Raw genomic sequence first — 72089 nt, forward strand, 5'->3', positions numbered from 1 at the left:
GTCTTTTTTTTCTAATTTATAAGCTATTTACTAATATTTTGTTAATCTGTTTCGATATTTTTTGAGGAAGTAATATAATATGTTTTCAACTCTTGTGTATAGAACTATTTATCCCTATGGCAGCATAAGTATATAGATAATAAAAAAGAGAGATCTCAAATCGCTCTAAACATCTACAATATGATCATGAGAGCAAGGCGTGAATATAATTATAAGATTAAACGAACTTACCTAAGTGAAGTTCAATCTTAATTATGTTCACGCCTTGCTTGAGTGATCACATCCCGCCTCACCCAAATTATGTTACACTCGTGATATCCTCGCAACCCTTGTAATCACCGATTTGAGATAAAACCTCAAAGAAAAACTGAGGGTTGCCGGCGTAGTGTGTGGGTATTAGCGGGGGGTTATCGATTTTTGGCTTTGATACCGGTTCGTGCGCCGTTCCAGCGGATTAGGTACTACAGTGTGATCACTCAAGCAAGGCGTGAACATAATTAAGATTGAACTTCACTTAGGTAAGTTCGTTTAATCTTATAATTAAAGTCTAAACCAGGTTCATACAGTGATATGTAAGTTTAATTTTAATAAGTAGATATGGCTAATCGTTTAACCGTTTATTGGCAAAATTTGAATACCAAAATAAGGTATTTAGTAGTCGGCCCCGAGTATCTAATGTTAGAACTTTTTAAAACCAGGTTTTTGATCAACTTCAGTCTCCTTTTTTTACGATATACAAAGTCTTTTAGATGTACCGAAGCAATTTCTAATTTATGATTCATCGCCTAAAAGAAAATCAGAGAGAGAGTGTATACAAAGAGGTGCTAAATTTCATATCGATCAAAATAAATGTATGGTTTTGAAAAATTCCGATTTGTCTGAATATCATCGTTTGGGAAAGAAATATAAAAATGCCTCATTATCACATTTTTACATCGATAGAGGCAAGACAAAATATTTTTACGAAAAAGAAATTAAAAAACTCAAAATTTTTGATTATCGAAGTTCTTACGGTTGCGGATGGTAATCTATATTTTGAAGTGCGTGAAATTATAGAAAGTGCTTGTTGGACTCAAAGCGGTTTTCTTTATATTTCTAACAATAACAAATAAGTTTACATTAAGTCGAAACATCATGGATTAATCTTTAAAGTAAAATATCTGAAGCCAATATCTAGTGTAGTTTTTCGATTATCAACGTTACATTATAAGTTCTTTTATTATAAACTATAAGTTTCGATGCAACTCTTATACTTCTGTATAAACAGTTTAAGAGGCCGATTAATAATTTTTAGAGCTTCATATTTTATTGTCTCTTTTTTAAGGAATCAATATGCTTCCATATATATTATATAACTAAATAAATAATGCCTTTTATTTTTAATATCAAATATATACAGAGCTATACAAAAAACTTTGCGTACAATATTACCGCAGTCTAGCTTTAATAGCTACTCTACTGAAAACTTTGTAGTGATATCTTTATATGATATTTTGTTACAGTAGTTGCGTCAGTTTGACAAAAATTTGCACAAATCAGTATAATGTTTTTTTTACAAATAAAAATATACAGACATGCTGCTGTATACGAATATCGGAACGTAAAAGGTAAAGCAGCAGTGGTTGAATACTGCCACTGGTATTCAAATCAAAATACCTGATCGACGACTATTTATGAGAGTTTTTTGGCTGTTAGCCGACACCTCAAGTTGGCTTAAGCCATAGTTTGTGCCGGCCCTTATTTTTGAGCTTTCTTTTAATTAAGGAAGGGTCAAACACAGGCAAGCTTATTGGCTGCTCTATTCCTGCAGTATTTGATCTACTCTATTTAAGATCTATTCGTTCAGCTTTTTATTCTGCCATCGATATATGCTGCTTATTTGAAATGTACTGAACTCACCTTATACTGAGGCGGACTTTGAGTTACCTGGACGTACAAAAGGGGCAAATCGAGTAATACCAAGTAAGTTTCAAACCACCAAGAAAAGAAGGTAAAAATTTTTCAAGGAATAAGCGAACAACTTGAATTTGTGTCCATATGTTTCTTCTTAACCAATCATCTGGAGAATTTTTATTTTATGCATTACATAAACAGTATTTTGATAAGTAGTTAACGAAATGCAAATTAATAAAAATGATAACTATTGCTAACAGACAATATTTTTCAAGAAAAAGCATCTCAAACCAAAGTGGAAAACACAATTTTATTTATTAAGTTTTTTTAACCTACATTCGGATGGGGTGGGTTGTTGGTTAGAACAAAAGCACGCCACGTAATTAAAATACCATAGAATCAACAACGAAAGTATTTCAACTTAATTCTCTTATTTCTTGAGATCCAATCATAATCACGAACAATCCACTCCCAAGTTGCATGAAACTTTTCAGCTGGTCAGTAAATCTTAATATCTGTTACTTATAATTTTATAAAAAAGAAAGAAAATAACAATTACAATAAAAAAATGGTTAAACCCTTTGATTTCCCTATACAAGCCTTGTTATTTTATTTTTATTTTATTTACAACACAAAAAGAGATTACAAAATCCAATTAACTAGTGGGAAAAAACACAATAATAAATAATATAAAATAATGATAGTCACACTCTGTATGTATTATAAGGATAAAATGATGAAAGAAACCTTGTTTAAAATATCATATTACATATTTTTGTTATAATTAAAAATCAGAAAAAAAAGTGTAATGGAATATTAAAAATTTTAGCTAGAGTGTGCTGTTACAACACTTAACCTGTTAAAAAGAATTATCAATATGGGACGTAAAGAACATAACTTAAATATAGGTATGAGGTTAAGCTTGTTTTAAATAATTACAACAACAGAAATAATGTGTCTTTTCAAGAAGGATAGATTCAAATTTGCTATAGTCATTTTTACATTTTATTGGTTTTTTAATAATTTTATATCAATATATTAAATTTAATTTTAATAAGTAAAGATTTATGTTGTATCTCAGTACATTAATTGGTTTTATAATTTACATTTAAATATAATAATTCATAACTAATATGTCGCTACATAAATTTTATAGAGATTGTAACAATTAAAAATATAGTTCATATGTGTACAAATATAAATAGAGTCTATTATAACAATAATAAAACACGTTGTTTGGTATGTGCCAGTTTGCTTATTTTAAACAATTAAAAGCCCAAATAGCCAACCGAAAAATATATAGGGCTTCGCATTTTAGAAAAAAAAGTTTACTTAAGATAGTATTATAAAATATGAATAACTTCAAAAATATGAATAAATAATATTCCTGTAGTAAGATTGCAACATTTTTTGATATTTTTAAACCTACTTTCATAATACAAAATATTTTCAATTTTAATTTAAATGCAATGCGTCGCAATTTTAAAATCGATATTTTTGCCTATCGATGTAAGTAAACCATATCTAAATAAAATATAAAGTTGCACCTCAATTCAATCATATGTATGAAGCTTGTCTAGTGAAAATAGGAATCGTATATATAGTATCTTTTATCAAAATTGACAGGAGCTGACAGAAATAATGTTGTTGACATTGACTGATATCGTTTGTCATATCATTTGAGATTGTTTTCCATTTCAATGTATGCTGGAAGCGTGGGTTGGGATTGTTTTAAAACTGCTATTTTAAATCATTTACTTTTTTTTCTAGAAAGTTATTTATCAATATCGGAAGTAATGTTTTAATTGATTTGCAGCAATTCCAGCTGTCCGGTAAGAACATTTGATTTTATTTATTACTTTTATCTTTTTGTTTTGTCAATTTTTAGTCTATATTACTTCCGGTACTGAAAAAGAACTTTTAGATATTAATACTTAGATGTCGTTAGTCTCAAGTATTATCCGAAAATGATACCTAATTGCCTGCTAGCTGAACTATATACTTTATAAAATGTTCGTTTTTTTTAATGTCACACAGTTAAACTTTATTCAACGGTTTGACACTAGCATCTGCACTGCAGAAATTTGAATTTAATGGTCTTTTAATTGCTTATATAGTTGTATTTTACTTATAAATATTTAGTGCAACAAATACGATATATAATCCAAAAAAAAACCACCGAAAGTGGGTTGACTCTTTTAATCACCCCTTATTTGAATTATACGCGTTATTCCTGAACAGTCAGTCTTTCCTTTTTGAGAAACAAATTAGAAAACTAGACAAACATAATATAACGATCACAGAAGTAAAAAAGACTAATTAAAAATCCTCAAAGCATCCAATCACAGCGAAGCCAATCAATATTTCTGGGTATTCAAACGAAAAAGCCATATGATGCACTAAAAAGAGAGGAAATAGATTTAAACATGATAAAACTATTTGTCAATTAAATTAAGGATTACAACAAACGGCCCCAGACTATTTAAAACAGTGAAGTGAACCTCTGGAAAAATTTAATATATTCTCTTGGATGATTCTTAAAAAAATACCCCAATGGGAAATCGTTTAAAAAGCAATGGCTTATATGCAAGATAGGAGTATAAATATAGAAAATTCGATCTTTGAGGAAGTATCGTATCTTTAAGAATTCTTAAAAAAAAACATAAATATGATGATATTTGGACAGCAAAAAATGCATGTTAAATGGTTAAATTTTTTTCATTTATTTATTTATTTATTTATTTATTTATTTATTTAAGTACAAGGCTCTCCTACAGATAGACTAAGCAATCCAATAACAGGAAAGCACAAAGTATCTTATGAATTTAAATGCAAGTAAGCGCTTTGCCAAACATTACATTTTCACCAAACCTAACAAATGCACCAAGCAATATAAACCAAACTAACTTATTTAATAGTAACTCTTATAAACAATAAAAAAGCATATATACATATGAATAATGACAATAGGGAAAAAAAGGACAATATTTATTTACGAAATTAGGTAGAATTTTTTAAGTATCGCTTAAATGAAGCCATACTAGAGAAAAATATATCATCATTCAAATTAGTTTCTTGAAAATTATTAAAACTACGGGCGCATCTGAACAATGGAGAGTTAGACAAATAGTTTGAAGAATATCTTGAGATGCTAAAGGTCGATCTATTACGCAAAATATAAGGATTAACGTTGATATGTAAATTTTCCAGACAGAAAGGGCAGTCTATTAAATTATTAATAATTTTATAAATCAATATTAAATATAAATTGTTTCTACGACTCTCTAAGGGCTTCATACCATAAAATTTTAAGTTATCATAGTAAGTAAAAAAATGTCTCTGTCTATTAAAGCGAAAATTTACTATATTTACAAACTTTCGTTGAACTCTTTCAATTTGGTCAATATATTTGTGATACATCGGATTCCAAGCCACTGTCGCATATTCTATAGTAGGTTTAACGAACGCATTATATAATAATATTAATGATGATTGATTACTAAAACCCTTTGTAATTAGAGTTATAAAACCTAGATTTTTTAGAGCTTTCTGAACAATGTTTTCTATATGAACGTCGAAGAGCAGTCTGGAATCCAACGTCACACCTAAATCCTTTATAAACTCCACATACTTCAGGATAGTGCCCCCGAGATAGACATCACATTTGTTTTGTGTCTGAGATAGTTTTCTGCTAAAAAGTATAGAATGACATTTTTCTGGATTAATAAATAATTTATTTAAGGTACAGTACCTTTCAAAATTTGCAAGATCAGATTGCAGGGCACGAAAATCTAATACCTTCTTGATTGTTGTAAAGATTTTTAGGTCATCTGCATATGCAAGATATCTACAGGTAGAGAAACATTGACCAATGTCATTTAAAAAAATTGAGAACAAAATCGGTCCCAAATGAGAACCTTGCGGTACTCCTGAAGTTACGGTTGTACAAGAAGACTTTACTCCATTTACGACAACGTACTGAGAGCGATTTGTTAGATAACTTTTAATGAGTTTGAGCAGGGCCCCGTGCACACCGAAATTCTCCAACTTCACGAAAAGTGTAGGATGATGTACCTTATCAAAAGCCTTGGAAAAGTCAGTGTACATGGCACAAGTTTCCAGACCACTATCCATACTTTCGTTTATACTCTGAATAAATGGTATTAAGTTGGTTATTACCGATCTTTTTTGGAAAAAGCCATGTTGGTTAACATCAATAGCTTCTTTGACCTTAAAGAATAATTGTTTTAACAACAAAGATTCAAAAAGTTTACCAAAGTGACTAAGTAGGGAAATAGGCCTGTAATTCCGTACATAAGTTTTTTCTCCAGATTTAAATACTGGCACAATTTGAGCTGTTTTCCAAATATTAGGAAAAATGCGGCTGGATAAAGATTGATTATACAAAATATGCAAAGGCTCGCACAAGCTAGGACAAGACTTCAAAAAAAATGAAGGAAAACCGTCTGGACCAGGTCCCTTTTTAGGATCCATAGATATAAGTGCGGATTTAATGTCATTTATATCAATATTGTTAACTACAAAACATTCTTGACATTGACTAGGCTCAATTAAAGTTGGTGTATCAGAAGGTTCAAATACTCCACTAAAATACTTAGAAAAGAGTTCACTAATGTCAACACAATTTGAAGCTTCCTGATCATTAAATTTCATTTTTATTGGTAAGCTTTTAGTGTTTTTTTTGTTGTGAAAAAATGACCAGAAATATTTAACGTCTTTGACAATGTTTATTTCTGTTTTATAAATATAATCTTTGTAATCATTGCGTATATTAATCTTTACTGTTTTGCGTAAATTTGAAAAGTTGTCGTAATCAGATTGTCTTCGGTACAGTTTCCACATTTTATGTGCCTTTTGTTTATTTTTAATTAGATAGATTGTGTGTTTGGAAAACCATAGAGGGTATTGTCCCTTATTGATCTTAATTCTAGGGATGTGGTTAATAACAATCTTATCTAAAACAGTATAAAAACATGCAATGTTAATATTTACATCTTTAGATAAAAATAATTTGTCCCAATGAGTAGAATTAATAATTTCATTGATAGTGTCGTAATTGGCATTATTAAATTTTAACTTGGTATATGAATTACTAATAATGTTTTTCTCCGATATTAAATTAACATTTATATCCAAAGACATGTGATGGCTATCTTCAGGCACAAATGGATCCATACTTTTATTTACAATAACTTTTGTAGAATTAGAAATAATAAGATCCAGAATTTTATCACGAGCATTGAAGACGTGATTAAATTGCTTTAGATTATTAAAGTAAAAAGTATCAGAAAATGCTTTGCTGCAAGGATCAGTGGCGTTGATAGGCAATAAATCCTTAACATTCAGTTTTTGTGACCATATTAAATTAGGTAGATTAAAGTCACCCATTATTAAAAAATAACTATTAATATTAGTGCTTATAATATTTTCTAGTTTAGACAAAAAGTTTAGATAGTTATTTACTGCCGCATGAGGTGGAATATAAACAGTGCATAAAAATAATTTTCTGCCCCCCTCTATAGTAACGCTCACCCATATGTCTTCGATTATTGTGTTATAATTACACCACTTAGAGACAAGTTCCGTGTGGTATACGTCACGAATCGCCAATAAGACACCGCCACCATCACTTTTGCCACTAATGTTAGCGTTCCTATCAAGTCTAAAAACATTATAGTTGTCAGGAAACAGCTCCGAGTCCAGAACGTTGGGATTTAACCAAGACTCGGTTATTGAGATACAGTCGTATAGACAGGTGCAGGCAGACTGATAAAAGTCTACTGTCTTTGTCCTAAGGCCTCTGGTGTTTTGGTAGTAAATAAAAAATTGCTGAGACGAAGTCATTAAAAAAAAGAAAAGTTGTAAGTTGGCACAAGAAATTACAAAAGTACTAATTAGAAGATATGGTTTATAGTGATGCTAGCAAGGAAGACAGAGTGTGCTCATTAATAATATTAATGGCTTTGCTATTCTCGTCCCTCTTTATGAAAACTTTCATTTCTTTCACCCAACAAAATTTGAAGTTAGAATTTTTACAAAATTCCCTAGCTTTCTTGTGAAGTTGCTTATAGTAGGGTGAAAGGTGTTCGTTAACAAATATTTTTGAGCCATGTTTAAATCCTAAGTCTGTTGCCTTTAACCCGTGATTTCTTTCAATTTCAAAAGATTCATGAAATCAACATTATCGAAAGAACGGGAAAGATACATTTAATTTATCAATATTTATCCTCTATTTTTGCATACAACACTAACGTTGAAATAGTCTCTTCTCTAATTGTTTCCCATTGGACAAAAGAGAGCAATTGCCTTTCTGTTGATACTGTTAAAAGTATTATGCTATGTAAAATAAATTATAAGCTTACATATACTGATTTCTATAAATATGTAAGAGGGTAAACAAATTTAATAAACCAAGTAAGAACATTAAAAAAATATGACTGATTTCTTAAAGAAAATTAGTTTAACTGACTAAAATAGTTAAATTATAAAATTGAAAAAAGTTAGTTTTTCAATAAATCAAATTCATGTAATTAAAGGGTTTTTCAAATAAGGCGGGCCGATGTTGACTGTTTGTGGCGGCCATGTTGTTTTGGTGGCATCTGTCAAATCTGTTTTTTATTATTCAGTTACTGATGCCAAATCATCATGACAAGTTACACGATTGAGCAGCACGTCCAAATGATAAAAGTTTATTATCAAAACGAGTGTTCATTAGTGCAAACATTGCGTGCCTTGCGTCCAGTAAACGGTAGGCGCGGTGGCCCTTCAAAGTCAACTCTTCAAAGTTTGGTGGCCAAATTTACGATGACTGGTTCGCTAAACAATCAACCAACTCCCATACGTCAAAGGAACGCCAGATCAGTCCAGAACATCGCCGCTGTCCGTGAAAGTGTTTAGGAGAACCCGAGGCAGTCGATTCCTCGCCGTGCACAAGAACTTGGCCTTTCGCAGACTTCAACTTGGCGAATTTTGCGTCGGGACTTGGGCCTGCACCCATAGAAGATCCAACTGACCCAGGAGCTTAAAGTTAATGACCATAGAGAACGCCGTTTGTTCGCTGACTGGGCTTCAGAATGTTTGGAAGTTGACCCTAATTTTGGCCGAAAAATCATCTTTAGTGACGAGGCACATTTTTGGATGAATGGCTTCGTTAACAAACAAAATTGGCGTATATGGGACGACACCAACCCATGCGAGATTCACCAGGTGGAAATGCATCCACAAAAAGTTACGGTTTGGTGCGGATTTTGGGCCGGCGGCGTCATTGGTCCGTACTTCCTTCAAAACAATGTCGGTGAGGCCATCACTGTCAACGGGGAGCGGTACCGATCAATGATAACCAATTTCTTTTGGCCCGAATTGAACATTATGGACATAGACGACATGTGGTTCCAGCAGGACGGCGCTACGTGCCACACAGCGGACGACACGATGGACATTCTGCGTCAACGATTTGAGGGCAGGGTTATCTCTCGCAGAGGTGACGTAAATTGGCCACCAAGGTCTTGCGATTTGACCCCGCTAGACTTTTTATTGTGGGGTTTTCTAAAGTCCCAGGTCTATGCCAATAAGCCGCAATCCACCGATGCCCTGAAAGTCAACATAACCCAGGCCATCGCTCAAATTCAGCCGGATCTATGCAGCAGAGTAATTGAAAATTGGACCACTCGAATCCAAGCCACCGTGAGAAGCCGCGGCGGACATTTGAATGATGTCATATTCCATACATAATGGCATAAGTTGGCCTTTCAAATAAAAAAATAATTTTGTTAATATCTCAAATACAGCTTGTTTTATTCCATTTCAACATCGACCCGCCCTTATTGGAAAACCCTTTAGTATTTCATTTATGTTATGTATGTATAATACTAATATAATAGGTCGGTATGATAAAATGGTAGATCTAGACTTGTGATACCATCTGAGTTTATAGTGTTAATTATGCGTGCTGATCTTCATCACGACAATTATGGCACCCCTACTGTAAAACGAATGTTTAATGAAACTTGCTCAATGAAAAAATCTGATTTCTTTACAGAACAAAAACTAAATGAAGTTAAACAGGCTTAAAATCAAATTTGTCAGAACTAACAAGAGTTGAAATCGTAAAAAGTCACTAGTGACCATAAGAAGGAATAACTCAACTTAAATATACACTTGATAAAGAAGCACCATTTAAAGCCCTCGATTTAAAAAGAAGAAAGAGAAGAGTTATGGTTCGCATAATTAAATTTGATGACTTTTCCTCCATTATACAGCTTTTTCATCAACCCAAAGACAAAAAAGGATAATTTGTGTATGTTGGACCTGCTAGACAAAGATTGTCTTGCTTTTCATAAAAATTAATTTTTTAATAAAATAAACTATTAATTCATTATTAAACCATATATATTTTAAATCTTTAAAACATCCTGAAAAATGAAAAAATCTATTTTACTTATTTTCTACGACTATTACGAAATAGGTACATTTCGATATAGTTTTTGGTAAAGAAATGGCTTCATTTCGCAACAAGTGCGGGAAAGTTTATTCTCGCATTTGCTGCGAAAAAGTCATACTTCAAATCTTGAATTAAGATGACTACTGACTGAGATTTAAAAACATAACCCTTATTAATTTTTCCCGTTGTCACTTTAACACCGAAAATGAAAAAAATATTCTTATAAGATTGTTGATTTGTTTTATGATAAAAGTGTTCTCCAAAATCGATTTTTACTTTTATTTTTTGTTCAATTTCTCTCTTTTGGCCGTCTTGTACATACCTGTGTGTATTTCAGCACTTTTTGCTCATTGCTTTCTTCTAAATTTATATAAACCATATTTAACATAACAACCACAATACATAATTAATAGCACATACATATGAGTGTAAAAGATGGGGGGGGGGAAGGGGCAAGCTCCCCTAAATGGATAACAGCTGAATATCTAAGGGGGATACAGGACCATTCCTGGTGATGATTGAAAGCAAAGAGAAAGAGGGAAACATACAGAATATTTACCCTATAAGATTAGGAAGAGAATTAAAAAAAGCCAATATTCAAGGTTCTTCAGAATTTCAAGGAAAGGAAAATATAGACTTGGCATCGAATTCAACACCACTCAGTAAGCAAACAGCTTCATGGCCCAAGATGAATTCTTTAGCAAGCATAAGATAATAGCATTTATAACATTAAGCTTAGTTACATGCAAAGGAGTTATAAGACGATTACCCACGGAGGTCACAGAAGGAGAACTTATAGAATCAGTATCTACAAACCTGCTCAAAAGATGCTCACTATCAATTCTAGGTGCGAGAAGGCTCAATAGAAGATCAGAAAAAGAAGGCCAAGTGGAATATGTACCCAGCCAAACAATGGTTCTCACCTTTACAGGTAAAAAACTCCCAATAGAGGTGGATATTGACTACTACAGAGCGAAGGTTATTGTATATGTTGCTCCAGTACTTATATGCAGAAACTGCTTAAAATATGGGCATGTTAAAAACACATGTCGCAGTAAGAAAAGATGCGGAAAATGCTTGTTAGACCATAACGAGGAAGATTGTACCGAAGTAAAGGACTGCTTATACTGCCACAAGGACCACTTACCAACTAATAGAATATACCCCGAGTACCAGAGGCAGAAGGAAAAATTCAGCAGCTGATGGCATTTGAAAACCTTTCCTATTATGAAGCAAGAATAAGGGTCCCGAAAAAATATGAAACCACTGCCCCAACCGAGAAGACAACAAATAGTGTGGATAAAGTAACCTACACTAGTAACCCAATCAAATCTTATCAACGCAAAACGTTTCATTAATGATGGCAAAACAGCAATATGGAAAAAGTGAGAAAGCCATACCACCAACTGGCCAATGGGAAAAAAGGCAGAATATGCAAAAATGGAACCAAAACCACTAAAAAAACCCTGGTTCTCTGATATTCCCTACATTAAAAGAAAATGCCCAATGCCCACAGGCAGGGCGGCCGTTAAAAGACGCGAATCCATTGAAGCCGAAGAAGAAGAAGAAGAAGAAGAACTTTAACACCGTTATGTCATTTTAAGCCATGTCATACTTCGAATTGACTAAACACAAATCTACACGATTCCGCGATCACGGAGCTTTATAGTAAGACGAATACATTCAACCAATTAAAGCTCCAACGGAACCGTAATTCCGTGTGCATCTAAACCCAACCTAGAAACGTTGACATCCTAACCTATCTTCAACTTTGTATTTGTGTAATATTTTTATGCATTTTGACATCCAAACATTTCATTAGTTATTCCTATAGCTTTATTTCTTTTTAGTGACTGATACTGATAGCACAAGCGATTTTGATTTTACTGCTACTCCCCCGGAAATTTTAGAATTAGCGAAGGCGACTGCTGGCAATTTGTTGCCTGAAACTATTTTAGTCAGTTAGCTAAGTCTAAAAAAGCTTCAACACTATGGAAAGTGTATTCAATAATTAGAACAACATTTAACATTAAACACAATACAGATATAGCAAAATATTACAGGCTACGAGCATTTTTGAAAAAACAATCTGATGGTTATCGAGAAAAAAAATCAAAGATATTAACTGGAGAAGAAGTCACCCATTTTATAAATAATGCTCCAGATCATATTTATCTTGCTACAAAGGTCTTTAAAAGGATCTTTAAAATACCATAAACATGTATATATTGTACTAATTTTTTAGGTTGATGTGATGTGATGTGATATTAGGAATTATGGGAGCTTGTCGAAGACAGGAGCTTTACTTAATGAAAGTTCGGGATATTGAAAACTTGGGGTCCGCTTTAATAATAAATGTTCCCAATACAAAAACTAAAGTGCCTAGACAATTTAGAATCACTGGAAAGTTTTATACTAAAACTTTCTTAGCTTAAAATAAAATGCTTATTTAAAAAATATTTATTTCTACGGCCACCAGATATTGCGACAAATAGTATCTTCATTAAGTTTCAAAATGGACGCTGCACCAAGCAAGTGATTGGAATAAACAAACTAGGAAATAGGCCTAAACAAGTGGCACAATTTTTGAACTTACCCAACCCTGGATTATACACGAGTCATTGTTTTCGAAGAACATCTGCAACAATGCTTGTGGATTCTGGGGCGAATATAGAAACATTAAGAAGACACAGAGGGTTATAACGTAACAACGTTATAACGTAAAACTGCCTACCTAAAAACTAAGAAAAATTGACATATATGATTTTGCGGTTCCATAGAATTAATACCCTATAAACTTTTTAAGACTCAAACCAAAAGAAACTAGGAAAACAACTTCCGAACAAATAAAAGACTCTGTATATACAATAACTTTATAAAATAAAACTTTCTTTGAAGCTAAAAATTTTAGATTTTAACACTGTAAATTCTGACAAAAAAAAACAATCCATATCGTTATAGGTTATCAATCTTAATTTTAATTTTTCCTTATAAATCGATAGTAATGTTGGGTATCTTATATGGAGCAAAATTAGATTTAGGTAAAATCTATATCAACGTGATAAATGCATACTTATTATACCCGGATATTGAAAAGAAGAAAGAGCTGAGAGGGCGAGAGATAAGATCTTAGCTTCTGAGTATATGCACAACATTATTATACTATTATACTTCAAGTAAATAATTGTTATTAAGAATTATTGAACTTCGATTAAATTAAATAGAACGAAAGGTATCGTTAAAGGTTTAGGTTCTACATTTTTTAAATACATCTATTTTAACTTCTTTTTAAGAATTGAGCATATGAGACAGTATTTTCCAATATTAATATTTATTTAAATAGTGAATTTTTAAACCTGTATAAGCAATAGTTATCGAGAAAGAATAAATGTAGTACATTAATTACAAATAATATATTATCAGGATATTTATCTATATTTATAAATATCCTTATAAATATGCTATTAAAAATATAAATCTGATACCTTTTATAAATCTAATTATGGAATTTTGTTATATTACATTAAAAAAATATTACCAATGCTTTCTGTTTAGAATTCTATAGAGAAATATCCTATAAAACCGAATCGATCATTAATTGAATCCCTAACGTATTTCTCTTGTATGGGTTTCAAAGGCGAGCAAAATAAATTGGTTTTCTCGATATAATAAATAGGTTGGTAAATAAGTGAAACATAGAGTTTTTGTTATAAGATCCCATTAAAAAATACAATACTTTAATTATTAGATCATTATTACCGTACTATATTAGCTACCAGATTTGTTTTGGAATAATAAAAATGTATAAGAAATAGGCATATTTAAATTAAAATCCAGTCCATGTTTTCTCCTGCGACAAAAACTTTTATTCACCAGTTAGGTAAATCTGCCGCATTTTAATTTGTTTCCAGCACTGCAGTAAAAGCTGATTTTGGTTTTATTTGAGAAAAAAGAGATTTTGCTAGCAAAACCAACTTTCTGTTAATTTGAGATTTAATAATAAATAGTCAATGTACGTGCCTTAAAAATTTGTAAGCTTTTTATTCTTCGAATAAGAAAAAATATTTATTCTTTTCTACTTTATAACACACATAATATTAAAATATGGTTCTTTAAACTAATAAAAATAAAGGTAAACTATTTAAAACAATCAAATACACTTTTAAGTTAATTAGGCCTAAAATTACATTGATATTATTAATTTTAAGAAGCCTTTTTCAAAATATACAATAAATCTCTGTCCAAAATCTTGTGACCGTTTATAAGTTTCCGTGCCATATTCTTTAAGGGAGTGTTCTGAACCTAGCTTAAAAAGAGATTATCAAAATAAACCCTGAAAGGGCTTGTCTTTAATTAATTAAGAGTTAAGAGGAAATAGGCAGAAAATAAGGTAACTATGATACTTTTTCATCACGTTAATTAAATAACAGGGGTAAAAATATGAGACAAAGCTAAAAGAAAAACACGTAGCTGATTTTTTGGTTAAAATATATGAATCTTCAGCAAAAGACAAATTTTATTTTATATATATAGTTTTTGATATTTTGCTATGATGAACTATATAGTACATTAGTATGCGCGGAGATTAATTTGTAAATATAATACTAATAAAAAGCAGAGGCGCATTAATTTATAAAGGTACATTGTAAATAAAATTCAGTGATGGTTAATCTGGAGATCTCGTAAGCCACTTTATTATCCCTCTAATTTGTTATTTAATTCAACTAAATCGACGTGGCTGTGCCACTTTCCGAATACGCTTTTGTTTATATATTATTGGGGTTACACATTACCTCTGGCACGCATAGTACATGTTAATAAGTAGAGATTAGGGGAAACAATTACTATGGTTTGCACTATTTCATCCTATGAATTATTCTAGTCGTTACGTTTTTCTGGACTACCTTTAACTCTATAGCACAAACATATTCGTTTTACTTTTTTTCGTGTATCGTGTAGTTTTAGCATTAGGATAAAATAAAAAACAAGATTCGCCTGTAAATAGTAGTTTGTAATACCTGTTGCTCCCTTTTTAAATTAATATAATAATAATAATAATACATCGTTTATTTGCCCAATTTACAATCAAATATTATATCTTAACTAGATACAAAGATAATAAATATCATATGTTTTAAAACCAAAAAAACATCTTAACCATAATATAGGCAAAAAGGAGGCTAAAGGCAATTTAAAAAAGATTCGTGTTTAACCTCCTTCATTAAATAAGTTATAATTTCTTTTCTGTTTCTTTTGTTGCATCCAAAATAAATTACTAGGTATCCCCCAACAAGTGCCAAACATCCAATAAGCTTTAACATACCCAATACATACATATTTAATAAACGCGACGATCGCCAGATATACCCATTTTACCGCAATAAATATTTTTTGTATTTATGTTTAAATACGCTTGTTGATACATTTTTAAAGTCCTCCGGAATCTGGTTGTAAACTAAATAAATATTATAAGAAAATGACCGCTGATAAAACATAGTGGTATGCAAAGGCGGAGAAATTAGACCTCTATGCCGGAGATTCAAAGAATGTACGTCAGTTCTATAGCGTATTTTATTTAATAGATACGAGGGGCGGTTTAAAGTTATTACTTGGTGAAATACAGTAGCAGCATGCAGATTTCTACGATCCTCCATAGAAAGCCATTTGGTTTGTCGTAGCATGTAACTTACAGGATGTCCACGACGAATGCCGTAAATTAATCGCAAGCATGACTTTTGCACTCGCTGAATTCGACCTTTGTCGATAGAGTCTAAGCATGGACCATATACGACGTCGGCAAAATTAAAATGACTCAAAACCAGAGCGTCGCATAAAGTAATTTTTTGAGATGTTGAAAGCAGGTGTCTATGCGGAAACAGTTGTTTTAAATTATAATAAGCAGATTGAATGCACTTACTTATATGCTGTTTATACCTCATATTGGTGTTAATGTGAAGTCCCAAATTGCGGAAACAAGTAGAATGCAAAAGCTTGTTTGAGGAAGCTTCCAAAGCCATACTCTGATGCAATACTTCGCGATTTTTGCCGAAAATCAAGAAGGTAGATTTAGACGCGTTTATTTGCAGATTGTGTTTTTCTGAAAAATCTATTAAGGCTTTTAGATCATCTTTTATTTTCTTGGCAGCTATTTCTTTACTTTCAGGAAAAAAAGAAAAGTAGAGTTGCGTGTCATCAGCATATAAATGAGCACTGCAATATTTTAAACAACTGGTGAGATTACTAGTATAAATACAAAATAAAACAGGTCCCAATATGGAACCTTGTGGAACTCCACATAACTGAAATGCAGTAGATGAAATGCCCTTATTCGTTTCAACGTATTGATTTCTATCGGTTAAATAACTTTTAATAATATCAATTGCGTCAGAGTCAAACCCATTATAGCCTAAGATCGCATAGAGTAATGTATGATTGATACGATCAAATGCTTTGCTGTAGTCGATAAGTACTAAAGCAGTGGCCTTACCCTGATCAGTAGCTTCAATAATATCATCTGTGATCTTTAAAAGTGCCGTGGTACAGCTATGACCCGATCTAAACCCTGACTGAAATGCCGGTAAAATATTATATTTATCTAGGTACTCCCTAATTTGGACATTTAATTTTTTTTCCATGACTTTAGAAAGAACTGGCAGAATACTAATAGGTCTTAAATCATTAAAATCGGAAATATTTTGCTTTTTTAAAAGTGGAAATATTTTTGAGACCTTCCAGACATCAGGAAAACATTTGTCTAATATACATGAGTTTACAATATTAGTTACAAAAGGTATAACTCGGTCCACACACAACAACAACATCTCTAGATTTATTTGATCCGCCCCGGTAGCAAGCGATTTAATCTCGAATAAATATTTTCTCACAATATCAGTGGACACGGTATGAAAATTAAATTTTGATAATATTTGACGCCTTTGCTTATTTTGATACAAATTTAAAAGATCTCCATGCACTGAATTGTTCTGCGCTGAGGCCTGTATAAAATGATTATTTATAGAATTGGGGACATTAAGATGATCGGGTAATTCGTTAACTTTGCCATTTAAAAATACATTAAGTTTCTTTAGCCTTTGCCAGAAAATCTTTTTATCTTTAAAACCCATAGTTACTATCTGTGCGAGGTATTGTTTTTTTTCTTCACGTATTGCAATGCTAGCTTGATTTTTAATTTGTTTGTAATAGTCCCAATTCAAATCAGTTTTAGTCTTTTGATATTTTTTGTAGGCTTTGTTCTTCAAACTTATCATTTTTTTAATGGTATAAGTTAACCATGGAGGTTGTTGTTTTTTTATTTTGTGCTGGGTTAGAGGTGTTAAAACGTCGAACAAATTTATCAAAAAATTATTTAAGGCAGCGACTTTTTCGTTAACTGTTTCCAAATAAATTATGTGTTCAAATGGGGTGACCTGTAAAAATTCGTTAAGCAATTCTCTATCAATGTTTTTGAGGTTTCGTGACATAAATTTAAGGTTTTTGTCAGTTTTTTTGTTTATTATGTTGCAATACGTCAAGAAATGGTCAGAAATTTCTAAATCGCTAATACCCGCCTCAAAGCTTGTTTCGTCATTTGGAATCAAAATTAAATCTAGAAGTGCAGATGATGTCCCTGTAACTCTTGTAGGTTCCATTATAACTTGTTGTAAATTTAAAGACTCTATACAATCATAAAAAGTTGACACATAATGATGTTCCATATTTAGAAGGTTTAAATTTACATCACCGCCACATATAATTTCCAAAGGCTGAAAATCAGCCAACCTTTTTTCAAAAGTCTGTAGAAAATTATTGATATTACCTTTGGGAGGTCTATAGAGGACACCAACCATATAATTTTTATGAAAAAATTTTAGTTGAAACCATAACTCTTCACAAGTTTCTTCAACAGAAACCATATTAGAAAATTGTAAGTTATTTTTTATATAAAAAGCCAACCCACCACCTCTAGTTTTTCTATCATTTCTTAAAATGTTATACCCATTAATATTAATATTCGATGATAAAATATTCGAATTTAACCAAGTTTCAGAAATTCCTACAATATCATAATCACCCTCATTGATAATTTCCTTTAGTTCTGCCAGTCGTGGCACAAGCGACCGCGCATTTAAAAAACATGTACGCAAATCCACCATATTAAATATTTAACAACAAAAAAAAAATAAAAATTTTGAAAAGAAAAAAAAAATGACACCTACCAAACGGATATAGAAACAAAAAAAAAAAAATTCTCCCCTTTTACCACAAATAAACAAAAAATATATATATGTATATAAGTAAGAAAATCTTAGAACTGCACTGAACTTAAACTATAAAAAAAAGATTTTGATGGTAAATACAAACCCAAAGAAACGTATTTGTTTATGGCCTCAGCTTATCCAATATTATTAACATCAATTTCGGATTTTATGGCTCTTTTCTTATTATTTACGTTGACAAAAATGTTACCACCGATAGTCCAGACAGTCTGTTTCCCAAATTTTTCTTTTGCAAGAAGCATTAACTCATACCTTGTTTTTGTTAATTCTTCTACTATACTTATTTGGCTTCCCTTAAGTTTTTTCTTTTCCTGAAAGATAGCATTACGATCCGTGGAACTGTTGAAATGAACAATTACAGGCCCGTTTTTGTTATTCTGAAATCCTCCAAATTTTTGACAGAAAGCAGGTTTAATATCATTAATACCAAGTTTTGTTTCAAACATATTAGTAACCTGTGCCATAAGTTATCCTTGGTCACGAGAGTTTCCGGGTAATCCATATACTCTCAGCTGATTTAGTTTGCTTCGCTGATCTAGTTCATCTATCCTTGCTTTATACTGGTCATTCTCCTTCTCAAGGAGTGTGATGCGTGTTTCCAAGTCATTCACCTTGCTCGATAGCTGCTGCATTGTATCGTTAATTTTTTGCGACACTTTATCGGAAATTTTGTTTATTAAGATATTCAAAAATTCCGTATCCGATATAGTGCTTTTTACAATGTCTCGTACCATACCGTTGGTCAAGGTCTTGAGCTCGGTTTTTTGCCTCTCCGTGAATACCATTGTACTGTATTATGGTAAAACAATAAAAACAAGTGATTGTTAAGGTTTCTGTATCGAGAAATACACCACACTATTGATTGATACTAAATAAAACTGTGCAACACTTTTCAATCAAAACAATTAACTTTAGCCCTTTAAAACTTGACTTTAAGCCGGAGCCACGCCAAACACGTTCAGTTTCTGTGGACGCACATTTTTAACATATAACATATAACATATGACGTTGATACCAAATTAATCTTGCAGTACGATTGCCTATAGTTTACCGGGAGAATCTCGGTATTCTGGCATTAAGTTCTCTCCCACATAAGCGCTTTTTCTTAGCTCTAGACGAATAACATACACTAACAAAATACTAAAATAGGTTCCATTAAAGAGGAATTTTATCAAACTTTCAATACGACAAAATAGTCTTGAGCAGCATTAAATGTTCCTTTAGTTTGTGGTAGCTTTTAATAATTAGGCATTTTAATTCCTCTTAGTTTTTGTTCTTGGTTTATATATTGTCCTTCAAAAAGCATACATGGTAGTGAATTTTCTTCTAGAATTGCAATAAAATGTACAAGTAGCAAAAACTGCTGTTATAATATCTACCTTATTCTGTACCCAAGGATCGTGCTGTACATTTTTATAAGCACATATGTACTTCCAAAATCAAAGAGACTTTATTAAATTTTTTTGAGAATATTTTCTATTCGTATTCTTTAATAACGGGAATGCACAAGTATATTCTGATTATTGGCAAATAGTTAATAAGTACAATTATTAAAGAAGCCTAAATTATTCGTAGCAATATTTACCTATAAATTATATAAAAAATATAAATTAAATCGATTCGAATTTTATCGAATCAAAATAAAATGTATTATTATTCTGTCAAAATGAAAATAATTTACCCAAGCTAAATTCATGATAGACTATACTATAACCGATTAATAGTAGTAACCTATTTAAATAATCAATAAGAAACCTATCGAAGGAATAAAAACAGCTCCTAATAATTATTAGGGATTGTTTTAAGCATAGCTTTGCTTACACAGTATATATTTGTTAATCTCTCCTAATACTAACAACATAACTTGGAAGTATATTATTAAAAAAAACTGAAAGACAAATGTCTACATACAATAAAAATATACTCTTAAAAAAAAACAAGATATAATAAAAGCATTTATTCTGATCCATTTTAAGTGCTGAGCTCTTTTAGTCTCTACAAATCGTAAATAGTAAGTCAATAATTATCACAGAAACTTCATACATTCTTTGTTGTGAAGCTTAAACACATTTTCAAAAGAGGAAATTTTAAGCTATATGTTAATACATATAATAATATTTATTTATGTTGGATCTTATTTAGATTGAAAATAAAAAGTAGAATTAGATAGTGAATTTTTCCCAAGGAAGTATAGATGCTGTCATACCATTATGTCAAGGAAGAACCATTTCATAAACGTAGAATATGGGATTATAGAAATAAACCTAAATAAAAACTTGAATGTAAAATGTGTGCGAGTCTTTGTATTTTTAAATTCAAATATTTTGTTGAAAATATGTACTTGTACATATCTAGTTATAGGCTACAAAAAATGAAAAACTCGAGTTTTGTCCTTGGTCTTATTACCAGGTTTGATTACATATATTTTTATTGTCAGCAGAAATACTTTAATATGCTATTAAAATGTTAAAAATTTGTATTCTTTAAATATAAACTACTAGGAAATCTCTTATTATTATGAGTTTTTAATAATAATACATTTTTTTTATTAGATAGTTACCTTTACTCTAATGAAGTACGTTAAAAAAAACATAAAGAATTCATAAACGGTAATGTGGTTTATATTTAAAGTATAATTTATTTTTAATACATTCTTATCATGTAAATATATTTTGACGAGGTCACTGGTTGCTTGTGCCGGAAGCATCAATAATACGATCGAGCGACGTTGCGATGTTGTTGCCCTTTTCTCTAACATACGTTCTTTACATTCATTTAACTTTGAATATTGACTTCTTTATATATATGAGTACCTTATCATATTTTATTAAAAAAATACTGTAAAACTGTAGTACTGTTTTATGACTTTCAAAATAAGTGACAAATTTTTATGGTATTATAAAGTGTTTTTAGTTATTTCTACATAAGCATTTGGCATCATTGCATCGGACATGTTGCAAGCATAAAAACTGGCCATCGTTCCACAGCAATTCTAATTATAGCCTTTCAATGTTTTAAGGTTTGCTGTCGGTATACTTTATGGCCCATTTGAATTTGGAGCCAATTTGGTCACAAATTGTTGCACCACAATCCTCCTTTAAACCAATGGACTGTAAATTTTGATACAGGTTACAACAATCAATAGATATTTTAGATTTTATAAGATTTCTGTTGACACCATATCATGATAATAATAATAATAATAATAATAATAATAATAATAATATAAATAATAAAGATCTTATTATTTATAAAAAAAAAATACAATTACAAAGTTAATATTTTAAAGGCGAGATTCAGCGCACAAAGATTCAGATATCTAAATGCCTGCTCTTCCATCTGACTTAATTATCTATACTATACTAAGGTTCAATATAGACCGCATATGCGCCTACACAACGAAAAAGAAACAAATTCAACTCCACAAACACAAACGCAAAGCAAAAGATCTGTTATGTATGTATATTATAATATAGTCTATTACATTAATTGTTTTTGTTATCATCATCAAAAGCACCCACTAAATTCTGCTTTATTGCTTTATTTTTTTTAAAGAATATAAGGTAAAAATGCTTTCGGTATTAGTAAAGAAATAGTCCATACTTGCAGTGGAGTCGTAGATTAAGGTAAAATGAAAAAATGTCAGAAATTTTTTTTTTTTAAATTAATAAATTTTTAAAATGTCCGTTAATATTTAAATTTAAAAAACTAAATGTTTATTAAGTAGGTGCAGTGAGACTGCAGGATTTTCATTTTACTTTTTAAGTAAGGTTTTCTTTGAAGTAAGAAAAATTGTTCTGTTGTGCATACTCAACCACCTGGTTTCCTTAAGCTTGTGTTTTATGGGGTTGCGCTTCCTTATACTATATCAACCAATTACCAATACTACCAATATTTTAGTTACCAATCTAAGGCACGCATTTTGGAGTTTCTGAATTCTATTCCCTTTAGAAGTTCTTAAGCATAGACTATACACTACATCGCAATGATTATGCTGTGATAGGATCAGCGAATCACAAAGTAGAATTTTTGTGTTTCTATTTAAAACTTAGCAATGTGGATAAATATTTTCAAGGTTTTAAAAACCTGTTGACTACCTGAAATTATATGCTGCTCTCCAGAATCAAACCCAAGCTCTTGCAGTGCTTGACGTGTTTCATAGGCTCGTTATTGATATGAGTATTTAGCCCCTATAATATTTTAAAAAAATTTACGGCTTCTCTTGCCCCCAAATTTAATATAAAATCAGCATAAATGCTGATTTTATAGAATTGAATTGTAAGCAATGATTTTTAGAAAACTCGTAAATATTAGCAAGGTCATAATTAATGGTAGCCATTGCTTAGGAACTTTCACGTAGTTCAAATGAGAGATATATTTGAGTATCATCAGCATAAAAGTGCTGTTTGGTTGATATGAATATATTTGCCATGTTTGATACATAAATTTAAAAACGGATTGGCCCAAGGATCGAGCCCTGAGGTACGCCAGAAAAAAATTCTAAAAAACCAGAATCTACCCCATTATAAGAAACAGCTTGATACCTATCTCTAAGATAATTAGCAATCAACGCGCATGCTTCCTCACCTAAATTAACAAATGACAAAATATTTATTAAAAGATCATGGCTCAGAGTATCAAAAGCCTTGCTATAGACGAGCATTACCAGTAATGTTAGTTTATTGGAATCAAATGCTGATAAAATATCATTAGTTACAGAGGCCAATGCCGTACAATAGCTGTGGTTCGATCTAAACCCTGAATGTGTCGCTAGTAAAATTGAGTTGTCTTTAACATATTTCTGAAGCTGCATTTCAATTACTTTTTCTAATATTTTTGATAGCGTTGGAAGAATGCTTATTGGTCTCAGATCGCTTAATGTAAGAGAATTTAACGTCTTGGGTAAAGGGCTAACTTTCGCTCTTTTCCACATTGAAGGAAAAACAGAATTTTCGAGACAGAAGTTAATGACATGGACAATATAAGATAGTAGAAAAGGCAGACATAGTCGGATGGTAAGTATATTAATTTTATTAATGCCCGTGGCAGTAGTTTTAATGTTATTATTAATTTTTAAAATATCTTACTCCGACACAGCCAAAAACCTTTTACTCTTTTGAAATAAGTGATTTTTAATACTTTTATAATAATTTATTAGTAAGTGAGTATTTTTATTTACATTAATTTTTGGAATATAGTTAATAAAAAACTGATTTACTTTTTCAACATTTTCAAGCTTTTTAGGAATATTATTTCTATTTTGTTTATTTTTTAGGTTAAGTAATTTTATTGAACATCTTTTGTAGCAGTTAATTGTAAGTTAACATATGATTTTTTTTCATTACGTATTGCAAGAGTGGTCATATTTCCTAGGAGTTTATAACTATTCCAGTCACCAATACTTTAATTTTTTTTGTATTTTGTTAGCTCTATCCTGCATCATAGCTCTTATAGCGTCAGTCAACCACGGAGCGTACGGATTGGCAATGCGAAATTTTATAGGTGGTGTATGTAAATCAGGCAAGGTAACTATGTTTTCGGTTATAAAATAATTTTTTGAATCAACATCTGTTAAATGATATACGTTGTTCCAGGGTATAGACCGAAGTTCGTTAGTTCCGACTCAAACTGTCGCAGATTTATACATTTGAAACAGCGTGTTGTCTTAAAAATAGGCGTATTTTTGGTTCAATTAAACACAGTTTTTATATAAATAAATTCATGATCACTTTCATCACAGGACGTTGTTCCACTAGCTATTAAAGAATCTTTGTTCATTGTCAAGGAATAGTCAATTAATGTAGCAGAGGAGGATGTTATGCGCGTTGGTTCCTTAATTACCTGAGTCAAACCACCCAATGCATTAAATAAGTAAGTCACCCAATGCATTAAATAACTCATTAATTTTAGTTACATCTGAATTTTTATAGTTAAGTAGATTTATATTAAAATCCCCAATACAATAAATATTATCATGTACTGGAATAAGATTTATCAGAGTATTCTCGAAATTATTTAAGAACTCTATGCATAAAAAAGTTGGTGGCTTATACACAACCCCTATAACAATGTTTTTTGCTTCAATCGATAGTTTAAATCAAAGCTGCTCTATTGCAAGTGGAGAATTTATTAACGAAAAAATAAATTCACTTCTTATATCAGCGTATAAGCATAAAATTATATAAATAAAATAATAAATTATTTAGGCATAAAAACAAGAGCATGATTTACCTGCTTGGAGGTTCTACCAAGTATTCCTGAATCTTCAAATCTCGAAATTCTTTGTCTGGGCTTCTCATGAAAAAAATTCTGAAAATCTAAGCAAATATCAGAACATAACAATGATCTAGTAAAGTTATTGAGTTAACCTATAATTTCAGATGTTCTGAAATGGGGTTTACCTGGTCACAATCAAATAAATGCATAAAAGAATTTCGGATAGGGTCCTTGACCAGAATAGTTGGAAAAATGTCTTAAGTATTTGTAAGAGCATAGGCTTCTTTAAAAAATAGAGCGGGTAAAGACTTTGTCTTTCACTGACAATCTGCGACCTAAAGGAAGAAAATTAGTATTTAACAACTGTGAATTAATTAATTCCTTAGCTACTTAATTAAGACTGTCCTCTATAAATTGAAATCTACCGTTATTATAAATGAACTTTAAAAAGGCTCTCTCATTTTTGAAAAGTACCTTAAATTTTATTCGCTGGCTCATGGTAGATTTATTAACATTATACATAATCTGTTTACAAATTAAACTATTTTTAGAAAAAACAGCCTTATTCTTCGGTGTACATCATCTTAATTATTAGAGGTCTGCTCTAGTCGGGCGAAACATATAACCTTTGCCGTTTTATTAAATGTTTCTGTGATGTTGCAGATTTTGTGTTTTTGCCTTTTATAAAAATGTTTGACCAGAATTTTTGGGAAAATGGATGCATTTTTTAGGTTGAAACAGCATTTGCTAAAATATCTTTCTTTTCTCTATGAGAAAAGCATACTTATCAGAATAGTTTGTGATTAGTTTTAAGCTAATAGTTTCCTGAATGCATTGGTTGAGATACCACTTGGGGTTGAACGGACTGGAAATTTCCCAAAGAGGAGGGTAATAAAGTGGTCACCACCAATATCTACGTAGTTTCAGTTACATAATCTGTAGATGTTTTCATGTAGCAAAAGCAATGTCAATCTTAACTTCAACAGATTTATTGGAGAATAGTCGTTTCGGTTTTATGAGGGAATAATTGTGTTTACTTAGAACTTAATATTTTAATGCAGACTAGGGTATAGCATCATGCCAAGGCCTAAGAGTATTATCAGTATTATTAAAATTTGTTGTAGAGAAGTGACCAGAACAAATTCTATAGATTCAAGTTTTACTAAAATTTACATTGCATATCTCAATCCTTGTTTTTCTTGTTATCGAGTCAAAAAAAAAAAAACAGGAGCAACGGTGTCGCGGGCTGGCTTACCGTACAGTGTGACACTGTTATCCTTAAAAGGGATTAGATAGGTCTACGGGCTGGCTTACCAGACAGGGAGGTTCTCTTAATCCGGAATGTCCTCTCACACTTTTTCATATAGGTGGCTCTCCTAATAAAAGATTTTTGTCTATCCCGCTTTTCATCCTATTCCTCACAAATGCTATTTCCGTTAAACCTGGGACCATATCCATACTTATTAAGAACCTTGAATCGTGCGCATCATGTTTTGATTAAGCCTTTCTACCTGGATAGTCGAATTTACCGACCGTTTTAGATAAATGGTGTCTGACTAAACTATACAAGATTCTTTACCATTTGATGTATTAACCTTAGATACCGCTATGTCTCTCCCTAGAACCTTGCTACTTCGATGACACACTTCTCGATACTTCGTTATCTTTGTTTGTTAGTCAGATAAACCATAGAACCGTAGAAAAGAACTTTATAATAAAGATGAATCCTTGAAATCCTTGAAATCACTGTCTCAAGGCTAGTTGTGTTCACGTGGGATATCAGCTACATATTTCCTGATGGTGGCGCCCGAGAAATCGTTTCGAAATAAAGCCGATTAGCTTATTACTCCAGGAAAAAGTGGCACCATTATTTTAAAATGGAAACTCTTCGGCTAAGTAAGTGACAGTTACAATGTGTATATATCAGAAAAAGGATAAGACTGAAAATTGATCTTTAAGGTATTTTAATACTTGCTATCTCTTTGCTAACTTAATCACATCGAATTATTGAGCCGCATATATAGGGTGGCCATTTGAAAACGAAATAGAGCCTATTTTGGGTCCCTCAGAATATTTTCGAAAAAATCCTCGGACCCGTCAATTTTTGATTCAAGGGAGAACCATTTTTTTGCTAGTTTCGCCCCCTGAGGGCAAAGCCCTAGCGGGGGTGACAAGGGCCCCCAAGATTTTAAATGAAATGGGGGGTCGAGTGATACTTTATTTTGAAGGTATTTTTATGTGGATTATAACCCTAAAGTTTTAAATCGTTACTATTTGCCTAGTCGATACAGGGGCTAATAAAAGTTACAAAAAGATGTCAACAAAATGCTTGTAAATTAATTTAGCAGTTAAACAAATACAAAAATTTTGTTCTCCTACATTGTGAACCGTACTTTCTGTTGTTTTTTCTTTAATACCCGTAGGTATCTATGCCAATATTGCGAAGGAACTCTTCGTGATTGTTGAGACTGTTATTATAGCAACATTTTGAAGTTTAATTATAGTGGTTGTCAATTACTGTTGTCAGATCATAGTGTGTCAAACAAATAGCTCTTTAAAGTTAGTTAGTTACAAGATTGAGTGTTATAATGGTTTATTCATTTGCTGAAAGAGTTGAAATAATTTCTCTTTTCTTTGCGAACAATGAAAATGCTAATAGAACTGCCCAGCTCTTTAACACACTACAACACCCTAATCGACAGGTCCATCGCAAGTACATTTTGGAATTGGTTCAAAAATTTAGGGAAACTGGGTCTGTGGCTAATAAAAAGCGCGAAATGGATAATCCAGTGGTAAATGAAGCTTCAGAAATAGCTATTTTAGACCATATTGTGCAAGATCCTACACTGAGCACAAGGAAGTTACCAACCGTGTCTGGTATTAAGAGAAGCAGCATTCAGAAGATATTAAAAAAAACAAGTTTCATCCGTACAAAATGCATCTCGTACAAGAACTAAACGAAGACGATTTTGATAGGCGAGTACAATTTTGTGAAACTATATCTGAACAAGCCGCCAATGATCCACACTTTCTATTTAATGTATGTTTTTCTGACGAATGCTCCTTTTTCCTAAACGGTACTGTGAATCGTCACAACTGTGGCTATTGGGCTGATTCAAATCCCAGAATATTTCGTGAGGTGCATACACAACATTGAAAAATTAAATGTTTGGGCTGGCATTTTTGGTAAACATATCGTAGGCCCCTTTTTTTACGTGGCAATTTAACAGGAGAGATGTACCTGGAGTTATTAGAAAATACAATTCATCCAGCATTAGTGAAGATACTAGAAAATAACAGAGAGTACTTGAAAAATCGTCTAGTATTTCAGCAAGATGGGGCGCCACCCCACTATGCTGCAAGGGTTCGTCAATATTTGGACCAAACGGTTCCAAGACAATGGATTGGCAGAAGAGGAGCTATTGAATGGTCTCCTCGTTCCCCGAACTTAAGCCTGTTAGATTTTTTTTAAAATTTATGCTAGTCAGTCAACATCGCTACACCTTTTGCGACAAGGAATAATTGATGAATGTCGTCAAATTACCCCAGAAATTTTGCAAAATGTACGGGAAAGGTTTGAGCAAAACCTGTATTATTGTATGGAAGTCGAAGGCCAACACTTTGAACATTTACTTGATTGATTTTATCTTTAAGCCCTTTATTTAAAATTATACTTTTTAACATTTTTTTGTAACTTTTATTAGCCCCTGTATCGACTAGGCAAATAGTAACGATTTAAAACTTTAGGGTTATAATCCACATAAAAATACCTTCAAAATAAGGTATCACTCGACCCCCCGTTCCATTTAAAATTTTGGGGGCCCTTGTCACCCCCGCCAGGGCTTTGCCCTCAGGGGTCGAAACTAGCAAAAAAATGTTTCCCCCTTGAATAAAAAATTGACGGGTCCGAGGATTTTTTCGCAAATGTTCTGAGGGACCCAAAATAGGCTCTGTTTCGTTTTCAAATGGCCACCCTGTATAAATATCTTTAAATATGACCGCAGTAACCGAATAGTATTAATATAAAAATGAAAAACCATTCCTATATTTGTATACTAATAATTGTGTTAATTAATATGTAACATACAGTGACTATAATGTGCTAGAAGAACCTAAATTTTAAAAGTATTTTAAATGCATTTAATTAAAAAAATCTTATATCTCTAAGTCAATATTGTAAAAACATGGTAATAAGATATATTAATCCCGTAAATTGTACCTATTTTTTGAATTGAATTAAAAACCATAAAATCCGCTCATTTGTTTCCGAAGTATTAAAACTAATGAACCTTTGGGCCACTAAAAATACAAAATTGGGTTTAAAAATGCTTCTCGAATAAGAGTAAAATGGCTCATATATCATTTCATTTATTGGAAATTTGATATTACAAATGTAGGAAATGCGATAAAGCCAAACAATTTTATATTGAATAATTGTAGGCGCTGCTCGAAATAATAAATATGTGCGTATATTTATTATTTATATATAAGATATAGATAGATAGGGTGAGCTGTTAGCGATGCATGTATGTAATCAGATACATTAAAAGATATAAGAATGGTTCAAGTTCTAATGGTAATTTAAAATTTAAAAAGATAAAATGTTATTATATCTTTGTTGTCTTAAATAAAAAAAAGGATTGATCAACCACCGCTAACGTCACACTTCTATTAATTACATTTCATATAATATTATTAATTGCAACAACTTGCAAATTAAGTAGTGTTATATGGGCAAAGAATAATGGTTTAACCTATATAATAAATTAATTGGAATTCATAATGATCATAAATTTAGTCGAGTGTTAAGTAACCTATCAATGTTCATAAACGTCGCTATGACAACAATCGCCCGACTTCGTGTCGCCCGACCGTACAGGTGTGCGTTGTGATTGGAAATTGGTTGATTCCGAATTGTTAGGTAAAATAAAGATACGTAACATAATAATCCATTTTATGTTTTGCAATATACCTACGTTAATTATTTGAAAGTAGTAGAATTTGATTTTAATAAGAAATTTTGTTTGAAAATCATTTTAATATTCTCTAAAGTTCTTTCAGTTATTTTGATGTTTATCCTGCGTAATATTTGCTACGCATATGTTGTTATGATTGGTTTTATTTAAAATATCATAATAAAATTAAGAACAAATTAAAAACGTATATTAATTTCTTGTAGTATAATATGTTTATTGAACTCTTAACAATCCACACTTAATTAATATAAATTAAATTAAATTTATATAAATTAATATAACTTCATAAATTAAACTTAATTTAATTAGGACTTTTTTTATCAGAATGGCAAAAATATCAATTATAGACCAAAAATGATGCATTCTTCATTACTACGGTAAAATTGTATGCATATCTGTTGGGTATCTTATCCTTTTTTTAGTTCTTAAAATTATAGTTTCCACATATTTGTCGTATATACCTATAAAGGATTCCACATACTAAGACTGTTCACACAAATAAGCATATCTAAACTATTATTCAAGGTCCATTCTGTTTGAATCACAAAACAGTTTTACCAATAACCAAAACTCTTTTTTTCACTCTCGACACATGTGTCGCTAACAATGTTAGCATCTTCGGAAAAAGATTAAGACTTGTTTTGTTTTGGAGTTTTGATTAGTTAGCAACTGCGTTGTGATTTGAGTGGCACAGCAAAGATTCCAAGCATTTATCATTCTATTTCGTTTTACTCTCTGGAGCATATTTTAAACACCCATTCTTGCTAGCTTATTCTAAAATATGGTTTGCTGAATCTTTCATTTTGCTCTTTGAAGATTATTTATTATCTAGGGAAACCTGAGAAATTGTATGGAAAATATGCTTTAAGGATAATGTTTATGGATTAAGGATAATGGATAATGGATTTATCTCTACTCCTTAAAAAATCTCTTAAATTATGTATAGTGCAAAACACCACTTATATGGATTACCTTTGACCATGTTCTTTAATTACCATCTAACTGGAATACATTTTATATTGTTCTCTTCATATAAAACATGGTTTTTTAACAAAAAGCTTTGCTTTATAGTATTAAAATCTAATATGAATAAAGTGGATTATGGAGTTCCTCAAGACTTGATACTGGGGCCTCTCTTGTTTTGAATTTATATTAATGACATTAACTATGCCTCTTTCGCATCTCAGCTGTAGCTGTTTGCCAATGACACTACGCTGTTAAAACAGGGTTATCAGCTTATCAATTTGATAGTGTCAGTGCAGTCGGTTTGTGTTTTCGCTCTCCAGAGACGGGCTCTTTGGATTTCTATAGGGTTGATACCGTAAGTATGCTAGGACGAACTTTGCTAAGCTTAGGTTGCTCACGGTGCTGTCGGAGTATATTTTTCTTGTGCCTTTCCTTTGTTTATGAATGTTGCTCGATATGCTATAAGCAATCTATACCATCACTACATCACTGGGTGGGTTCGAAACTTAAGAACTGATACTTGAGATTGCAGAGGACTCATTTATTCATTAACTATTTTTTTCCACTCTTTTACAATAACTTACCCAAACATCTAAAGAGGTTGTCACTATAAGGTTAGAACAATGAAATAAAAAAGGTTTTGCCGATTTCTACAGCATTGAGGACTTTTGTTGTACAATTTTGTATAACAAATTTTATTAACCGGGTTTAATTTTGTATGAATTATTCATTTAAAATAAAATATTCTTCATATTATTAACTAATGTGTAGGATATGAAGTTTAATTTCATAGGACATATGAAATGTAACAAGCATGAATTGTTCTATCATATTTTCGTTGCAGAAGAATAACTTCAGATCGTTCGTGTCTTTGAATAGGTTTTCTTAACGTCGTTACTATAATATATATATTTCAACCAATTTTAAAAGTAGATTCAATATAAGTTTTTTGCTTTGATCATTATTCCCAACTTAAAAAAAAGTTGTTATTTTTTTTAAGATGCCGAATGTTATAGGAGAATTTAAAATTTCGGAAACTTTATGTAAAACTTATATTTTATATGACCCTATAAAAATTCCATAAAACCTTCAAAAACATCAAAGTACTAAAGGATTTATAGTCAAGTAACTTTGAACTTTTAGTATTTGTCTTTAAGGTCGCTTGTATAATTTGTCAAGATATTGTGGTGCTAAAAGACTACATACTAAAAATAGTAAAAGAGTTTTTTTTTTCAAATTCAAATACATTTTATTTGCCAAATAATAAATTATACAAGACATTTTATGTTGATTCTCTATCCCTCGATTATGAAATAAACCATTAGTCAACCATTAGACCTGTACTCGTAAATACTGTAATTATGGTATTACTATATTAGGTATTTGGGTAAAGCTAAACACCCTAGTACTCTGGGATGTTCATTTTTAAGAAGCAATAATTCATATATTAAAATAATAATATTTTTTTCTGCTAGTATTTTTAATTTGTCCTGTTTGAAAAACATACTCAACAATTATACTTTCCATTCCTTTGAAAGATTGTTTCCTATTTGTACAGAGCACTATATTTAAAAGAGCGCTTAAAAGCTTTAGTCCTATGCTGAGATACGACAAAATCCTTGTTGGTAATGGTTAGGTGCAAATGTTCAAATACCTTATGCTGACTTCTCAAATAGGTTGGTTTGGGTTTGCTGTGGAACAGTTTTTTGCTAAAAATATTATTCGCGTTAAGGTAAGGCATAATATGATTTCTGTATAAAATATTATAGGCAAATTTTATGCAGGAATGTTGAATACTCTGAATATATGAAAACTTAACGAGTACTACATAGACAACATCTCCATAATCGAATAGAGATAAAATGGATATAACAAAGTAGATATTTTTGTTTTTATGATAGATACTTTTTTATTAAGTTGCTTTAACTGTAAATATACAATTCTGTTCTGATTTTAACACGAATGAAGTAAAAAATATGGATTTTTCTAAAATTATCTCCTTTAGTTTCTTGCTTTCGCTATTATTGGAATGAGTACATTATTTATAGTAAAATGCATTATATTTTAAATATTTGACAAGAGTATGCCGTTTATGTATAAATTTCTAAATCTTAAGAGGATTTTTTTGTAAAGAGATTCAAATTTAATAGTTTTATTACACATACAGGCAAAGTTTGACTGCCTTCTATTCACCATATCAAGCCAGCCTGCATCCTTAATTTTAAATTTAATTTAAATTCAGTTTTATTTAAACATATTTTATAAACTCATCGCAATGACTGAATTGCAATAACCTAGAGCAACGTTACTCAAAGTCTGCTCCGCGGAGCCCCGGTGCTCCGCGATTCCTCCGGTAGGGCTCCGCCAGCAGTCATAATAAATGAATGCATGTATTAAAGCGGATCCTATAAGAATAAAGTTACCTAAGGTAAAAATAAACAACCAAAACGGAACGCCTACTTATAGGTGTTACTGGTACATATACGAAAATTTAATATATGTATTATTAAGTAAACGCCCGACCTATTACATCGAAATGTTACAGCGTTACTCGTATGCCACCATTCGTCCCCGGACTATAAGCAATCGACTGACCTCGGTTCGTAGCGTTGTTTCTCGTGCTCGTACGTCAACGTGTACTTCGGAGAAAATCGTCTGGCTCTCCGAAGTTTTAGAGGAATAATTCGAGATGATTCGATGGTTGCTGGTATAATTTAAAGGAGGATTGTTTGGCGCGGAGAATTTATTAATCAAGCAACGTACCGCAAAATTTACTCACACCGCGCTCAGTATTTTATGTTCGCTTGTCTTGTTGTTGTTCGTAGTGATTGTAAAATCTTGTATTTCGTGCGTCAAGAGAGATCAAGAGAGAAGGTAAAAATACGAAAGTATGACGAATCATACATTAATCTCGGATTTGTTGATTCCAACGGCTCACCTCTTTGTATGTTGTGCAGCAAACTCCTTCCTAATAGTTCGATGGTACCTGCTAAGATGCGCCGACATATAGAAACTGTACATTCCGACTTCAAAAACAAAAGTAAAGAATTTTTTCTACAGGGTGTCCATTTATAAACTGACACATTTTAACTGCTTATAAGTCGAGAACGAACAATGACAACAATGTGCGGTTTTCACAGAACTTCATCAATATTTTTAAAGTTTTTTTTGACAGTGTTGCCAAGTTTCAAAAAAAATAATAAAAATAAATAATAAAGAAAAAAAATAGATGATTTTCAAATGCCGATTTCTCAAAAATTTTAAATGTAACATCCTGTACTTTTTTATTTTACATGAAAGCCTATTAAATCTCCTTCCCAAAAATGTATAAATTGTCTTAAATTTATTTTTTTTTACACAGCCAATTTTAGTACATGACACCTTTTTGAAAATTTTCCTAGAATACATATTCGGTGATTGATGAACATTGTTTCCAAAAAATGTTTCCAACATATCGGTGAAATTATTTCCATTCACTGTTGCTTCTTGAAAAAAAAATGGCCCATGAATTTTAGATTTCGATACTGCACACCAAACGTTCAGCTTAGGAGAATCTCTTTCAAATTCGTTATACACTCGAGGATTTTTATCTCCCCAAATTTGGCAGTTATGCTTATTTACTCGATGAGGCAACATACACTGATGTGAAATGTTGCCTCATCAGACATTATTAAATTGGTATCCGGCTCATTTCTAAAAAGATCTAGTAGTGTTTCGCACATTAAATATCTTTTTTCAAGGGCGCGATTTTCTATTTTTTGGAAAGTTTGAATTTTGTAGGGTTTAAACTTAATTATTTTTAGAATTTTATGTACTCTACTTTTTGACATATTTGTCGTTTGAGCTATCTTCCTGATAGATCAAACGACAGAACGAGAGATTGGGTTATTGTTTAAGGACAATACTTCTTTTACCAGCAAAATATAATCCAACAGATTATCTTGTGCATTTAGGTTTGTCATTTACTAAAATTGGCTCTGAAAAAAAAATAATGAATTTAAGACAATTTATACATTTTTGGAAAGGAGATTTCACAGGCTTTCATGTAATATGAAAAAGTACAGGGTGTTACATTTAAAATTTTTGAGAAATCGGCCTTTGAAAATCATCATTTTTTTCCTCCTATTTCAAGTAAATTTTAAAACTTGGCAACACTGTCAAAAAAAACTTTAAAATATTGATGAAGTTCTGTGAAAACCGCACATTGTTGTCATTTTCCGTTCTCGACTTATAAGCAGTTAAACCGTGTCAGGTTATAGATGGACACCCTGTATGTAAAAAAGAACAATTATTAAGAAGCGAAAAAACTATGACGTAAGCAATCAGACTGTGAATAAAAAGGAGGAGAAGCGCACATTATCGCTGAAAAGCTAATAAAACCATGTGTGGTAGACATAATAAAATGTATGCTCGACGAAAAATCTGATAAAGCATCTTTCTACAGTGCCGCTTTCGAACGATACAGTTACGCGCCGAATTGGGGATATCGCAGCAAACATTAAACAAGAACTGCTTTTACGGCTTCAAAATAACAAATTCGTCTTGCAAATGGATGAGTCGACTGATGTTGTTGGACTGGCCATCTTGCTAGTAATTGAAGAAGATTTGCTTATGTGCTCATCGCTGCCTACTAACACAACCGGATAAGAAATTTTTAACACGATTAACATTTTTTGAAGAAAACCAACACGACTGGAATGATTGTATTGATATTTGTACCGATGTAGCCAAGGCAATGACAGGTAGAACAGCAGGAGTTATATCAGGAATAAAAATGAAAGCGCCAAATTGTAGTTCCAGCCACTGCGACCTGCATAGACACTCGCGGTTAAGAAAATGCTACCAAATTTAAAATTGGTTCGTGATGAGTCAGTAAAAATAATTAATTTTGTCAAGTCACGTCCACTACAATCCCGATTGTTCTCAATATTATGTGACGATTATGGTAGCGATCATAAAACACTATTGCTCCATACTGAAGTGAGATGGTTATCTCGGGGTAAAACTTTGACAAGGCTTTTTGAACTAAGAACAGAATTAGGAGCTTCTCTTACAGATGTTCCTTTTAATTTAAAAGACCATTTGTCCGATAAAAGCTGGTTATTTAGACTAGCATTTTTAGCAGACATGTTTGGAAAACTTAACAAATTAAACCTGTCACTACAAGGAAAACAGACAAAAGTTTTTAATAACAAAATAACTGCCTTTAAAAGAAAATTAGAATTTTGGATTACTTGTTTTGGTAAGAGAGAAATCGAAAGCTTTTCATTGCTAAGTGAGTTCCTTAGTCACCATAGTCTTGGTGATACAGAAATATCTTAAAATGAAATATTTGTTGACTTGGTGCAATATCTCAATTATCAGCAAGGGACTTTTGAATCTTACTTTCCTGAAGAACAGAATACAAAACTGAAAATAAACTCATGGATTCAAAACCCTTTTTCATCTAAATTGCAGAAGCCTGAAAATATGTCAAATCAGATCTATGAATCATTTCTAGAAATGACATCGGATACAAGCATGGAATCATTGTTCAAAATAATTTCACTAAATGATTTTTGGTGTAGGGTTCGTGATGAATATCCACAACTTGCCACAGAAGCTTTGAATGTTCTTCTGCCGTTCCCAACAACGTATTTGTGTAAAACGGGATTTTCAGCATATACACCTATAAAAACAAAATATCGCAATAGACTGGATGCCGAAGCAGACATGAGAATTCAACTTTCTTCTATCAAGCCTGACATTACCCAGTTGATGAGGAATAAAAAACAATTACATGCCTTGCATTAAATCAACTTAGTGTTAATATTTGCTTACTAACTCACTACTTACTGTATCTATCTTTATATGATTCACATATCACTGCTTTTGTTTTAGTTTAGAGTTTAGGGTTCCGTTAAAAATTTAGTTTTTTAAAAGGGTTCCGTCAACGAAAAAAGTTTGAGTAACACTGACTTAGAGGTATCGCAAATCTATATAATTTGTCTCTGATTATAAATGAGCGTAAGTGCCCCAAATGTCCTTTTTATTTTTTTAAGTCACATGATCAGAGAAAAGAAGCTCAGACTCGACATTTAAGCCTATTGATTTTATTGAATTTGTGATTTTTAACGTAGTATTAGCTATATTTATAATAAGATAAATTTAAGCTATCAATTTTTGATGTTCGCGATCGAAGACACTGAAGATTTGAGGTCATTTATCTTTAAGTTATAATCTTCAGAGAGTTTTACTATTTTTGCCAAATTGGCATTTATTAGGTAAGTTACGTTTGCTAGATCTCCTAATAGGAATGAGTAGTAGAGTAGTGTATAGTGTAGAGTTAGGTAGATAGGTATTGTATAGGCTCCTTCAGGTGGAGCTATATTTACATTTTCAATAATTATAAATTTATTTTCAAGAACAACTTGCTGCCTACGATTACTAAGAAAATATTAAGAAATTCAACTGCTCAATCTGAAAATCTAATATAATGTAAAATTTGCAATAATATATTATATCTTTAAAAGATTAAAAACCTTTGAGTAATCTAGTAAAATGAAAATACTTACTTTACTGTAATCCGAGGACCATAGGAATTCGTCAATAACATCAACAATCGCCGTCGTGGAACTATGCTTTTTTTAAAAACAGAAATGTTTTACAGATAACGTTAATACATAATTTAACAAGAAAAACATGAACTTGAGTTTCAACTGATATTTCTAATATTCTTGATAATGTCTGTAAAATACTAATAGATCGTAAATCGGTATACTCTACATGAGGATTAATACAAGATATTACTATACTAAACTATAACAAATAATTAAGAGTAAATACAGTTTAAAAAATTTTAAATATAGGAATTTGTAATATTAAATTCGAAGGCAATAGGAATTCAAAGAAGTGCAGACTTCTCTAATCATTGTACCAACAACAAATGCCGAGAACTCTCATAGTATATAAACCTAGTACAACTAAATGAGAACAATTGCTAAAATAAATCAGTTGTACTATCCATGTTGGATATGGCTCATAATTTTATTGGAAACTGATATATTGTAGGTCCTTAGCTAATTATAGCATTAACTTCAAATGTGAACTGCTTAGCTTTAAGCTTATTGTAAAGATAAGCTGTATTTATGTAGCAGTATTAAAAGTAATAATAACAATATTACAATAGTTTAAAGTGATAGTATAAATAAAAATTTAGAAAAAATTGGGACGTTCTGCTAGAAGATGAGAAAACCACCCTTGGCGATAAAGCCATCATAATAAGTAATGAGAAAAAACTTAAATTTTATACGAATATGCTGATACAAATTTATAGAGTTGGAAGTGAATGACCTTTTGAATAAAATCATATCATATAAAATAAGTATTTTAAAGGTGTTTTTACCTAAATGTTGCTCACAAAAATAGTTTTTTAACCTGATTTAAAGAAGATGTTATCAATGTTTCGCTAACAATTTTATAAATATATTTTCCAAGATAATTTTTTTATCAGTTAGGCCTATTTAGCCCATTTGTTTCTGGTATATTTAAGTGATCTGATTGCCTTTTTTGCTTAATTGCTTAATATATCGAAATGCAAATCTTTTTTAATTCCTAAAACCAGACTTATATAATATAGACAGCATATAATAGAAAGTAAGTATCCCCTAAATTAATACTAACAGTAATTTTTATTATATTTTTTTACTGGTAATACATAAAAACTTGAATTTTTTAGAATTAAGCAACACATATTATTGCACGAAACAAGTGAAGGATATATATAAAAATAAATAGTAAATATCAAAAACCTTTAGAATAGACCAATAAAATTAAAAACCCGGTTAGTCCCTTAACGTTTGACTCAATAATACTAAAGAGCGGTGGCTATATATGTTAGACCTTTTTACAAATCCACATCGGATCTCAGAAATTACATTATACAGATCGTGTTTTCGTTCGTTACTTATAGGAAACCGCACAGAGGCGAAATTTTGCAACGTCGCGCGTGTACGAGTGCCTGCGACAGAGCACCGCCCCGGCCGGCCCGAGGACGGGATTAGTAAACATCTGACTTTCGTGGGAGCTGCGTCGTTTGGCGACAAAATGTCCGAAAATATTACGCAAAAATCCAGGCATTTTTAAAATATTTATTCTAATGCGGGTTTTACAGACATGACAATGTGTAAAACCCGCATAGAATTGTCATTTTAAAATGTTTAATATGCTGTGTTTTGCATAATGAAAATTAAAGCGTTATTCTAATAAAAAATAAAATATCAACTCTGATAAAAAATCAAAAATAAAACTCTAATAAACAAACTTAACAACATATCATTTTTTAAATAAAAGGTTCAAATAAACCGCCTTCTTTTACTAAACAAAAACTTAACCCATCGTAATAGCTATTTCGCACCTCCAAAAGAGTTTCAGGTAAAATGGAATTGGCACCTTTGAAAATTTTATTTCGCAACTCCTCTAAATTGGTTGGCCTACTAAATTTATGCTTGTAAATGGTCTGCTTAAGGTAACCCTACAGATAAAAGTCATTTGGAGACAAATCTGGAGATCTAGGAGACCATTCAATATCGCCAACTCTACTAATAAGGCGGTTAGGAAAAGTATTTGTTGAAAATTATTTTACCCTAGCCGCGTTATGAGCAGGACAGCCATCTTGCTGAAAATAAACCAATCCCAGGTCTACATCAGGTAGGATTTGAATGGCAGGAAGAACTTGGTTTTGCAGCAACTCAAGGTTCTTTTGGGCGTTAAAAGTGCCATCAATAAAAAATGGCCCTATAACATTGTCGCCCAAAATACCTGCCCAAACATTTAATTTCTGAGGATACTGGGTACAAAACTGAAAACTTCTGTGCTCGTTTTCCTGAGACCAATAACGAACAATGGAAGGATTGTGTTTGCCATGTAATGGAAAAGAAGATTCAGATCAGAAAACAAAATATTTTTTAAAAAATTTTCGTTTTCATTTGCCTTTTCCATCATGGTTTCACAAAATTCCATTCTTCGCCACTGGTCTTCGAGAAATATTTCCTGAGTTTTTGAATACTTGAAACATTTGTACTCATATTTTTTCCAGATACGAGCAACAGTTTTATTCCCAGTTCCTCTCCAACACTTCTAGTGGACCGTGTCGAATCAAGTTCTAGGGTACTGCAAACCATTTCTTCCCGCCGTTCTATATCCTGGACCACTTCAACAGGTGGTTCTTGACATTTTGTATAGCATTTTTTACAATCTTGAAGACAAAATATGTCTCAAAATTTGTAACCACATTTAAAACCGTTTTTGCACAAGAAATCGGTCTATTCTCAAATGTCACTGAAAACAAATCTCTACATTGTACTGCCGAATTGCCTCCATAAAACCATTTTGTTAGTTGAATTCTTTCGGAAGGGGTATAAACAGCCATAGTGAAAAAAACACAAAAATAATGCTCAAAAATTATTAATGCAACGTGCGGTAACTCAGCAAAGTGAGGTCTGCTGACTCCCGGTTCAAAAAATAAAAATGAAAAATTCCGCCGCCTGCAAGCCGCAACCAAGCGGTGTTGCCATTATTTTGGGTAATACGTAGCTCAATATAACACGGTCTGTATATTATAACAAAATTATTTACTTGAATATCCAATTTCTTTTCAAAGACCTTAGACAACGTTGAGAATATTGAATTGGGAATTTTGCTAGATTATGCCTATTTATTTTTTTCCTATTTATTATTATTAGCAAAAATTTTTGTTTATTTTAGCATATGTAATATTTAACGCCGTTAAAGCATAGAAATTATCTGTACCCCCAGACTTTGATAATTTGTATGGAGTTATTAGCTCTATGAACATCTTTGACGTTGGAGAATATCAGATTAAAAGATTATGATTGTATTATAAAAGGTAACCACTTTTTTTTCGTCTTTCCTTAGTGACAATATTTTACATAGTTATGAAGTTTGGATGCTTTTTAAATAAGTTCTTAGTATATATCTCCACACTTATTAAGTGCGGAGAAGGTATATTTTTATGTTTTTCACATTTAATGTGAAAAAGAAATTCCAGTTTTCGCAGAATTATTTTATGAACTAAGGAATTTAATAGAGTGGCTATATGCTACAAAAACGAAATATAAAATGTGATTTCCTAATACAAGATCACCTAACTTTAAAAGATTTTTAGGAGTGTTGAAACACTGTAAATAGCATGGTTCACCAAAAATATCATGGGTATCGTCAGCTACATCTATTTATAATCTAGAAATCAGTACCAGAAGAGGAAATACCAAATATATTAGAAATTATATACTCTATGATTATAAATTAGCAAATCATATTATTATTAGTGACTAGATTGTTTAAACTTTAAAAAAAATTTTGTTGACTATACGAACTTGATAAATAAGTTTTTTTAGTTGCCCTGTTTACGAAAGATCTCTTAACAGAAAGTTCCATTAAAGAAAGTCTGAATAATATGTGTTTTAATTATTCACAAAGTAACAAAATTTAACGTAAAAAATAAAGTAATTAAATAATTGTATAAAATGTCGTAAATCTTTCCTATTTTTTAAGGCAGATTTTATTAATTTTATAGCACCTTTGTTATCGTGTATTTGCGTTCTTTCCTCCAGTTTAAGTAAGTGTATCCTATACTTTGTCCACTTGACTTAATCCCGATCCTTCTATAAGACCCTCGACTTAAACGAAGGCTGCTTTTAATTGCAGATGGTAAAGTCGGAACGCAAGAAAATAGTCGAGAGGAATAAAAACTAGTCGACTGAAAAAAAACGAGTAGCGGTCGTAGACGTAAAGTGTTGACGAAGAACTTTTACACAGCATTTTAAGATTGCGCACAGAAAAGAGAAAAGAGTGGGCTAGATGGATAAGGGCTATTATATTTAAGTGCTGAAAACTTTAAAATATGCTTGAGTTACAGATTTTAATCAGAATATATTAAGCGCATATAGTTAAAATTATTTAAAAAAAGACATTAATAATATGCTCTTTTGCATAATAATTTATTCATATGAATTAATGTTAAGTATTAAATTAAATTATATATTTTTTAACCTTTTGGTTTTGGTTAGAAAAAATGTTTATATTTTGTATTGTTAACTCAATAATTTTAATATAGAACCGAAGGTTAATGAAAGCTTGTTCAAGAAATTCCACTTTTCGCTTTTACTAGGAAAGCAATAACTCCGGCGGCAATAGTATATGCGAGTTTGAAGTGTGTTTTCTTTGATTTCTATGACTATGCCATTTATCTTTCCCTGTCAAGAAATTTCACTTAGAGAGCTAAGTAATGTTTCTACAGATGTTTGCAATAATTTTTGATATAAGTAAAAGATAAAGGGTACATTTCTATGTGTGTATTCGTAACGGCTTGTCAATTTTGTCAGGGTGACATAATTGAATATTTTTGGTCTTCTTATTTAAACTCCTCAGGAGGGGTAGGTCTTACCCTTAGAATCAAAAATAGAAATGGGGTTCAAAAATGATTTTCTATTTATTGTTTATTTGAAATCAATAAAAACGTATATTTAAACTTTGTATTTTTGTAAGACAAATTTCTACAATAATACACATGGGATCTACTTACAAACTAACTTATAAGTTATTAAAATGTTTCTATTTTTCTACAAATAATAATAAAGCCTGTTTCTGAACTTCTCCCGTATATTTCAGAAAATTTCACCAGGAATTGACCAGCATTTTGCAATTCGCTTTTTAGGATCAGCAATATGAATAGGCGATATTTTACACACATGTAAGATGCATTTAAGATATCACTTAACTCTTATACTAAGATAATATTCACAGAACTGTGGTACTTATGAAAATACCTCATTACATTTTGCTAAAAATCACAGAATAGATTTCACACTAGCCGACACGACACGACAACAATGTCCGTAGACACATAATCTCAAGTGATTCATAGGCACGCTTTCACACTAAACGATATAAGACAAGGACATATCGCCAAGCAGCAGTTACTCCACTAGTGTCGTCAACGATTTTTTGGTAGTTTAAATTAATTTCATCTATGAATATATTCTTAAAACATAATTCTTTTTTTAACAAAACTGGCCGGTTTCAAATATGATTTGGTAATATTAAGTAAATAAGTGGAATAAAAGCCCTGAAGACAAATGAAAATAATAAAAATACTTATTGTAATATTATCTGCCAAGTTTGGTCTGATTTAATTTTTGGACGATGGTTATAAGGAATAATAATATTGTTGCTTTATTTTTAACAGACCTTAAAATTTTTGTTAGCTGCTGGGTAATTGACCTGCGTTGCTAACAAAATAAATTGCAAAATACGCAGCTTTTTCGGTTCTTTTAGTTAAGTGAGTTTAAGCAAGTGGTAAGTTTTCCAATTTGGAGATATAATTAGATCTTTTGTGCAAAAGGCATCTTTTTCTTTGCATTATATTATGTAAAGTAATTCAAGCATTTATAATATTTTTTTGTAAAATCTTTATTGATCCGTAAAATATTCTAAAATTGTCGCTTATAATTCCAAATGCGCATTCCACATAACTATGAGCTCTTATGTATTCAGGTTATCGGCAACAATTACATAAATAACTTTTAAGTTTATTTCTTACGGCAAACGTCTTGCGTTTAAGTCAAATTCATTATTTATTAGTCTTCGACACAATTCAGTATTTTGAATAATCGAGGAATCACAATCCTTCCGATATGCTGCAATATCCACGAATAGAAAACTGTAATTGGCATCGGCAATTACTATAATATATAAATATATAATACAAAACTACAGAATAATATTTCTAATAATTAAAATTAATCGATTCTACTAGAGAAAAGTTTTTAATTCTAATATGCTTCCCGTCCATAGCTCCAAGATATCTGGAAAAAATTAACCCTTTGTTGGAAAATTTCGGAAATTTTTTTCGATCCTTATGGTGAGCGATAAGTGCATTGAAATATATATCAAATTTAGATACACACAAATTTTATATTTTTGCTTAAAGTAGATACCCCAATTTCATAATTATAATGCAATCTCGATAGCTCGATAGCTAAATATGTAAAAAAAATCTTCAATTAGTTAATTACTCTTTTTTTGCAAAAGATATTATTTTACCTAAATGGCAAATATAAGGGACTATTTTTTTAGACCTTTACGAATAAAAAGTGCCCAACGAACGTAAAAGCGTTATTTAAATAGTGACTATTTTCAATTTTTACTTACGATACCACAGACAGTAATTTTAATCAGGTTTAAACAGAATACCACAACACAGACGGTGTGTTAACAATATCTGTAACAACTATATCTTCGCGTCATTAACCTCTCAACTATCAAGTGAACGTCAACCAAGTCGTCAAATGTAATGAACCCTGCTGTTCAGAAAATGCTTCCCATTTACAGCATTCTCGATCAGTCCAGAAAATGCTAGTAGCATCCTTTGTTCCATATGAGTAATTAATTAATGGATTTTGAGATAGAAGTGTTAACGACTATTAACAAAATTAAAGAACACAGCATGAGTAAATTTTAAGTAATCCATCACAATGGCAGCATGTTGGCGTTTTACAGCCTTCACATGCAATGATCTTATTACACTTTGAAAATTCGCTTCAAACTTCGGATTATCAATCACCTATTCCAACATATGAGATGAAACACCAACGACAAAAAAACTTCTTAAATATATATTATATTATATCTTAAATATATATTGACAAATTATGTAAGAAACAAGTAACAACTATTTTGACCTTCCTCAATAGTATCTTTGGTATTTTTTTTTTTAAATATTAGCTTCTATTTAAGTTTTCTTGCATTCATTTGAGGTGAAACTTTAATTAAACTTTAAAAAATTAAATAAACTGTTTTTTTATAAAAACCGATAAAAAAACCTTACTTCATTGTAAATATTAGTTTTTCTTTAGCACATTAGAAAGCTAGTACCTTGGCTCTTGAACTTAAGAACATCTTCTAATATATAATCAAAAGTATTGCTGATACAAGAATAATTAATAAACTTGTTTGGGCTAGTTGTGCACTTTTCAAAAAAAGCATAATAAGCATAGTCTAGATATCTCACTTTTATTATGGGATGTACCCAAATTTTTTTTTGCTTATTTCTTTGCATGCGTCTTAGATATAATAATAATATTTGTTAACTGTCGCCTTGAACTTTTTCTTAAAGCACACGGTAACTGCAAGTTCCATCTTATTGCATGTGTAAATATTTAAATATGTTCTGGTGACACGACAGCATCATAACACGATTATATTTTCTTTGTGACGTTGTAGTGTCGGCTAGTGTGAAAACGCCCAATTTCTTCATCTACTTCAATTCAGGCGTAGGAAACTCAAAACCTATATGTCAATAGTCTGGTTAATAATATTTCTACAGGTACCACTTTAGTACAATTTATAGCCTTTGTACTTAAAACGGTTACACAGATCGTATATTAAAACCTCAGTTTATCCAGACCCAACATTTTGATGAAAGTGCCTATTCTGTTGGAAATATGCTCGGAATAACCCTATAAGCTGTTATATATTTAAAACATCATAACATCCATCCTAAAACCTGATAACATAGATTTACTCTCGGAGCCGAAATACTTCCATTCATCGTAGTCATGTACAATTTCCATGTTAATGGAAAAGAGAAGGACTTTCGAAAAGGTACCAGGTTCGAAGAGGTTATGGTTATCCGCCAATTTTTTAACATTCGTGAGTCACTTGATAATAATTTGAGAAGGGCAATGGAAAGCATAGCATAAATATTTAGTATATGATAATATACAACATACAAACTTCATTTGGTAATGACAAATGTCACTATTATGCCTCTATATACCTGTGTTCTCTAATAAAGCATGAAGGTTGCATAACTGAATGTAAGATCGGTTTTCCATAGTTTTTATGAGTTTATCTTATTCATTGTTGAGAATGATTTCGATGTTGTTATATTAACCGAGACGTGGCTAAGCAATAATTTATCTATTGATACACTAAGCATCCATGGATACTGTTTTTATAATAAGGATCGATTTGCTACAGGTGGGGGAGTTGGTGCCTATGTAAAATATAATGTAAGACACACAACTTTTGATTTCAATTTTCAAACATCTGATCAACTAGAATACAACTACAACTAGAACATAAATATAAACAATATGATTATAAATGATCTTGAAAACGTAATATCTGAGACATTTCTTTAAGCGGATATACTTTTGTACGTGGGAGTTGTACTTTTGTACCTTTTAATTTATCTAATTCTATACTGGATACTTCTGAGTGTTATGGTCTGCAACAGCCTATAAACTTGCCTACTAAAGTGATGGAGACCTCAAGCGCACTTATTAAGCCTATATTAATTAATAATTTTGATTTAATGAAACAATATGATACGATATCTTTAAATGCAATAACTTTGTTTGTTAGTTTTGTTATGATAATTTGTCTCCTAATAATACAAAAGCACCTCCTAGAATATTCTCTTCTATATTCTCTAGATTTAATCAATTTAAATTTGTTAATGATCCCTTAGATGAATCGTGGCATCAAATTTTATGGTTAATGGTTTTATGGTTATCAATTTTAACTTTTTGATAAGCATGCTTCCATAATAGAGGTTCGAACAACAAAATCAAAATCTCTAACGAAAGGAACTTTGATGAAAATGTGAATGATGAAAATGATGAAATTGGTCACCTTAAAGTTCTTAAACTGTTGAGCGATAAAAGTTATAGAAAAATGAAATCGAAGGCTGATCGTTGATTTTATAAATGGATTCATAACCAGGCATTATTTGCCACTAGAGCTGCAAAAAAGAGATATATTATAAATTCTTTTTAATTAACAATACAGCTAAACTCTGGAAAACTCTTCAAGCTTTAAATATTCGCTCACAGAAAAAAACACATTATAAAAATTCCTTTTGAACGTTGATTATGACATCTGGAGTTATTTTTCTAATTTCCTGGCGTATTTCTTCTTTTAAATCTTCTAAGCTCGCTAAGTTACTAACATACACTTTATTTTTTAAGCATACCTATAAAAAGTAATCGAGGGGAGTTAAATCTGGTGATCTGGATGGCCATTCAATGAACCCTCGTCTACCTATCCAACGATTTGGAAAAACTTCACATAGATAATTGCGAACGGGTAGAGCATAGCGTACCGGGTACTCCGTCCGGTACTCCATCCCGGTACTCCGTCTTGCTAAAAAAAAAAATCACGTTGGTGCATGTCGGGTCCATCCAGATACAAAGTTTTCAGAGCGGGGATAAGATTATTTTAAAGAAACTCCAAATACCTCTCACCAGTGAGAGTGTCACCAAAAAAGTAAGGTCCTAAAACTCTTCCTTCCACTATACCGCACCACACATTAACTTTTTAAGGGTATTGAGTATAACATTCTGTGAACCAATCGGTCGCCCAGTTTTGACAATTCTGTCTGTTCATATAGCCGTTTAGAGTAAACGTTGCTTCGTCAAAAAATATAATCCATTTTACAAAATTATTATTATCATTACATAATTGCTGCATTTGCTCACAAAATTTATTTCGGCGCTGAAAATCATCTTCCGATAGCTCTTAAAGTAGGAATATTTTATATGGGTGGAACTTTCCTTTTTTCAATACTTTATGCATAGTAGATCACGATAAATTAACATTAGAAGCCGTGCCTGTGATTGTGGCTTTAATATTATCTTGGACCGTTAACAGAATGTTCTTTATTACAGAACTGATCTTCTTTAGTTATTAAACCCCGACCAGCTTTTTCAGTATCCGGAACATGAATTCACAAAACTTTGCTTTAACTCTGCTTACCATTCTTTGGGTTATAATAGGTGACCTATCAGGATGAGTTGCATTAATCCGATCCATTAATCCATCTCCAAAACCACTCATGCACAAGATTTCGACTCTTTCACGTTCGGTTAATTTTCTCATATTTCATACAATAACAGTAGGTTGTGTACTTACTAATAAAACGCAGGATTACACTGTTTTCGTTTCTCAAAAAGAATAAAAACCGCTTGCAAATGTAAAAATACTTTAAGTAGTTGCACCAAAAAACATTCACTTTTTGACACCGACAACAACAACTCGAAAAACAAAATACCAACATTTAATTTAGATAGCTATTTCTTTAATTTTACATTTTATCATCATTTTTCGTTCAAAATTGCTTATGTAACCACTATTCATTTGTACCATATCCCTTGTAAAAAAAATGCGTTCTTTCTGATTCTGCATTAAAAAATGGTGGTTTCCATTTAAAAAATATATTGATGACGTCATATCTTTTTTTTTTTGAGTTACCCTGTATATATAATTTTTACGTAGAAAAATCCTAAACAAAATATAATTAAATTCGACAGGTTCGGGCGTTTTTTTTTAGAAACGGTCCATTTCATTTTTATTGAATTTATCCGCTACTTTACGGATGCACTGTATATGCTTATAAGAAAGTGGTAACGATTTGTACTCTACTAACATATCCTAGTATACTTCATTTAATAAGAAAAAATAAAAAATCGGTTTTATAATCAGTTAATAGTATATTATTAGATTAAATTATGAAAAAATTAGACTATTTCAAAAAGTTGCGCTATATCGTATATGGTGCGTAATTCGCAAATCTACCACTTCAGTGTTTATGGCGAAGTAATTATTATTGGCCATAAGTAAATGGTAGTTTGGTGATCAGTGACATTGATATAGAGTAGTTTAGTGCATTATTAGGTACTTTCACACTTTTTGAAATTTTTAGAAGCAGACAACTTGATTCAAGATCACTGGATTAATGTGAATCTAAGATGATGTAAATTTCTAAGATAAGACAAAACCATTATAACCTTTATAACCTATTTCTTTCTCTATTAAAACTTAATACAAAAACAATAATGCAAATAGCCAATTACTTGCAGAAAATCCAGTGCTACTGGAATGTCTACTGTGACTTCTGTATAGCTTTTCTTCCAAATAATAAATGTGTGATCCACATACTTTGAGTTTGAATTATATCATAGTAATCCTTGAACCACTCCATGTATATGTTGACCACCACTGGAGATAATAGCTGGAGATAATTCTTTGACTTGAAAGTTAGGAGTAACGTAGACAAACTTCCAAAAGCTCCATCACTAGTAGAAGTCCAGTGCATTCTGCAAGCGTTTTATCCTGCTGAGTCATTACCTAATAATGTTAAAGTTTTTTTTTGTTAGGTGCATTTCTATAAAGACTCTTAACATCAAAGCTATAAGCTAGTATATCGGTGCTAGTCTAACAGTAGTGGTTTGGAGGAGATTGACAAAATAAACTTTGTTTAATCCAAAGAAGTCCGTGTTCCCGTGTAGTTGCTGGATATTGCTTAACCTGAATGTGGAAAGTTTAATAACTTTGTCATAAAATTTGTCATAATGCATATATTTTTTAATAATGATTGTATTATAGGTGTGAGAGATTTTCTAAATTATACAGGTATTCTAAACCTACGTAGAATGTTTATAAATCACGCTTTAAAGTAAGAATCTATTCGTGAATATATGCTCTCATTCCCAGCCGTCCAATATCATCACTGTAGGTCATTATCACCACTATTTTCTGCCCCATTATTACTATCATATTTTTTAAATTGTTTTGTATTATGTTTTTCCTATACAAAGATCGATCCTAGTGGCTTTGTTTCTGCTTTTTTTTTACTTTAATAGTTAAGTGTATTTATTTCCATTCTTTTGTTTTTTTTTTAGGTTACTATAGATAAATATGTGGTTCACTATAATAGCATTTGTTTAGTAGACTTCGCCATCTTTGTCCTATTAGGTGTAACAGATTACAGTTGTAATCTATAGGCGGTGGTATATTGGTTATTATAAACGTATTTTGTTTTATCTAATAAAACACACTATTTATTTATTTACTTATTTAAAAGCCATTTTTTGGGAGGTAAGGCAAGTCAAGTCAGTTCGTGAGTGTATGAAATAGTGATAATAAATAAATTAATTGTAAATATTAAAAATTTATTGAAAATGTTAACAATGAAATAATTATTAATTATTCGTAAGTGATATATATTTATATTTTTAATTTTTTGATGGCCGTTTAGTGCTTTTTTGGATAGCATCTACTTGCTACGACCACAGGTGTTTAAAATTACATTTTTGCTGATAATAAGTTAAAGTAGCTTTCCTCTATCGATAAATGAACAAAATAAAAGGACAAAGCGTAATAAAATTATTAAGTTGTCCAACAGAATGAACCAAACTTGCGACCAGAATGTATAACTTCACTTAAAACTGAGCAATCAGTTTTAGGAGTGGGTTATTTATAATAAATGTGAAATGTACTAAAACTCAGTTTTAATTTACAACAAAGGCAATAATTTAAATTGTTGGGCTTCACATACTTTATGTCTTTAAAACTAATTGCTTTTAATTACAAGACTGTTTTTATTCGCTTAAATACCATTTACGTTTTAAACTTAACTAAAATTGCCACGTGTTTTCTCGTATACTGATTGCAAGACTTAAATATATAATATGTTTAACTGGTGGCCATTTGATTGCATCTACTAACTGAAAGTCGTCACGCGAGCTATATAGAACTCAGCTTTTCTTACTTTAAGTTAAGTGAAAATTATAAGAATTACTCTGCAAGATTTTAAGTATTTTTTTATTTGTATTAAGTGAAATACAAAGTTTGAAGTAAAAAAAAATTATTCCAATTATAAATTATTAATTATAATTATATAAAAAATTAAATACATTCTGTACATTTACCTAAATTAAAAAAAGATATAAAGTTATATTAATGGAACACAAAAAATTTTTAGATTAAACGTTGTTATAAGTTCTGCTACACACGGTAAAAAATTGAAAACTTACAAAGGCTCTATCTGAAGAACCAAAAAAGAAGTTAAAAATGGCTAAAACAGTTTCTCGAATAGAAACAGTGAAACAAATTAATATTTTCACTTACCTCTTTACCTGCAGTCACCCCAACTGTATATTTTTAAATGGCATCATAAACATAGAGGCTTGCTTCTGAAGTCTTATCTGAAACCTTTTTTAAAACGCTTTATAACAATCCTTACAAAGCTACATTTCATTCTAGTTCCTTTAATTGGTAGTTGTTTAATGAACGAAACATTGAATACTTAATTGAAGTAAAATTAGATTTATTATAAAACATTTTAGGTCTGTACTATTTTTGTTTACTCATAGCTCTTCTTATAGCCCTCTATTTCTTATTACCTTATCTATTTACTCTCTAAAGCTTCCCCTTGGTCTTTCTCCCTATCTTCTATATACTGAAGACCACATCATAATCTGTTTGGCAGTGGCTCGTACGTCATTCTCTGGACATGCCGTATCATTTCAGTTGGTTCATTTTTATATCATATGCAATACTATGCCGAACTCCCGTATTTGATCATTGTGAATTCTTTCAAGCCTCGATCTGCCTGCCGGACGCCTCAAAAAAACCATTGCCGTCGCTTCTAAGGTTTTCTTTTCTCGTTCTTTGAGTGGCTATATCTCGCTGCCGTAAGTAGCGATGCTTCGATATAGTTGTCCTTCTCTGTATATTCCTATCTTTAAAAAAATTGTCCATGGTTTCATCATTGAAAATATTTACGCCTTGATTTAGCAGTTTTTTATTGTTAGGCCATTTTTCAAAATTAGGTCTTCCTGGCTTCCTCTTAAATTCAGGTATTCTGTTTTTGCAATGTTCATTTCGCATCTCCACTTCTCGTATTGCTACTAAGTAAGTGTTATTTTTAAGTTAAGCAATCAGTGTGCTTCTAGTCCAAGTCATATATATATTCTTATGAGAATCCTATGTTTTAAGGACCTGGTTGTCAGCGAAGCTGAGGGTGAATAATGTGGAATCATTAAATGGGATACCTATAATTAAAGATTTCCGGTTCCATTTTTAAAATATATTTTAAACAGTTTTAAGAAAGCGCCTCTGTTTAAATCCCTTATTTAGAGCAAATCCCGTCGAGATTAATGCGATTTTAATTTTAATTTGGCAGTTTTCATATAGGCTTCTTACTGCGTTTATAATATATACAGAGCTTTCATTTTAAAACAATCCACCCTTAATAACTTTCTTAAAAAAAAAAAAAAAAAACACGTCAAATTAGATATACAGGGGGACGTTTAATTATGCATTTACTGAAGTTCTGTCAATTGGTGATTATACTAACTTCACTTTAATATGTCAAATGGGAACCCTTATCGGGTGATACATCATAGTAAGGAGCGTAAAATTCTCTATTTAACGGTACCAAAAAAAATGAAATCGGTAAATGTGTAAGCAAATAGTTAGCGAAAATGTTTAGAAATAATGAATATTTTATTTACGCCAAACTTTGGTATGTCAAATGGCTACCCCATGGTGTGGGGTAGCCATTATTTTAAAGGGCATTCATTATGCTATCAATGGTTGTAAAAAAAAATAAAATTGATAGACCAAGAAGCAATTAAAGTGTAAATCAGTAGGGTAGAAAAACAAATTTAATTAGTTTAACAAATTTATTTTATTTTATTAAATGCGCGCCGTTATTAGCAAGACAATAAAAAAGCCTATTTTCAAATTTCTTACGAACATTGGCAAGGGTCTGCCCGCTAATTTCTCTGCATTCTTGAAATATTCTATTCTTTAAATTCTCAATACTCTCAGGTGGGGTTTTATAAACTTTGCTTTTTAAGTAGCCCCAAAGAAAAAAGTCTAGTGGGGTTAGGTCCGGAGACCGCGCAGGCCATTCGATTGCACCACGTCTGCCAATCCACTTTTCTCGAAAATTTTCATCAAACCACTCTTGAACTACCAAAGTGTAGTGCACGGGAGCTCCATCCTGCTGAAAATGTATATTATTTTCATTCAATAATATAGCACCATGTTGATCTACTTGATTTTCCATAGATTGGACGATGGAAGGGTATATTGCATTTATCTAAAAGGTTTAAATAAATTTCTACAGTCAAATTTTCTTTAAAAAAAAAATGGCCCGATTATTTCATTCCCATAAATTCCTGCCCAAACATTAATTTTTTGGGGATATTGGGTATGGCCGATCCATATTTGGGTATCCCGAAAAACATGCGGATTTTCATTATCCCAGTATCTACAGTTATGTCTGTTCACCAGGCCATTTAAAAAAAAGGTCGATTCGTCACTGAAGCAAATGTTCTTCAATAAATGGGGATCGTCGTCAATTCGCTGGCACATCACTTCACAAAATTGAATTCTGCTATCAAAATCATCTTCTCCGAGTTCATGAAGAATATGAATTTTATAAGGAAAAACTTATTTTTTTTTTAAACTTTATGTACGGAACCAGTGAAAATATTTGTTAGTTTTGCGGCCATTGGTATAGACAAAGTCGGATCCATAGCAAATTGTCCTAGTACTTCAACTTGGCATGCTTCATCGGCAACTCTATTTTCATATTTTTTCTTATTGCAAATCGATCCCGTCTCTTCAAATTTTCGTATCAATTCTAATTTTCTAACTTTTTATCTTGATACCTTTCATTAAATGCTCTCGCGGTTCTGCGAGCACAACGATCTTGAGCTCCATAAAGGAAAATTATATCTATTCTTTCGGCCAGCATATACACCATTTTATTAACTCACTGTTTTAACTAAAATTGAAAAATTGCACGCGTCAAACTGACAGTTTTAACAATAATAAATCGCCTGCTTTTTAAACGCCTTAAAAATGTAAGGTATTGCAGTGTTTTTTTGTACCTATTAGGTAGGTTTCACAAAAAATATAAGTGAAATAAATACACATACAAAGTTAAAAGACTGCAAAGGTTTTTGCAAAAAATTTGAAGACACTCTTTTTTCTCGCAAATAACGGTACACATTCTTTACTTAAAAAAATTAATAATTTGTTGAACTAAATGTACTGTTTGTTACCACACATTTTAACTTCTAAATTGCTTGTATTTTTTTTGATGATAAAAAATGTAATAATTTTAAAATGATGTAGGTACCACACTAAAAGTATTCATTTAAAATACCAAAGTTTGGCGTAAATAAAATGTTCATTATTTCTAGGCATTTTCGCTAACTATTTGGTTACACATTTACCGATTACATTTTTTTTGGTATCGTTGAATAGAGAATTTTACGCTCCTTAGTATGATGTATCACACGATGGGGGTTCCCATTTGACATATTAAAGTGAGGTTAGCTGGAGGTGAGGAGGTGATTGACAGAACTTCAGAAAATGCATAATTAAACGTTTCCCTGTATATCTAATTTGACGTGTTTTTTTTTTTTTTTTTTTTTTTTTTTAAGAAAATTATTAAGGGTGGATCGTTTTGAAATGAAAGCACTGTATATTTAGGTTTGTTAAACGCTATCATTTGTCTTTTTCAGGTCGACAAATACTAAATGTACCTCATTATCCTAATTTTTTCGCTTCAAATCCTGCCTGGCCATCGGCTTGGTGACCAGCGTAGTCTCGTTTTCTAATCTTCTTTACAAGTTTGCCTTACTTCTTGCTGGTTGAGCCCATCACTGCAGAGAAGATTAAAACTAAACTAAAACTACTTACAAGTGGCCTTATATACTTAAGATGTAACTAATAGAGTAGAAAATTCTACGAAGCATGGCCAAACAAATCTTAAATACTAACTAAACTATATAATTGACTATAAGAGATTAGACCTTTATTCCTATTAAGATTTTTTTTAATGATTTTTGAATTGCTAAACTTTCGCATGCATCTAGATTTCTATTGCTATTAACTGATTTACGTAATTTTAAGTTGTTCTTTTCTACAAAGTGACCAGTATTTAAAACATGTTCAGCTAAACTTGACTTTTCAACTCTTCCATATTTTACAAGAACTACATGTACTTTAAATCTGACATTAATTAATAACTTCTTGTTTCTCCTATGTAGTTTTTATCATAATCGTTGGAAATTTATCTCATAGATCCTGAACTTTTTAATAGTCGTTATTTTATCTTTTATTTCCTAACAAAGACTCTTATCGAAAGTTTACTTATTTTCATGTTTATGAAATGTGCTAGACTTTTTAAGATTAACGTTAAACCTATGTCTTCTCATTAGTTTATCAATAATCATATCGTCATAACCATTGACTCAAGCAATTAAATTAAATCTGTTTTTATTTGGAGAAAATGACACCGAACGATGTACCAAAAAATTCATGCTTCCATCAGTGCCATTTTTTGTTGAAAATTATGGTAAGGGTCACTAGTTGTATATCTAAAAGTATTTGTTCGAAGGTAAATTAATAGGTAGAAAACAGTTTTTGAATTGTTCTACAAAATTATCAATATTGTATTTGTTGTTGTCGAATACAGCAAAATACTTCATCAACAAATCTTAACCAAACTCGTGGAAAGTATTGAAATGTATTTTTTTCAGTTAACTCATGAAGGGCTGTGCTAGAAAGGGAGAGAGGCAATTACTTAATATTAACTTATAATTACTACTTAATTTTGAATTTAAACTTTATATTACTCGGCCTTTTGCCTTTATTTTAAAATTTAAATGAGAGTATTTACTAAAAGAAAATGATAAGGACAAAAACCTAAGGAACGTTTTTTAAAGCAAACCCATCAATTTAAAGTTATTATTAAACTATGAAACTATAAAATACTTTAATAACAACATTTTCGTACGATATATCCTAGCCAGACTTTTAACGATCTCACAGTTTAAACGATGGTGATCGAAAAAGCATAAAGTAAAATAACCTACGACACCTTTGAGCGTGATAAACGATTTACCTTAAATGTAAATGTATTCCATAAAATATATCTGTCTGATTCGTAATGAAAGATAGAGTAACAGAGTAAGGTAATATGTACAATTCAAGGTAAAGGTATGTACAATTAAGGTAATATGTACAAAGTCAAAATGTACAACTGATCTACTAGAACATTGCAAATACAAGTAGCGTTATGAAAATAAAAATATATAAATATTTTATACCAATTTATTTTTTGAAAAAATTTAAAAGTAATATAGCAGTATAGCTATAATTATATTATTAAAAATTATCTTATTGAAAACATGACTCCCACAATAAATAACTAACCATAAATTAATTTAGTTTATGAAATGTGAAATCTATAGCACATAAAAGGATAAGTCCATTGGCATACTCCGTAAGATGGGAAGGGAAGTAGAAGAAAAAAATAAAGGTTGTGAAAAAAATGTTTTACAAAAAAAGGTAAAGTTTAGTTGCTCATGGCAGTATAGCCAGTTAACTGTTCTTTTACTTAGCCGCAGGTAGAAAAATCAAAAACTAATAACTCAAATCGAAAATTAGCCATTTAACGAAAGACGACTAATTATAAATAATTGCTTTTTTAATTACAAGGATTAAAAAGGTATATATAAAATTAATTACAATAAGCAAAAATAGATTAATAATACCTAATTATTAAATTAAAGTGTTGACAAATATTAAAGTATAAGTAAATGGCAATGTTTAAGATCTCAATAAAACTTTACTTTTCATTTAGAGGTTTTTTTACTTTAAATTTAAAGATTGACGGACTAAAATATTTGATATTAATTAAAAGTGTGTTATATTTATTAACTGCTTGGTATAAATACAATTGTTAAAAAAAAGGCTGTTTGGTGTTTAGGAATATGCACATTGATTATATTTCATAATTTTTAGTGATGCTTAATCAAAATAAATAAAAGTTTCTCAGAAAGAGATTCCGGCATTTGTCGACAGATAATTCTATATACCAAGTTCAAAAAAAGATTGTTACGACGTTGCTTCATATTCTACTAAATTATTTAAAATATGTAACTAGAGATATGGTCATATTTTCTTAAACCGCAATATCTGCAATATCAGTTTCAAATAATTTGTATTTGTCTTTTATCTGAAAATCTCAAAAGACTCCTGTAAACTTTAGCACCATAATTAAACAAGGAAAGAATGAGACAATGGCAAACCATAAAATAAAAATACAATAAAAATGAAACGGACCGTATTTGAAAAAAATGCCTGAACCCGTCGATTTTAATATTGGGTTTAGGGGTTTTCAAAATGGGGTTTTCAAATTTTTAAAAGGCGAAAATTAAATATACAGGATGGCTCAAAAAAAGATATGACATCATCAATATGTTTTTTAAATGGAAACCACCATTTTTTAATGCAGAATCAGAAAGAACGCATTTTTTTATAAAGGATATGAAACAAATGAATAAGGGTTACATAAGCAATTTTGAATGAAAAATTATGATAAAATGTAAAATTAAAGACATACCTATCTAAATTAAATGTTGGTGTTTTGGTCTTTTAGTTGTTGTTGTTGTTGTTGTGAATGTATTTTGATGCAACTATTTGAATTATTTTTACATTTGCAAGTAGTGTTTATTCTTTTTGAGAGACGAAAGCAGTGTCATCCTGCGTTTTATTATTAACTAAATTTTATTACCTACTGTTATTGTATGAAATCTGAGAAAATTAACCGAACGAAAAAGAATCAAAATCTCGTGCATGATATTTCGAAGATATGTCGCGTACTTAAAAGGAAACGGTTCAGTTGTTTAATGCAACTCATCCTGATCGGTCGCGTATTAGCTAAAGCATGGTAAGGAGAGTTAAAGCAAAGCTGGTCGGGATTCAATAACTGAAGAAGATGAGCTTAACGTTCTGTTAACGGTCCAAGGTTATCCCAAAGCCACAATCATAGGCACGACTTCTAATGTTAATTTATCGTGATCTACTGCACATAAAGTATTGAAAAAAGTTCCACCCTTATAAGATATTCTTACTTCAAGAGCTATCGGAAAACTATTTTTATCGCCGAGATGAATTTTGTAAGCAAATGCATCAATTATTAAATGATGATATCAATAATTTTGTAAAACGGATAATACGAAACAACGTTTACTCTAAAGGGCCATGTGAACAGACAGAATTGTCGACATTGGGCGACCGAAAACTCTCATTGGTTCACAGAATGTCATACCCAACACCCTCAAAAAATCAATCTGTGGTGCGGTATAAAGGACGGAACAGTTTTAGGATCTGACTTTTTTTTATGATACTCTCACGACATAAGAGGTATTTGGACTTTCTTCAAAATGATCTTATCTCCGCTCTGATAACTTTGTATCTGGATTTGGAAAAACCCGACCTGCACCAACGTGATCTTTTTTATTTCAGCAAGATAGAGCTCCGCCACACTATGCTTTACTAATTAGCCAGATTTAACTCCCCTCGGTTATTTTTTATGGGGATACTTAAAAAGTAAAGTGTATGTCACTTAACCAGCGAGTTTTTAAATCGCCTTGGTTATTGTCAGGTTGGTAACGGTGTTCAGTTAAATTTAATTTAGATAGATATTTCTTTAATTTTACATTTTATCATCATTTTTTGTTCAAAATTGCTTATGTAACCGCTATTCATTTGTACCATATCCTTTGTAAAAAAATGCGTTCTTTCTTATTCTGCATTAAAAAATTATGGCTTACATTTAAAAAATATATTGATGACATCATATCTTTTTGAGTCACTCCGTATATTTAATTTCCACGTAGAAAAAACCCTAAACCAAATATTAAAATCGACGGGTTCGGGCATTTTGTTTAAAAAAGGTCCATTTTATTTTAATTAAATTTATCCGCTACTTTACGGATGCACTGTATATACCCACTACTTCCAAAAATTACTCAGTGACATTTCTTGCTTCATCTTGCTTTGACATTTTGCTTCAAATTTTATTGGCGAGAACTTTTATTTATTTTTTGCAAATGTTTATTCTATTTATTTTCCGCTGTTAGGACATTATTTAGTGCAAAGCTAATATAAACTTGTATATCATCAGCGAAGACGTAGGTTGGCATGAACGGAGTAGGTGACAATTGAAGGTGTATATGAAACAAAGTGCAGGGCCCGACACAAAACCTTGAGGCAGTTGTCAAATGACTATATTTGTGAAATGTATGAGAAGAAAATCGTTTTTAAATTTTGCTTTTTTAAAACGACAGTAAATATACGACAATAACAGTTTGACAGTTATATTTGTTAAACCACAATATTTTAATTTAGCAATTAATAAATACATTGTGACCTATGGTATCAAAGGCCTTGAAAAACTCAACATCAAAAATGGTAGTTATATCATCGACAAGATGTGTGACACATACTGATGTGAAGGTATAGGATGTTGTTTGAACTAGCATACGCAAAGAGTTGTTTATATAATAATTTCTCAACTAATTTGGAGAGTGCAGAAAGGATATTTGTAAGTCTTAGGTCAGAGAGCACTTTACTATCATTATTTTGTACTAGTGGAGTAATAGGGCTAATTTTTCATAAACTTGGGATACAAGGATTTATCATATGTAAAACATATTTGTCTATAAATGAGCTACTGTGCTGCAGCATTTGTTTTAAACTGTTTATTAAGCATATATATTTCTTTTATATTAGATATTTTAAAGTTAAAAGATACACTCAGAGGAGTCTCAGGAGTCATTGTTGCTAAAATAGTCGACCAAATCCTGATCTCCTCGAGATATAAAAGATGCTTAAAAATAGTTATTTATTTTAGTGGCACATTCAATACTGTCAGGTACTTATAATGATTTATCAGTTTTAGAGTTTAACTTTTTTTTTTCATAAAAATTTAGGGTCATTGCTTCGACACACCTGAGATAACTATAGTTTACCTTGTTAGATCTTATAAATTTTATAGCTAAATTTCGTAATGTCCCATGCTTAAAAGTTGTATTGCAATTTTGTTACTTTATACTTTTTAAAAGAATTCTTTCGAATTTAATATCCTGTACCCCAAAAATACTATAGATGTGGGCAATAGAAAATCACAATTGCGAAAATTTTCAATGAAAACTTTAATGGATGTCCACAAATATTCAATTGAGTCAACAAAAAGCTTTTTTTTTGGCTAACAATGATTTACTCATCTAATAAATATGTCCCAAAATATGTAAAAATAACTATTATTATAACCATAAAAGTAAATTTGTTAAATTTCTTATAATTATATCTTAAGGTTGTAGTTACGTTCTTTGTTTTGTCATTTTCTGTAAAGTTCCTAATTTTAGTAACACTCGTTTTTGCATTTTGGCTTTTTTATTTATATTCTTTTATAAAATCATTTAGTTATGATGATTTGGAGTGAGATATATCCTGACTCTCTCTTTCTCGCTAAGTCTTTTCTTTTATTGCTTAAAATCTGCGAACCAATAAATATTTCCTAAAAAGTTCCAATTTCCAATTAAATTGTTAATTTTATGAACGGGTCAAAGTGGAGAGTGGACCATCAAGAATTTAAAACATTACTTCTTAAGAGTCGAGTAGACTAGTAATGAAGTTCAGTTGACCACCGGCTAATGAAAAGAAGGACCTGGGATAGGTTCTTAAACAAAAGGAAAACAAAAAAACTACCTATTTATTTCGTTTAATTCTATCTTTTTTAAATTTAACAAAATTTAAGTTTTCCATGCTAAGGAATATCTAATTAAACAACTTATAAATATTAATTTATATTTGTCTCAATAGTGTTAACTTGTGTCATATGCCAGACGGTTAGTCAGATTTGATAAAATTACTATACAGCTTGGGAACCTGAAGATTACGCATTGTCCAAAATAAGAGCAACATCACTTGCACCAGTTTTGAATTTCGAGACTTCCTTTCGCCTTTAATATTGTCATAAATGCCACACTAAAGTGCAAGAATTTCTATTGAAAATGTCCAGGAGCAAGAATGACTGAAAGAAATGGTTTGTAGTGCCCCCGAATTCAACATAAACAAGTAGAAGTATTGGAAAGGAACTGGATACGGGTCATAAAACTATTTCTCCTATTCAAATCCTTCCAGATTTACACCTGGGATTGGTGTATTTTTAACAAGATGCTATAGTAATGTATGATTTTTAACAAATCGTTTTCCTAACTGCATAACTTTATTAGTTGGACTGCCAATATTAGATAGCCTCTTAGATCTCTAAATTTTTTTCAGACACCTTTAGTTACAGTGGCACCCTTACTTTTCAGTTATTTTAAAGTGACCATTTACAAACACGAATTAAGTAGACCAACAAATTTCGAGGAATTGCGCGATAAAATTGTTAAATGTGCCAAATTCATTTCATCAGAAACTCTTTTGAAAGTACAAAATGGCTTTTATAATAAGGTAACTTATTGTTTAGACAAAGAAAGAAGTCTGAGAAAATTTTTTAAGCAATTAATTTTCCTTAAGTTTCTTTTTAACACTTTTAATATTATTTTTGTATAGTGTTTGAATTTTACTACTTTTATCAGAGTTTATTTTTTGTTTTTATTAAAATTTTTTAAAACGATTTAATTTTTATTACGCAATAGACAGCTTAATAAATATTTTGTAATTACAATTCTATGTCGGCTGTACCCTGATATGTGTAAAGCCTGCATTTTGCAAAATTTTATTAAAAGTAATATAGTTGCTTCGATCAAAGTCAGATGCTTACTAACGTCCTACTGAAAGACCACGAAATAGCAGGCGAGTGGCAGAGCGCACGAAATGCATGCGTGCGCGTTGCCATATTTCGCCATTAAGAACTTCTCTATGCCTAATAATTGAGTCTCCACCATGTATGTTTAATTAACCTTGTTTTTCCAATAAATGTGAGCCAGACTCAATCATGTCAATATTTTTCACTCTACTCATTTTGTCTTCGAAATTAATCCTTAAATTACACTTAGAGGTCCTTTATATATGGAAATATTTAATAGTTCCAAAAACATGATTTTATTAAAGTTAAACATAAGAAAAGTTGAACATGATTTTATAATATACCTTTTGGGAAACTTCAATTTGTGACCATATTTAGATAGAATAATTTTAAAGAACACACAAACCTTTTCAACCCTTTTAGTTTGCTTAGAAAATATGTTGTATATAATAAATACATTATTATAGAACATATTAAAATATTTCTAAATGTAATAATGTAAATGCTATAGTTAATAATCTTATTTAAAAGATGAAATTGGACACAACATATTTTGATGTATCTTACACAAGAGATTTTCATAATTTACAATTTCTTCTAAAAAATCGATAAAAACAATATGTCACCATTGTTAACAAAACTCGTTATGATCAGAATATCTTCGAGTTTGACATTTGTATATATTTAGATTTATCTCGAGTGTTCGATCAATCTAAAACTTTTTGAGTATGCTAAAACAAGTTCCATTTACTGAAACTTTTCCAACCGAAATTCTTTACTATGTAAATTATGGCCTTTCCAACTTCTTGCCGTCCCTCGCTTTTTGCAGCGATAAGGGAACAAAAGATCATTTTATTTAAAATTTGTCCCGATAAATCAAACTGATATTTCAGATATTATTTTGTGATTATAGGAATATATATTTGGCTTCGTTTTTTATCACACAGGTCTCAAAATAAATTAGACTCATTTGATCACTCATTCTTAATTTTCTTTATATTATACGATGCTTTATGAATGTTAATTAATTCTTGCAATCTCCAAAAAAATTAATTTCGATAAATGCTTTGTGGCGTAAACATTTGCTCTTGCTAAATTTTAAGAATTTTCCAAATTGCTGCCCAAAAGCAGAACTACATAAATAATGATTAGCATAAGTAATAATAAATACCAAAATTCAACAAAAATTCTTACAGCTACCGAGAAAATGTGATTGGAGCTCTATTTTCATTATTACTTAATTATGAAAGTACAAAATATACTTGGGCGCCATTACTTTAACAAAAGAAGTCTTTAATTTCCAAGACTCTTTCCGATTGCAACTTAAAAAAAAACATAGGATTTATTACACACCCAGTCAGACTTTAGAAGGGGACCCACTTAGTGTAAGATAACTGGGCCCAAAATAATTCTCTAGATAGTCCCAAGTACATAGAAGGAGTAGGGGACACATGCAGGACATTACCTATGAAGAAACAGTGTCGACCCATAGTAGCAACGTAACAACCCAAGTTTTAGACTCTTTTAATTGCCGGAAAATCTCGATGAATGTAGTAATACCAGACCGTACCTGTGGTAAGACTCTGCTGTATTCATCGGGGGGGGATACAATTATGGCTGCCGGATCCTTCTAAAAGGAAAAGTCTTGACCACATCAACTCTGAAAATAGGTGCGGTCGCCCACGATTTGACGTCGTCAACATGTAGTTAGGCCGGCGGTGCGATTCTTTTTTAATTTGTCAGATACATCAGCCTAACATTTATACAGGTAAGCATAGGCACTATGTGCAAAGCATTACAATACATCAGGATAGACTTTTTATCGATTTAGAAGGACGCATTATTAAAGTCGCCAGCCATTAGCAACTCAGAAACTGAAGTAAGAGAAAACCTCTCGACCTGGGCCACATAAAAAAGTTTTAACCAAGCGGGAGATAATGGTAGGGATATGGAGGAAGCGTTCCTCAAGATAAACCCGAGGGCCACCGGCTAGACCACAATTAAAGACAGCCTTGTTGAGTCATCAGTACTCTAAGTGGAGTCATCTCTTTCAAAGAAAAACTAGATACAGAAGTAGTGATGCTAAACAGTATATTTATTAATTTTTTACAAGGCAGCATTTCTCTTCAGGAGAGTTAGCAACAGGAGATTGCCCTGGTGGAATAACCATCTTAAAAAAGATATAAGAAGGTTGCACTACCGCACATTCAAGAACATCCTCCCTTGAGAGCGTGGGGATCAAAAGAATGGTCATGTATAATTGACACCTAAAAAGAAATTTAAAATTAAAGTCTGACTATAAACCTCAAAAGAAGAGACCATCGAGCTTCTTCGAAACCCACTTTCCTGGAAGAGAAAATATTACCCCTTGTGGCGAGCGAGGAACCAGAGCCGGAGCCAGGCTGCAACCTTGCCAAAAAAATAGTAACAAACGAAGCCACCGTTTGGGTAGTGGGTGAGTTTAGTTATATAAGGCTCGTGCCCTGATGGAATCACACTCATGATATTGCAGATATGCTACTTCACTCCATTACTTAAAGAGAGTTCTTGACGCCAGTATACAATGGGTTATGTTTTATTAGCGCATGGAGAAAGACTACCTACCGGCAACAAAAAGGCCTTTACTTCTAACAAAAAGGAAAGTCGCCGGAAACGGCACACTCTGTAGCGAGTAAGGCTGAGAAAGCTATAGCGAACAAGGAAATGATACTTACTCTTTTCTTTGACGTTTAAGGAGCATTTGAAGGCGAAAACAGATACCATCTGCCACGCCCTTCTGACCAGAAACACTCTAGCTCACCTGGTTAAGTAGGTCAAAACGGCGCTGAAAGACCGGAAGATCAGTACACTAGGAGATTGTCGTTACGAGACCAGGGAGAAGAGCAGCTGTCTTCAAGGCAGTTGTTTTTCGTTATATTTCTGGTGTCTTGTGATCGATAATGTCTTCAGAAATCTAACTTGAAGGATTTTATGCACAAGCATACGCCGACGATGAACTAGTAATGATCACGGGTAAGTTCGTGAACCCTGGCTGCAAGCGGATGTAAGCCGCGACCAGGAGGAAGACAGGATTGTCGGTCAATCTCGCTCATTACCTTAGTAACCAGTAATAGGTGAAATTTGACAGACTTTAAATCTTCTACTATATATAAGACTTGCATTGGGGCAACAGACCAAATACTTGAGAGTTCCTTTAGACAACAAACTCACGTTTAAAACTCACGTAGATCAGGTAATAAGGCAACAGGCCTAATATCGCAATTGTGCCCACGATAGGTACAAGATATACGTTAAAATCCCATGTTCTTCGGTGATTTTATACTGCAGCCATACGACCGAGGGTCTCATATGGATCCGTAGTACGGTGGCCAGTTATACTAAAGGTCTGATATAAAAATGGGCTACACTACAAAGACTGGTCTGTTTGGGAACTACTAGTAATATGCTCTGAGAACAATACCTGCGGCACTTCCAAATGTTTTTCTTGGTCTACCGTAACTCCTAGTCTGGATTGAATAGTGGCGCATAAGAGGAGAAAGGATATTGGAGAGTGGCGCAATGTTCACTTAGGACAAGTCCGTCTGACGATTGCTGTGAGAATGTGGAGGAACACACAAATTTTGAGATCCAGATGTACTACAAAGGCAGCAAACTAAGGTTAAAGAAAGGCATTCGAGTAGAAATCCCGACAAGGGAAGAATGGTCAATAAACCAAATCAAGGAACTAAACGGTTTCCAGGCCTGGTACATAGATGGGTCATAGACAGAAAGTACCAGGTCCGCTGGAGTCAGAGTGTATAGCATGGAAACGAACACAGGAAAATCCTATCCACTTAGGAAACATATAACAGTTTTCTAATCGAAGGGGTTTGCTATACTTAGAATATCAAGCAAACATGAAGCTTTGGAAAGCAGTGATAGGATTTGTGTCTAGTCTGATAAACAAGCCGCCCTCAACGCAATCCAAAAATCGAGGGTCAGCTCAGCGCTAGTCCAGGAGTGCAGAGACGCATTGGACAGGCTGGCAGTATACAAGGGAGTAAGACTAAGCTGAGTTTCAGGACACCAGGGCGTCAAGGGCAATTCCATTCATTGTCGAACTAGCAAGACAAGGTTCCATTAGCCTCTCCTAGGAAGGAAACTTTATACCATATATTGTTATAATGGGGGCGTAATTTTTCTTATAAACTGGCTGCAATTTTTATTATCAATGGGGTAAACAGGAATGGAGAAGAGAGAGCGGAAAGGAAGGAGGAACCCAAAAGCAGGTGCTTAAGAGATCAACTTTAAATGGAAGCCGACTGGCACAAGCACTCAAAAAGTAGAATGACGTGGGTAATAAAAACAGAACTAAAATAAGGGAGCGCCACCTGCTTTATCCCTGACGGAAAAACTGAAAACAACGTCTAAAACCTAAAATGAAATCTCTCAAGAAAGCTATTAGTCATAGGCAACACAAAAAATATACATTAGCTGCAACCTCTGTTATACACCTAAGTTACAATAAACTCTGTATAATTTTATAATTATGCTTAATTTGCCCTTAGTTTACACTCTTAGCCCTATCAAAAGTATCTTATTCTAAACGCAAGTATTTATCCACCCTTAATAAATCTCTGACCTTTCTTTACGACCGGCAACCAAGCCGATAATCGAAAGGTACTTTCAATAACTTATTAGAGATAAAGAAAGATGGAACGATATTTTTATTGTGAGGTTATTTATCACTTTATTTAGTCTCATACTTTATTTGCTTAAATAATAGCAAAAATGTGGTATTTCGTGATTATAAAGCTGTTCCACTTACAGACTAATAATCATTATCAACATTTAGTGTAAAATTAGAATGTTGTTGTTCTCCACTGATTCTCCGGTCTAGCTATTGTACGCTCTTGCCGGTTTAATAATGTGTTTTTATCTTGTTTATAGGCGCCTATCTTTAGTTTAATGGGTCGCATCGGAGTGCTATTGGATCTTAACGGCGCGGAGCACAGGATTTAACTGTCGGGAGATGGTGTGTGTGGTTATATTTATATGGTCGGCGGGACGTTGGTATTGGCTGCGAGCCCAAGCGCAAGCCCCGCCCCTCAAGGTGAAATCTGTTAGTGCGACTTTATTGTTAACTTTTGCTCGTTTTTGGCGGTGTGAACCGCGTTTCTACCGCATTGTGTTTATGCGGTAGATTATGTTTGGTTGGGTGTTGTTTCAAGGTTTTATTATGATTTGACTTGTTTGGGAGGTTTGGTGGTTTTGTACGCGTGGAACGTTTGATGTATTAGATTTCTGAGAGTTTTAGTGTGATTTTTGTTAAGAATGGGATATGATGTTTAGAAATGAAGGTGTAAAAATAGAGATGAAGTAAAAATAATAAAATGAGAGTAAAGAAAAAAGAAGAGAAAGAGATGAGATTTGGCTGAAACTTTTAGTTTAAAATTTATAAAAAATACCCTTCCATGGGCGGTGTTCTCGCCATTTTAATAGGAACTTTCTTAGTTCCTCGTTTTGTAGGGCTTTGACCCGCTCCTTGAACTTTGTATGCTTCGTAACAATAAACTCCTCGATTGTACCGGTACGGCAGTCCTCCCGTATATCTATGTTTCTGGCATATCTCGGGGCATCTGTTATTATACGGAGTACCTTGTTTTGAAAGATTTCCAACTTTTTAAAATTTGACCTTGTTATGTTTGTTAAAACACAGGATCCGTACAACAACTTTGCCCTTATGATTTGCTTGTACAAGAGGAGCTTATTGCTAATCGACATCTTACTTTTCCTGTTCAGGAACGGGTAAAGACTCTGCACAAGGCCATTACATAAATTAATCTGCCTCTTGATATGTGATTCAAAGGTATTTTTCTTATCAAAAATTACTCCCAGGTACCCAACACTACCAAGTTGGGAATGTCACGGTCTTTTTTTTTGTGATTAATATAGCTTCCGTTTTGCTTTCATTTATTTTGATTTTCCAATCATTCGCCCATGAACAAATTTTGTCCAGGTGACTTTGGATATATGCGGTGATCCAGGTACTTACAACTGGCGAAGACACAAGTGTCGTCCGCGAACAGAGCCAACTCTGAATAATGGCTATTTTTCGGTATGTCGGCCTGATAGATGTTAAATAGGGTAGGTGAGAGTGGTGATCCCTGGGGAACTCCGGCTCTCATCTCCCTATACGGTAATGTTTTATCATTCACCTTTGAAGTGAATTTTCTTTTTTTTATGAAACTTTGTGTGAGTTTTATCAACCCTGAGGACATACCGAATTTCGCCATTTTATGTATTAAACCACCATGCCACACCCTATCGAAAGCTTTTTCGACGTCGAGTGCGATCATGGCGGTTGAATACTTCGCATTGAAGGAGTCCACAAGACTCTGTTGGATCCTCGCCAGTTGCATTTCTGTTGAAAGGCCCCGTACAAATCCGTGTTGTTCGCCGGGGATAATTTTCAATTCCACGCATTCCTCTCTCAGTCTGCTAAGTATCGCTGTTTCGAAAATTTTTCCAATTGATGGTAGCAGACTGAATGGGCGGTAGTTTTCCGGTTTTTCTGGGTTTTTCCCCGGTTTAGGTATTAGTACTATTATAGCCCTTTTCCACATTTCTGGGAAATGGCACAGGTTTAGGCATTGATTATATATAATTTTTAAATCTAAAAGTATATTATCAGGTAGCATTTTTAACATTTTATTATTTATGCCATCGTAACCAGGTGCTTTTCTATTTAGTTGGTTTTTTATTAAGTCTATAATTTCATTTAGATTTATTTTTTTGGGCTTCTAATGTTTTTAATTGGTATTTTTTTAATTGTGTCATATGATTTTTGTACTTCTGTGTTTATTTGGTTATTTTCTGGCATGTTATTGAGGTTGAATTGTTTTTCTAATGCTGTGTTAAAAACCTCGACTTTTTCTACGTCAGTATATGCTAGGCAGTCATCTTCTGCTTTTATGGGCGGGAACTCGGTTTTTGTTTTTCCTCTCAGTATCTTTGAGACTCTCCAGTAGTTTTTATGGTTTTCGTCGTCAGTGTTTAATTCTTGTAAAAAGTAATTCCACCTTTCATTTCTAAAATCAAAAACTTCATTTTTTATTCTTCTAGTTAGATTATTCGCTATTTTTTTTGTTTCTGGGTCTTTGTATAACCTTGTCTGTTTATTTAGTCTGTTTCTGGTTTTTATTAGGTTTTTTATTCTCATTGGGAAAACCAAGAGGTGGGTGTTAGGGATGGGGATTTTAGTGGTGGCGTTTTTATAAGCTGTTTTTATGGTATTTGTGATGGTTTCTACCTGAAAGTCTAATTCCTCCACGGTTAATGGAGTTGGGATAGGTGTGGTGTTTATTAAAAGTTCTTGAAAAGTTTCCCAGTTTGTTATCTCTTTATCAGGTAGAGGGGATTTGGTGAAGGATTCAGATATTGTAATAAGGATAGGTGAATGGTCAGAAGAGCTTAAGGAATCAAGGTTTTCTACTGCAATGTTATGGCTAAGGTTTTTAGTTACTGCAATATATAGTATATCTGGTGTTTGGTGATGATAATGTGTTGGTTCTGAGGGAGCTACTACCTGTATAGTGTTTCTGTCTGTGTAGTTTTCTAGTTTCTTCCCGGCATCATTTTCTGTTATGCGACCCCAGACTCTGCTTTTGGCATTCCAATCTCCAGCGGCTATTGTTGGAATGTCCTCTTTAAAAAGCTCATCTAACTGTTTAAAGTTTAATGTTTTCTTAGGTGGTTTATATACTGAGATAATTAAAACTTCTTTATTGCCAATGTAAAGTTTAATAGCCGTATTTTCTATTACCGGGTCGGTGCTTCTTTGCGGTACTTCTTGATGTACTATATTTCTTTTTATAAAAATGGCTGTGCCTCCGCCCACAACGTTTGGTCTATCATTTCTATATATTTTGTAATTTGGTATTTTAATATTTGTGTAGGGTAAAATTAGAATATAATTCGAAATAGGCCTATTTTACCCAACCCAACCCAAAACAATCCAATCCAATTCAGTTGAGCCCACTACACTAATAGCGCAATCTATTGGGGAAAAAAGGTCACACAGGTGCGGAACCAGGACAAAATTTACAAACAATTGGTGTAATTAGTGCAGGTTTGTATAATCCATTGGGGCATCAAGGTGGCACTTTTTGCCCTGAGTGCAACCAGTTCCGCACGAGCTCACGACGTCGTGCGGCTCGAGTTCCTATCCTGTAAGTAGAAAACATGGCGGTTATTATTTAGGAAATTTGGTAAATAATTGCATATGAGCAAAACTAAATTTTAAGGAAAGGTAACGTAAAACATAATTTCAACTAACAACAGCCAATTTTTGAATTTTTCCCTCAAGGCTAAATCCAAAAATCATTGCCAATGCAATAGTGCATTTTTTACCCGAATCGAACCAGGGTAGGTGCCGCCCTAGGGCCACAATTTTTTTTTCAATGGATTTCGCTATAAAAAAATGCATTTTGAAGGAATAAAATTTATTAATCAAGGAACATGTATGTCTGACTATGTCAAACGTTAAATAAATCAATAAAAATCAGGAAGATAAAAGGGAATTTTGTTTTTATTTATATAAAAAAAATATTTTCTTTAGACTTAATTTTAAATAAAATATCCAATATTTCATATCATTTTTAATTTTAACCAAAATCTAAAAATTACCAAAACAATAAATAATACATTATGGGTATGTTTTAACAGGAAAATAACGGACTTTAACGAAGTTACAAGAAGAGGTAAAAATAATTTTTTTGAATATTATATAAGCAATTAAATTTAGTAATTTGTTTATGCATAGTTTGACTAGAACCTCTTAAGAGGCTCGTTTTCATATTCTCTCTTTTATGCTTGTTTGAATAGTTCAATGTAGCATAAAACAAAGCTTTGATGGTGGGAAAAATTATACAAAACTTGAGAGTAGGCGAAGATATGGAGGGGAATAAAACTTTGTTACTGGCTCTTCTATGCAGACCAACATCAAGGTATGGGATTATCCTAATTCCACATACGACTTAGATTAAAGGGACCACAAAAAAAATACCTGAAATCGGTCCCAGATTTCTCAAAAATTTTAGCATTATATTTTTTGGCTTAATTTTCAAATAAAATTAATTTAAACAGTCTTAAAGCTTAAATATCAATTGAAAAGTACTTATTTGGCCTAACCAAATCTCTATTATTAGCAGGTTTAACATTTTAAACAAATTAAATAGTATTTTTCAGAGTTTAAAAGTTTAGGGTGCGAGGGAAATGTACACAACTAATTTAGTTTCGTTAAGGCAACTTTAAATGAACCTTATAAAAAGAAACATTACAATATTAAGAATTTGCCATAGGCGGAGTCGCCTTAAAATGAAAATTTTTGGAGCAATGACACTCTAACTTGAAAATCTTAAAGATCTGGCTGGAATAGTGTGCAAGCTTTTATTAAGAGGTCAGGCTGACTTAGTAAAGACCGTTTATTGGGAGTAGAGGCATAATGGTGGATGATTTTTAGGTGGGCAAAAAGATACTTTTAGACATACTTGCCGAGCTCTAGCTCTCAAACCCTTACTACTACTACTACTACTGGGGCTTATGAAAGACATAGTAACCAAAAAAAGTTACTTTAATCTAATCTATATCAGAGAAAGACACCGCAAATATCAGCCTCTATAAAGTGTATAAATATGATTTCCTATAACTTCTACTAAACCTTAATACATTTTAAAAAAATTATTAAAAAAAAACAAATAAAAAAATATGTTAAAAAACTAGTGTTAAAAAACAGTGTTGTATTACCACCAAAACAAAGCAATAAAAACAAAACAATAATCATTATCAGGAAAAAATAATCCCTTGATAATCCTAAATATAAAAAGCAATGAAATCGGATTCGCGCGCGGCGTATGCTGTGACCCGAATCTCTCTAATTACAACTATTTAAAACATATTTTTATCAAATTTGTTATCCTATATCGGATCATGAAAATATAAATGTATGCAATTTAAAACGAATAAGATTTCAATAATAATAAAACAACGACAAGGCAAACTAAATAAGAAAATAGAAATAAACTTGTTGCTTCTTTCTTTGGACTCACGGCAACCTCCTTGCTGAGTCCACTTTCCTGTACTGGATCACTCCGTCAGTTCATCTCCCGATCATTCGAGTCAGGTCAGAAGAAATATAGACCTGACCCCCTTGATCCACTTCTCCATATCCATAACATTGTTGTTTAAAATGAATGAAAACCAAATTGGCAGAAACAAGCTTAAATGGCTATAAATAGGCCAGTTGCGCATATATGGGTCGAGTAAAGACCATATGTGATCTCGTCCATAGTTTTGAAATTTTCTTTCTTACTATTAGTATATTTATTATTATTACTATTATTATTATTGTGGTTTTTGATAAAAGCCTGATAAAAGCCTGGATAGGTTTCAGGCATTAGTTTTAAATTACTTTGTACATACAGAAGAGGTGGCTGAAAAATATACGTAGGATACGTTTTTAGAAATTAGGTTAGTGACAGAATTATCGGTAAAAATAACTTAAAATTCCCTCATAATGAAAGTAGGAGACTTATCAAGACTAATCAAGATCTTCGGCGACATAAAAAGAATGGTTAAGCTGCTAACGATTAATGGACTTACTAGAAGAGGAAAATCATATTGACATTATAAACTTATTTTAGATATTTTACACGGATCTATAAGTATAAACTTTAGATTAAATAAACAAAATGTTATTTTTATATCCCTATATTGATTTGATCCTGATTTTTTTCTAAGTATAAAAGTGTTAATGATGCCATTTTATGATTAAGTTTCTTATA

This window comes from Anthonomus grandis, chromosome 3 (assembly GCF_022605725.1).
Source record: "Anthonomus grandis grandis chromosome 3, icAntGran1.3, whole genome shotgun sequence".
Classification (NCBI taxonomy): domain Eukaryota; kingdom Metazoa; phylum Arthropoda; class Insecta; order Coleoptera; family Curculionidae; genus Anthonomus; species Anthonomus grandis.